This window comes from Coptis chinensis, chromosome 4 (genome assembly GCF_015680905.1).
Source record: "Coptis chinensis isolate HL-2020 chromosome 4, ASM1568090v1, whole genome shotgun sequence".
Taxonomy (NCBI): domain Eukaryota; kingdom Viridiplantae; phylum Streptophyta; class Magnoliopsida; order Ranunculales; family Ranunculaceae; genus Coptis; species Coptis chinensis.
In genome coordinates, this window is record NC_141459.1 from 99,430,343 (window position 1) to 99,499,411 (window position 69,069).

Genomic DNA, 69,069 nt, shown 5'->3' on the forward strand with positions numbered 1-69,069 from the left:
TTACATCCAAATTTTGATTTACCATTAGTTAATCTCTAATTTGAGTTTAATGCAATTGCATCAAGTTTCTGATTTTCCGTTAATTATTATTTGAGATTAGCTCAATGTAGTTGCATCCAATTTTCGATTTCTAGTTAATTGCTCTTTGAGGTTAGTTCAATGCATTTGCATCAAGTTTTCGATTTCTCATTAATCATTTTTTGAGGTTAGTTTAATGTAGTTGTATCAAAATTTATGATTTCCCATTAATTATTCATTGAGATTAGTTCAAAGCAGTTGCAACTATTTTTCAATGTTTCGTTAATTAATCTTTGAGATTAGTTCATTGTATTTGCATACAGTTTCTGACTTCTCGTTAATAACTCTTTGAGGTTAGTTCAATATATTTGCATCTAGTTTTTTATTATTTATGCTTTGAGGTTAGTTCGATGCAATTACATTCGGTTTCTGATTTTTCGTTAACTATTCTGTGAGGTTATTTAATTTCAATGCATTTGCATCTAGTTTCTGATTTCCCACCAATTATTCTATGAGGTTAGTTTAACGCAGTTGCATTCGGTTTTTAATTTTTTGTTAATTATTTTTTGAGATTAGTTCAATGCATTTGCATCCAGTTTCAAATTTATCGTTAATTATTATTTGAAGTTTGTTTGATGTATTTGCATATTGTTTCCAATTTCCTGTTAAATATTTTTCAAGGATTTGCATCCAATTTATAATTTATCGTTAGTTATTCTCTGACGTTAGTTTAATGCAGTTACACCCAGTTTCCGATGTTTAGTTAATTACTTTTTGAGTCTGGTTTATCGTATTTGCATAAAGTTTCCAATTTCCTGTTAATTACTCTTTGAACTCAATTCAATGTATTTGAATCCAGTTTTTAATTATCCAATGTGGTGTGTAATGCCAACTTTAAACAGGACATAAAAATAAATTATGTTTCATTTATTATGTGGGATCATAAAAAATTATCTAGTTTTCGATTTCCCGTTAATTATTATTTAAATTATACATGACTCACTATGTAGGATCTTTAAATATTATCTACGAACGTGTGATGTTATATTAATTATTCTGAAAAATATTTGCAACTATATATGCAGAACTATTATATATGAATATTATATTGATAACTCGTCCAAATTTCTTATAACGTGAAAAACCCATTATCCATTAAAAAAAAAGAACTCACCCTTGATAAAACCCTTCAACTTCATTTTGTTGTTTAATAATAGAAGTTTGATTAAAGTTTTGTGAGATTGCCTAATAAGGCGAAGTTCATATTGGAGCTACTTGAATAGCAAGACGTTCTCAATCATACGAAAAGAGATAAAATAAACACTATTTTAAATGCAAAACTATATTTATCGAGACATTCCCACAACATATAACACAACTATGTTTTGAGGTTAGTTCAATCCATTTACATCCAGTTTTTGATTTTCAATTCCATTATTTATTTTTTGATGTTAGTTCAATGCAGTTGCATATAGTTTCCGATTTTCCGTTATTTATTTTTTGAGGTTAGTTCAATGCATTTACATCAAATTCCCAATTTCCTATTAATTGTTCTTCGAGGTCAGTTTAATGCATTTGCATCCAATTTCCGATTTACCGTTAATTATTCTTTGAGATTATTTTAATGCATTTGCATCCAATTTTTTATTTCTCATTTATTATTCGATAAGGTTGCATTGGCATCTAGTTTCCGATTTTCCGTTAATTATTGTTTGAGGTTAGTTCAATGAATTTGCATCTAGTTTTCGATTTTCCATTAATTATTTCTTGATGTTAGTTCAATGCATTTGCATATAGTTTTTTTTTAGATTAGTTCAATACAGTTGCATCCGGTTTCCGATTTCCCATTAATTATTATTTAAGATTAATTCTATGGATTTGCATCCTGTTCCCAATTTATAGTTAATTTTTCTTTGATGTTAGTTCAATACAGTTGCATCAAGTTTTCGATTTCCCATTAATTTAATCATTGAGGATTATTTCAATGCATTTCCAACCAGTTTTTGATTTCTCGACAATTATTTTTTTTATATTAATTCGATGTATTTGCATCCAAGTTTTGATTTCCTATTAATTATTCTTTGAGGTTAGTTTAATGCAGCTGTATCCATAGTCCAATTTCCCATTAATTACATTTTAAGATTAGTTTAATGTTTACATTTGCATCCAATTTCTGATTTTCCGTTAAATATTATTTGAGGTTAGTTTGATGTATTTACATCCAGTTTTCGATTTCCCATTAATTGTTCTTTGAGCTTAGTTTCATGTAGTATTATATATATTTTAAAATATTTGTCATTATTGGTTTGCCGTTATTTTTTTATTTTTTTATATACATGTGAGCTTGTATTAGAATGAATGCAAAATTTTCTATTATATGTTTTGTGATGTTATTTTTTGAATAATTTAATTTTCCATTGGAATTTGTTTTGGTTTGGTTTGGTATATATATATATATATATAAATTGGAAATTACATTATAGTGTTGAAAAAAAATTATAAATTCAGAAATTTAATTGGAATATGTCATAATTACTGTGGTTTTTTAAATCCTTAACGATGACTAAATGTTTAAATTCCAAAGTGAATGGTGCATTAAATCTATCCAAGTTTATTTGTTTAGGCCCGTATAGACATATAGTGCATACAATACAATTTTATTTGTTGTCCACTTAGTTTTGGGTGTACATTGTTACTTATTTTATGATTAGTTGACTTTTATTTTATTTTTTTTGTCCCAGTCACATGTGAGATTAACAAATGTATAAAGTAATTGTTCAGGCAACTCAATTCATTTTTTCATTCGTTATTTCATTGTCTTTTTATAGAAAGAAATTTTATTATGTTAAACTTCACCTAAGATTAGTGTGAAAACTATTCTTTGTGACGTAAGAGTTTTAGGAAAATCATTTTCGGTGGAACCTATTATTTTTAGCAATTTTGTTTTTTTGTCTTCTGTTTTTTCGTAATTAGCTATAATGTTTAGAAAAAGTTGGAGAATCTATGAAACTCTAGATGGGATTGTGTGGAGGCCATATTCATGACATAGAAGGTTATAGGTGATAAGTGGGCCGTAAGTAAGTTAAGTTGGAGGAGACGTGATGCTGGTGATCATGTCCGCGGAATGCCAACCGCTGGGAACTGCTAAGAACTACCGCAACAGTTGGGAGGACAGACGACGTAGGATCAAGGAGTGATCAACGAAGGGGAAGAGGCAGGTGAGAAGATACAGGATTCCAACTGCTCGGAACTGCCTTGACAGGTGGAGGGACCGAGGACGCTAGATAGAGGAGAGATGAACGACGGACAGAGGGCAGTTGAGAGAGAGGGGAAGTGAAGTATAAAAAAGAGGAAGAAGGAAGAGAAAAAGAGGAGATGATATTAGTGAGAGACATTATATTAGAGAGAGAGATTGTAATAGAGAGGAGGAGAAAATTTGTCAACACATTTTGGCGCCGTCTGTGGGGACCGAGAGAAAATGGCCACCATAGCGAAAAGAGCGGTAGGGAGACCTAGAAAAGAAGCAGTTCGAGAGAGAGGAAAGAAGAAGAAGCGCCTTGAGAGATAGAAGGAGTGGGGGAAGAAGAGACATCTGAGGTAGCGGCGGATACCACCAGACTATTGCAAGAGGAGATAGTCAGGTTACGCAATGAGAATGACGATCTAAGAAAAGAAAAGGAGGCCACCCAAGTGGAAACAGAGCGGAGGGATCTACAAGATAGTGGAATGGAGGGAGAGAATGAAGAATTTCCATCCATAGGGGAGGAACAAATAGCGGGCCTCACGATGGAGGTGGTGCAGGCGATGATTGAGAAAGATAGGGAAGCGAACAAAAGGGGTGGAGAAAGTGAACCGGAGCTTGCAGAAAAAGGTGGCGAAGTCTCAATAAGAACCCACCGCAGATATGGTATGGAATTCTAAAGTGCCAAAAGAGGTTCATCAACCCAGTTTGAAAGATATGATGGGAAAGGGGATCCGGACGGATCATCTACATCACTTCCGGCAACAGATGCCGTTATGGCAGGAAAGCAAGTATGATGGACTCCGATGCATGATGTTCCCGGCTAGCCTTAAAGGGGGAGCATCAGACTGGTATTATAGATTAGCGTCGAGGAGCATCAACAAGTTTGAAGAATTAGAGCGCGCTTTTGTCGATCATTTCATACATCAGAAGCGGAGAGTGGTAGATATCGCGGCCCTATTCAATGTCAAGCAAAGATCGTGAATCGTTAAAGGGAGTTTTATGTAGGTTCAAGGAAGAGACGCTGAGGGTAGAAAATTTGGAAGAACATACAGCAGTAATAGCATTCCAGCATGGTTTGAGACAGGGAACTAGAGTCCACGAGTCGGTATCCAAGATTGAAATCACCACGTTACACGCTCTGTATCCGAAGGTGGAGAAGTACATACGATATGAGGACATAATGCAGAGGAACGCAAAGGAACAGAGGAGATCAGGGAAGGCGATACAGGCAGTGGACAAAGATGACCGGAGGGGTAAGAGCAGTAGAGAAGAAAGGGATAAGACATCATACAGTGGGCAGAATCGCGAACCAGAGAGGACTGGGGATCGTGGTAGGAGAGACGTTCGGGAAAGGAAGCCGTACCGCGGAATAGAGCAAACTCCCCTTAACAGACCGTTGGAGGAGATCTTGCCACTGATTAAGGGTCTTCAGTACTATGAAGGTCCGCGAAATACACTAGGAGAAATAGAGGGAAAGCCATTCTGCGCCTATCATCAGATCCAGAACCATGCGACCAATGAATGTTATGCCTTGAAATGGTTGGTAGAGAGGATGATTGAAAAAGGGAATGCTTAGAGAATTTATCACTAAGGGGCGCCAAGCTGAAAGATTGCCGGCACCAGCTAGAATCTTATGAACTATCAACATTATTTTTAGCGGGGAAACACTTGGGAGAAATGTACACCGCGATAAGATCGAAAAGACGACAAGTTCATGCGATGTGTCAATGAAGTGGTGAGCATTCCGCGGTTAGTTAGTGGAACCGCGAAGGGAGAGGAAACCATAACGTTCACTCCAAAGGACCTCGAGTCAGTAATTTCGCCACATGAGGATGCCTTGGTAATCACCATTGCAATGGGGAATTATTTGGTAAAAGGGTTTTGATAGGCTGCGGAAGTTCGGTAGATCTGCCGTTTAAAGGAGCCATGGAAGAAATGAATATCGATAGAGACCGGATGAAAGCAATGAACCAATTTGTTTGGATTCAACGGCGGTATGACCGAACCCGTGGGCGAACTAGTATTACCGGTGACCGCTGGTCCGACGACCGTATTCACGAGGTTCATGGTGGTGGACACCAACTCCCAGTACAATGCAATCCTAGGGAGACGGTGGATTCATGAGATGAGGGCAATTCCATCAACCTATTATCAGGTAATCCGTTTCCCCACGAATGGAGGTACGTATGAGATAAAAGGAGATCAAGTGGCCGCGAAGAATATTCAGCAGGTGACAGTGAGAAATATGGTCCGCGGCATTAAAGGAGAGATTGCAGAGCAGGAGCCGGGGGCAGCATAGCAATTACAGGAGGAGGCTTCGACGGTAATATACGAGCCACCACTTGGACCGAAAACTTTGGATGAAATTGAGATAGTGAATCTGGGGGCAGGAGACGAGGAGAAATTTACTTCGGCGGGTTCGGAATTGCCAGGTGAATGGAAGAGTAAGTTAGTACAGTTTTTGGCAGAGAACGAAGATATATTTGCTTGGGCAATAGAAGATATTACGGGGTTAGATCCTGAGTTTGCATGTCATCGTTTGCATATGAATGAAAATGCAAAGCCTGTAAGACAAAAGATGAGAAGCGTGAGGCCGAAGTATGCGGAGGGTATATCGAAGAGGTGTGCCTAGGACCGAAAGGGGGGGGATAATTAGGAGATCGAATTCACGGAATGGTTATCAAATGTAGTCAGCGGTGCCAAAGAAGAATGGCAAGGTTAGGATGTGCGTGGATTTTGAGGGCGTAAACAAAGAATGTCCTAAAGATTGTTATCCAATGCCACGGGTGGATGAACCAGTGGACCGAACGGCGGGGTTTAAATTATTTTCTTTTATGGACGCGTCTATGGGATATAATCAGGTAGCAATGTACGACGGACGGATCCGGGGAAAAGACAACCTTCGTGGTGGAAGGTGGAACTTATTGTTACACGAGAATGCCATTTGGATTAAAGAATGTTGGGGCCACGCTTCATAGGTTAAGAGAAAAAAATGTTTGAGGGCAAGATTAGGGAAAGGGATGGAAATATATATTGACGACATGGTAGAAAAAGAGCATGTCGAGGCGAGAACACTTAGAGGGTCCGCAAGAAACTTTCCTCATCTCGTGGAAGTACAAACCTGAAGCTCAACCCCGAAATGCACGCCGGGTAACCGGCAAATTCTTGGAATACATAGTAACCCATCGCGGAATAGAAGCTAACCTCAACGGATAAGGTCACCGATAGAGATGCCGCCCCTCAAAATGTAAAGGAAGTACAAAAGGTTGTTTGGAAGAGTCGCGGCATTGAACCGATTTATTTCGAAATCTTCGGATAAATGCCGACCGCTATATCGTTTGTTGAGAAAAAGCCGGATTTCCAATGGACAAGAGGAATGTGAAGGGCCTTTCAAGAATTAAAAGTTACTTGGGAAAAGCACCCTTGCTATCTCGCTTGAACTGGGGAAAAGCTGTACTTGTATCTTGGAGTGTCAGAATACGCCGTGAGCTCAGTTCTAGTTCGAGTGGTGGAAAGAGTAGAAAAGCCAGTTTACTTCCAAAGTAAGACCATCTTTGGGCTGAAACCCCGATCTGGCGAGAATTGAAAAATACGCTTTGGCATTAATATTTTCAACACCGAAATTTGAAGCCTTACTTCGAGTCACATTCAGTGGTGGTAATAACTAATTTGCTATTAAAGCAAGCGTTGAAGGCAGACAAATCAGGTAGAATCTTTGAAGTGGCAGCGATGATGCTCGGTTGTTATGAGATCCAGTATCAGATTCGAATGGCGAAAAGGCGCAAAGCCATGACTTCTCCGGCTGAATTTCCGGCCGAGGACCCAACATGGGGAGAAGAAATGGTCATGGAACCGGAAGGGGAATCAAGTCAAGATCCATTGGATCCTTGGGATCCGCGGAATGGGTGGAGAGTATTCACAGACGGATCCACGACAGACACAGGGAATGGAATTGGAGTCGTCCTGGTAACGCCTGAGAACAATAGGCTGGAGTTGTCGATGAAACTGGGATTTGCGGCTTCAAACAATGAGTCTGAATATGAGGCGGTAATAGCAGGTTTGGATCTTGCAAAGGATTTGGGGGAGAGAATTGTCTGTTTTCTCTGATTCAAACTTAGTAATTTGTCAGATGAATGGTGGATTTATGGCCCGTTGCCCAAGGATGGCGAGGTACTTAGAGGTCCTACAACAGAGAGCAAGCAAGTTCGAGAAAATTAGCTTTGCACATCTAGGCCGTGGTGAAAATAGACACCGACGCCTTTGGCCTATGTGGCGGCGATCTTTGCTGGGGACAGAGGGACGGACAATTGAGGTGAGAGTTCTAAGCAGACCCAGCACATCAGAAGAGAAAAGCGTTTGGCTTACAAGTGAGCAGGAACAGGGTTGGATGATGCCCATTAAAACCTTCCTGATGGGTGAGGAAATAGAAGACAAACAAGAGAGACGAAAGATGGAACAAACTAGTAGAAGATACACGTTGCTCGAAGGAGATTTATATAAAAGAAATTTCAATGGACCTATGCTGAAATGCGTAGGACCGCAGCAGATCCAAGAAATTCTGGCTGAGATACACGAAGGAGATTGCGGCAGTCATTCGGCAGGGCGCACGACAACCCACAGATTGATATCACAGGGATACTTTTGGCCACATATGAAGAGAGACGCCACCACGTATGCCAAGAAATGTGAGAAGTGTCAGAGGTTTGCGCCACTCATACATGCCGGAGGGAGCCGCTACATAATGTATTCGATTCGCGTGGCCATTCGCCATGTGGGGATTGGACATTGTTGGGCCGCTGCCCACAGCAAGCGGCAAAAGGACGATTTATGTTGGCAGCTACCGATTATTTTACCAAATGGGTAGAAGGAGTGGCATTGCAGCAAGTGAAAGAAGACAATGTGAAGAAGTTTATATGGGAGAACATCATATCACGAGGTTCGGGTTTACCACATACGATCATCGCGGATAATGGAACACGGTTCTGAGGAAAAAAAGGTTCGAGAGTTCCTTCGGGCATTTAAAAGGTGAAACAAAGGGTTCTCGGCACCATATAATCGAAGGAAATGGGCAAGCGAGTCTTCAAACAAAATCATAATGGATAATATCAAGAGGAAACCGGAGGCAAGGAAAGGGGCATGGGCGATGAACTGAACCATGTACTGGCGCATCAGACAACACCGCTTGAACATCGACTATGGAGTCACCATTCTTAATGACTTACGGGTAGAGGCAGTCATACCGGTGGAGATGATAGTATCCACTACCATAACCAATGCAGTAGAAACAGGAAGAAATGCCAGAATACTAGCTAGTGATTTGAGTCTGATAGAAGAAAAAAGAGAAATTGCACGCATACGATTGGAAGAGTATCATCGGAGGTTACAGCGGCAGTATGCCAAGAAAGTGAGGCCGCGGACATTCGAGGTGGGGATTTGTTCAAGGCGCGCGGCGTTACACCACGAGAAAGGAAAATGAAGGAAAACTAAGATCCAACTGGGAAGGACCCTATCTTGTGAGCGAAAAGGGTACATCTGGAACTTATCGATTGCAAACTTTAGCAGGGGAAAAGGTTGAGAAACCGTGGAACATTAGAATGTTAAAGAAATTCCATGTATGAATCGAAGATTGTCAATATTTTGTTGCTTGTCATATATTAAAGCATGTACTTTGTCTATATGTCTTATGAATGAGAATAAAAGAATGAAGCGGCCTCAACAGGCATATCGACGACGCATAGCAGAGGGGGGACAAGCTCAGCCCCCACAAGGCTTCACAGCCGCCAAAGACAGCGGGGGGTGAAGAGCCCTTCGCGGACGGTAGTCCAAATCAAACTCAGGGGCAAAAAGCTGCCCGAAAGGCTTCTGGCCGCCAAAGGCAATGAGGGGGGAAGAGCCCTTCATGGACAATAGTCCAAATCAAACTGGGGGGCAAACCGAGCTGCCCCACAAGGCTTCCTGACCCGCCAAAGGCAATGAGGGGAAGAGCCTTCAGCGGACATTAGTCCAAATCAAACTGGGGCAAACCGAGCTGCCCCCCTCATTGCTTCCAGGCCGCCAAAGACGGCGGGGAAGAGCCCTTCGCGGACATCGATCCAAATCAAACCGGGGCAACCGAGCTGCCCCCACAAAGTTTCACAGCCGCCAAAGACAGCGGGGGGGAAGAGCCCTTCGCGGACGGTAGTCCAAATCAAACTGGGGGCAAACTGAGCTGCCCCCACAAGGCTTCACAGCCGCCAAAGACAGCGGGGGGGAATAGTCCGTCGCGGACAATAGTCCAAATCAAACCGGGGCAAACCGAAGTTGCCCCCACAAGGCTTCCACAGCCACACAACGACAAAATGAAAGAAAGCAAGGAGTAGTAGCGGGTTACATTTTTTAATGGACTTATACCTTCATATCAAACACTTAAAAGAGCGAGTAATGACCCCGTATAAAAGAGCTTAAAAGGAAAACCTTTGGGCTGCTTTGAAACCGGGGCTACATTCACATACACGACGTCAAAAGAGAAAATCTAAATTGTGTCAAGGATAAAGAACAAAATCATATAATGCAGATGATAGTCAAACGATGTTCATATCTTCAGAGACATATTCGCCCATTGGCGGGTTTTCACTTCTAGGTTGGCTGTCGACCCCATCCTTCTGAGATGAAACTTCAGGCGCCTCCCCGACAAGTGTAGGATCATCATCCTCGGCCATGGGGGAAGTGACCGTCTTTGTGGTAGAAATGGGTCACGAGGCATATCAGCCTCAGAGGGCACCATCGGAGGAATATCATTGATTGGAGCCGAAATGGCCGGAGGAGAAAGAGGCGGCGGCGCCGCCTTGATGAGCTCATCAAGTTGATGCTTAAGTGCACGATTTATCTTCTTCGGCTAGGACGCGAAAGCGGTCACGGGGCTTCCTGGCGCTTTGTCCACAGCGGCTTGAGTAGCGGTTTATCCGCCTCCCGTTGGCTTTCCGGTTTGAAGACCCCGGCTACATAATCTTTATGTTGATCTTGGGTTCTTTGAAGTGCTTTATCGCGATTTCATTACCCACGATCGCGCGCAGATCATCCCGGTCCTTTTCCAGCTGTGCATACTTCACTTTCCAGCCATCCGGACCGTTAATCTCCTGCTTCATAATCTCCAAGGAGTCCAAAGTGCTAGTCAAGCCGCGGACCACATGTCCAATATCCAGGCTTAGCTAAAAAAAAAAAAAAAACTTAGTAAAGAGTGCGCATCCAGGAAATCGCTATGGATATACAAGAAGAGAACTTACCCTTTCCAAACCAGTATAGATAGACGTTTTGTGGGAAGCTAGAGAACCAGCATCGCCGTAGGCTTGATCCTTCGGAAGATGGGAACCGAAGAAGAGAGAGGCTGCAACAGCTGGATTGTCCAATGCAGAATCTCGGGTATTGACATCGCGGTCCTTTACCTTGAATCGAGGTCGCCAGACTTCAACAGGTCCAGAGGGCAAGGAACCAGACGCGGTGGTTTCCTTCCCATGCCGACGCCCTGGAGCTGGGGGTCGTGGCTTGGTAACATGAGAGACAGAAGGATGTGCGGACTTGGCTTTCTTCGGGGGCGGACTTCTAAGAACGACTTCCACGGAGTCATCACCATCGGAGTCGCTATCCCAAAGTTTGAGTTTGCTGGCAGCCATATCAGCGGCTGAAGTAGTGGTAGGATGAGGATTAATGTCGTCTTTCAATCCGCTAACGAGAATAATGAAAGAGGGGTAAGGGGAGTAGGGGCCGGAGCTTAAAGCAGACCCTGGGCAAGCAACTTGGGAGTGGTAGATCTTGGTAGTGTATTTGAAGGATATGTGGGGTTTTCTTTTAGGGACGGGGAGAGGATTTGGGTTTTCTTTCTTTGGGAGGCGGCAAACGATAGGGACCTTGGTAGTCACCGATGTTTTTCAAGGATGGATCAAGTAAAAGAGGGTTACCTTTTACGGGTCAATACCGAAGGGCACATTGAGCACCGCCAAATCGCGGATGTGTTGAAATATTTCGGAGGAAAGGCGGTGTAGATTCGAGATCGCTTGAATCGGGTCTCCAACCTGGATCACCAAGTAAAGACAAGTTAAAAATATAGTTAGAAAGGAGCCACGATTGAAGTAAAAGGCGGTCATTACCACTTGAAAGAAAACCGAGGTGCCTTAGAGAAACGTCGAGGGGAGATCCGCGGAGAGAAAATTCGCACACACATATAGTGGATAGTAATGCCATACTTTGTCGAGGTGGTCGTGGAGAATAAAGGACTTCTTCTCGCGGACGAAAGTCTGGAAGGGTGATACCTACACTACCAAACTTGGTGCTCTTCTTGATATAAAAATGAGTAATTATATCGCGGAGTTGGATTTTAGGGGATTGAGTTTTATTATAATGATTCAGCGGCATACATGACACGCCAAAATTGCCTATGCCTTGGCGAGGCCGGAATATTGAAGTGGTTACACCTCGACATCTATAAGGGTTAAAGGAAAGCGCCGGGCCATTATCGACCTACTTCTGATGCGATGAGACAACCAGGCCGAGGTTTTACCAGATGGGGAAAATGGGTGACGCCGGGCACATGCTCTAGGACCAAGTCACCCGGAATGCCATAAGCGGCCGTGATGGCATCGAGGTTAGGTCTGATGATGGTATGAAGGTGGGGGTGGAAGAGTAGTCTTCCTACCTGAGGTAGAGGGTTCCGCGGCAGAATTAGAATCAGGGTTCAAGGATTCAGATGGACTCGCAGTATGTGCGCTTAGATTTGAATCGAGCCGGCCGATCAGTGGCGAGGTATCCGCCGATTCGAGATCTTTGACATGTCGGACTAAAATAAAGAATGAAGTGGAAGCAACAATGGGGAAACGAAAGTGATAAAGGGTAGAGTGAAACGATTGAAGCAAGTGAATCAAGACAAAAAATAACAAGAGAATGGAATGGAAAAGAGGAGACAAACCGGAATGCAAGGTAGCACAACCAAGGAGCGACTCTAAAGAAACCCGATCGAGACTTGAAGATCTCAAGAAGGTGAAAATAAAAAACGAGAAGAAGTTGGAGAGGCTGGAGAAGAAAATGAAAGGTTGAAGTGATAGATTTGGAGAAGAGAGAGGGGTTTAAGCGGGAGTCTAAGCGGTGGGGGTAAAGAGGTAAATTCAGCACAAGGGACCATAGAGAGGAAGACACGTGGATCCTCGATATGGTAAATGTCAGAGCAAATGCGCGTGCACGTGGGACAGCTGGATGCCATGATGAACCCTGGGCCAATGAGGAGGGGGAAGGTAATTGAACCAACGCAGGTGACATACCATGAAGTGAAGAGAGGAATGATTAGAGGTTCTCGGTCCCATTGGTCATCCATTACGATCACTTCTGGGGTTCACACACGGCGGCAAAGGAACCGGAGAGGGGCATCTGTGGAGGCCATATTCATGACATAGAAGGTTATAGGTGATAAGTGGGCGTAAGTAAGTTAAGTTGGAGGAGGCGTGATCTTTGGTGATCATGTCCGCGGAATGCCAACTGAACCAGGAGGCCGCTAAGAACTACCGCGGCGGTTGGGAGGGACAGCAGCGGCGTAGGATCAAGGAGTGATCAACGAAGGGGAAGAGGCAGGTGAGAAGATACAGGATTCCAACTGCTTTCGGGCGCCTTTGACAGGTGGAGGGACCGAGGACGCTAGATAGAGGAGAGATGAACGACGGGACGAGGAGGCGAGTTGAGAGAGAGGGAAGTGAAGTATAAAAAAGAGGAAGAAGGAAGAGAAAAAGAGGAGATGATATTAGTGAGAGACATTATATTAGAGAGAGACTGTAATAGAGAGGAGGAGAAAATTTGTCAACACAGATTGTTTCCTTCTTTATATCATATTTTTTCGTAATTAGTAATAGAGTTTAAAAAAAACTAGAGTCTATATGATTGTCAATTGTCTGATTTTTCTATATTAGTCTCTTATTTTTGTGAATGCTCAAAAAATAGAGCCAAGAGGGTAGAGCTATAATATATATCTAAGGAGGACTGCAATCTAATGTCCTAATCAACGTTTTTGGCTCTACCTTCAAATCAACCATTCCCTCTCCCCGAAAAAAAAATTAACCTTCAAATTCACGTCTCACAGTCTCACGGTAAAAAAAAAGATATATGGCACAATTAGCGGTTATGAGCAATTGGAACTTGCATCCATCGTGAACCTTTTGTTAATCAACTTTAATTTAATCACATGACATATTATTATATAATAAAAAACAATTACATTTTCATTATCATTACTAGTAAACGGGTACGTGCGTTGCACGTTCTAGGAAAGGAAATTAGGGTGGAGAAAATCAAATAAATGAACACATATAAATTAGAATAGTAACATATTACATTTGTTTGAATGGATATATTATGTAATATATTTTAGATTAATACAGATCGAGGTATGACTAAAAACTTCAATAAGAAAATAGCACTTTAGTACGCTAGTTGTGTTCTTTGGCCGATTTGTTTTTTACTGCTCTGCCATGGTGCGAATAAATATATTCAAAGAGGTATTTAACCGCTTGTAATTTAGTCAATATCAGTGTAATTTAGTCAAACTAATTTACCAAAAAAATAGGTATTATGTTGATGAAATTAACATTTGTGATGTTGGTTGTGTAATTATCTTGTCGAACATTTATATGTGATTGAGGAACATTGTTGGATTCATATGAGTATACTATCTGTAAGATATAAGAATATTATATCATGGCGTGCAACGTAATTGTTATTCTACACTGGAGAATAAAATATCTCAAAACAAATGCAAGAAGAATAACCTTTTTTTTTTTTATCATTGTCTTCAGAATGATCTAAGCGAATCCATCATTTTTTTTTTCGTTTTTAAATATTTTGGTCGATTTAAATAAGTAAGTAGGTTGGACAGAGAAAGAAATTGTAGGTAGCTAACAAAAGCAATTTTTTGGTCGGTGTTTTTATTTATTTAGAAACGATCACATTGAGAAACAATTAGAAAAAATACATTGGACACTGTAAATATTTGTTCTATATATAGATCTATTAAGGCGGATATAATATGTGAAATGAATTGAATGTGTAAATAAAAGTTCTCCGGAAGATGGCTATGTGGCAAGATTACCATTTAAAAGCTTTAAATAAGATATATTTTGGTCGGTTTAAATAAGCAGATAGCTTGGACAGAGAAAGTTGTAGCTAGCTAACAATGCCAATTTTTTTTTTTTTTTTTTTTTTTTTTTTTTTTTTTTTTTTTTTTTTTTTTTTTTTTTTTTTAATTTAGAAATTATCACATTGAAAAACAATTAGAACAAATACATTGGCCTCCGTTGATAGTTGTTCTATAGAGTCATTAAGTCGGATATAATATGTGGAGTGAATTGAATGTATAAGTAAAAGCTTTCTGGAATCACCCGGTCTTAAGAGATAAACTTTTGTTTGGTGGCAGACATTAGATATTTTTTTATGTTATCAAGTCTTTGTGTATGTACCCGAATGGGTTATGTTCATGAGTTTCTCATAATTGTAAGGCTTCGAGCTAGCCTATTGTTATTGTAGTAGTAAGGATTCTCCCTCCAATGATCATATTCTTGAGGAGGTATATGTAACTCTTTGAAGTTTAATCAAGGTAGGGTGCCTCAACCCCGTAACCAATTAAAAAAAACTTTCTGAAATATGTCTATGTGGTACAAACAAATTATGGAATATATTACAGTATGTGGAGTGAATTGAATGCTCTGCACATGGTTGACAAACAAATTTATTACAGAGTATACAAAGATTAGTAATTAAAGTATGAAAATTTGGGTGATGTGAGCACCAATTATGGAATTTATTGCTCGTTGGAATTTTTTGAACAAAATGAATTGCATCATAAACTTTGACATGCCTTCTTATATTGACAGGTAGGTTTATGAGGCTTGGAATATAAATACCGGAGACCCCACTTATTGGTTTGACTTTGAAGCACAGAGTGCAAAAGCGCCTAAAGATCATGCATGGTTTTGTTCATAAATAATAAAAAGCCATTGTGCACGTGTATGACCAAATAATACTTGTAAAGTGAAATATATAAACTAACTATAAAAGCAAGTATTTAGGTTCCTTCATGTTTAACAACTTTATTGTATGCGAGCATTGGCACTTCACACTTAAGTACATAAAATTTATACTGGCACATCATTAGCCAAACGCTTGCTACAAAGTTTATCTCGTTCAAAGATAGGCCTCACTCAAATTGGCCTTGCTACATGCATGGGTGCGAGACGCTTAAGTATCATTCCAATTCTTCCCGCTTTGAATCTCCAAAGGAAGTGAGAAAATATCTGTTTTTTATATCAGTATAAATCAGAGCACACCATTTAATAAATCAATGCCTGATAAAAACAATTTATATATCTTTCTATAAATGAGAACTGAGTCTGCTAGCTACAGTAGCAAGTGCATTGCCACATGGGCAAGTAGTCCAGCTGCTGATAAATCAGAGTTTGGAAATCATTGTTCACACCTACTAATAAATTAAACATCAAATGAAACAACAAATCGGAAGAACGGGTACTACTGAGGAGGGAAAAGCCGAGAATATTTTTTACCTACAATCGTCGGTCTTGATGAAGCAGGAGGGCAATAAGAGAGAGTTAGGTGGTAGATGGCGAGAGAAGAGTAGAAGACCATCGGTTTGCTAAAACAATTAAAAGTAAGCTAATTAAAGTATGGGAGTTTAGGAAGACAAAGGGTTTTCTAATGAACGAAGAATACGAGCAGTTTTCTTTTTTTTAATTGTGAAACCGCCGAAACGGTGTCTCTTCCTTTGTTGGCCGAAGAAGTTGACCTTTATAGTTATGGAAATACCTTTATTTGGCTAGCTACTTTAAATTACCAATATGGATCAAGTACTCGTTCTCCAATGTTAAATGCTGAATCAAATTCAACCGTTGACATAGGAATCCCCAAAATGTCACGAGCCATCAAGAATAAGATTGGATATTTGGTAGCATTGACTCTCCATGAGTTCAAAATGTCAAAATCCACATTCCTAGGAAAAGCGAGGTTCCTCCAAATATTTATCCAGCTCGACTTCAAGTGTTAGTTATCTGAATTACGGTGTCATTAGGAACTTGTCAAACCCACTTAGCCTATCCGGTATCATTATTCATGCTATGTAGGGCACATTTTAGCCCATTACCACGGGAACATCAGAAGTCAAACCATGATCAAATGAAGTCATTGTCAATTTTAAATTGCATACTCATGGTAAATATCCTTGATACAATTAAAAGCCGTTGATGTGATCTAGCGAACCATTGGGACCATAGATCCGAGGATAGTAATATTCCACCAACTTCATCTTGAATCGAGGATCCAAGATGGCTGCAATTGCTAAAAACCAAGTCGCTAATATTCCAATATGTATCAAACCCGCTTTTCATCTTTAGTGCCATGGAATGAATGAAAGGGTCCGAGCTCTTGCATCGTTCAATTAATTGCAGATGAATATCACATAGCTAAGGGAAATAAAGGTTGGCGTTGTCGCACCCGTGAATACATTAGCAACTTCAATAAAAGCTTTAAATATCTACAAACGGTACTTGCCCTTTCCACTCTACAGCCGGATGGTGCTAAACTGTAATCAAAGTCACATTCTTGCAAATGAGAAAATGCAATTTTGTACTCAATTGCAGCCTTCAATCATAGCATAAGTTGTATTCCAATGAGATGGACAATCAAGACACAAACTCCTCCGAGTATTACCTATCAATTCTTTGAGCCATCTCACCGAAGCTTTCTTTGTATTCAGATCTCGAGCTTTTTAACATACCTTACACTTTCTCTAATTTTGTGTGTTACCTCATGTAATGCTTCCAACACATTTTGAACAATCATATTCAGAATATTTGTTGCACAACGAACGTGAAATAACTGACCACTGCTCAGAAGCAACTTGCTTTGAGAAAATCGTTCTCTAATTCTGAAGACAACTTCATTGGAAAATAATTTGTCAAATGTCATCGAGAAATATTTACGATCAATGTCCTACTCCATCAGGTATGTATTAATCACTTCTGGGGCCTGCATGACCCAAACAACGACGTAAACACAATCAGAAAATATAAATAACTTACAAATGAAAGCCATCCACGATCATAATATACATGGTAAAAACCTTTTTTATCATTATTACGGTTCTTTTTACTATTATTTTTCTTTACACAGACCTACATTAGGCACCTCATTATTCCATTTTTTTGTTCCTTTTAACCACAACAAATAAAGTCCTTGAAGATGTCCATCCAATGACATCTCACACTTAATCCGCCCAAACAATGGAGAGACAACACTCTCATTGTCTTTCTCATAAAAAATAAATAATAAATAAATAAAACCAAAATTGATCCTATTCGCCAAATTAGGTGGCTTACACACCATCTAATCTAGTTTATGACTAAGATATAAAAATGGACAAATCAAATGGAAAATGCACCATTTGCATACTTGTGTTGTTACCTTAAACTAAATGTACACACGAAACTCGCCTTCGTCCCCACCGCAAAACGGCATGTCAAACTTGTTCATCTGACTAAAAGCTGTGTACATCATTGCAAGATATCTGATTTACTCCAATGACACCAAATGGGTTCATATTCAGAGTAGAAGACACGTAGGCGGCGATGCTTGAGACCACCGGCAACATGCCATGTTCGCGAAAACCGAACTTCATCTTGCACAAAGCGGAGGTTGAAAAAATGGTAATCGGGGCCCAAAGGCTGAAACTCGATTGGGTAGTAGGCATTGACATACTTGTTGCATTTACTTCTATCGACTTAGAGATATAAGATAGAAGTAATTACCTTCCATAATTGCGGTCGTGAGTCCGGGTCACTACGATCCTTTTTAATCTCGAGAATTGCAACTCGGGTCGTGGTGTTGCCATCCCCGGTGATAGAGTCTTATCTATTTCATTGATAGAAATCTTGGATCCTTCATTCACATCTCTGCTCAAACAATAAGCCCTAACGGGTTGAGATTAAGCCATCCCCGAGAAGGTATTGCTTGAGCTATTGAAGATGCGCAGCCCGTGGTTTGTCATACTCCTTTCCTCTCTTCCATTTCAAAGTGCGGGTTTATTTCCGCACTCAGCTCCCCATTAAGTTCCTTCTTAATACTTTGTTTTGGGAGAATAAACAAAAGCGTCCTGTTCTTAAACAAACTTTAATACGTTTGTTTTTCGTGATGAGTTTCCTTTTAAATCCGAGAATAAACAAAAAAGAAATGCGTATTTACCCTCGAAAGTAGTGCTATCCCAAAATTTTATGGGTGAAACTTTCGGGTACCCTTTAGATTAAAAATCTTGGTATAAAAAGGAGAATACGGAGACTAATAACGGGGGCAAGTTTTTCCATTATATATAAGATTAAACCATATATGTTATCCGCTTTGAAGACTGTGAACCAAATCATTGAGAGCAAAGGATATAATTACTCATGCATCCCCACCCAAAATAAGGATCACTAGACCATAAAACGCAGTTACACACCTATGAACTAGCATAGACCAACTTAACATTCTGAAACTGCTGCTCTACATTAGGACTCTCGTTCATAACCAAAACCGTAAGGATTGGATCAAATGCCAAATGCCCCATGTAACCAAAACAGTGTCACGAGATAACACCTTCTGACACCCATGCATGCATTTTCCCAACTGGCAATACTAATACTTATGTGTCAATTTACGACTCAATCAACGTGTCAAACACATTCACAGTTTCAACTATTGTGATTAACTCAACTCTCCTTTATAAGTTCAAAAACAATGAGTCCATCGATACTAGTGTGAAATCTTTGTGGAGAGAGAGAGAGAAATTTAGTGAGAAATATGGCGGAGACAGCAAAGAAAGCTAGTACAGAAGTTGTGGTACGTCCAATTCCAGTGACTACTGAACTCAAGGTTCATCCAACGGATGTGGTTGATCGTGTGACTAAAAATGATAGTTTAGAATTTGTAGCACCACAAGCACCAGTTACTGCTGAGCGTCCTGTTAGAGCTGATTTGGAACAACATCTTCCTAAGCCTTGTAAGTTATTAATTTTGTGTGTGTTTTAAAAGTTTTGAGTTGAACATAAGAAATGGAAAATTTATGATGATCATGTTTGTATCATTGTATGGATATTAGATTTGGCTAGAGCTTTAATTGCACCTGATACTGATCACCCTAATGGAACATGGGGACATAAGCATTACAACATGAGTGTTATGCAACAACATGTTGCTTTCTTTGATCTAGATGACAATGGTATTATTTACCCTTGGGAAACTTATGGAGGTAACTCATTTTGCATGTTCAATTTATCACCATCATATACAAATTACTTGATTTTGTCTTTTTTGGGTACTTATTTTGATTTCTTATAATTTGTTTTAGGATTAAGGAAAATTGGGTTCAATTTCATTGCTTCTTTTATCTTCGCCATCCTTATCAATGGTGCTTTAAGCTATGCTACTCTGCCTGTAAGTTCCTTCTTAATCAAATTTTGATACGAACATTAGTATGATTTTAATAAGATTTTGGATTAGTCAAATGACAAGGGGAATTTGATCAAATATTTCAAATAAGTATATTTGGTCAAATAAGTAAATCAGTTTATGGCCAGAGTTAGTGGCCATAACTCCACGTCTCCATATGTATATAGTATAAATCCTAACTCCAAGGTTTAAGGCTAGTGCGTGTCTCTAACTGCCAATGCCTTTGGCAGGAGCACTAATGCCTTCAGTGTACTATAGCTAGGGGTGTTCCCTACTGATCGGTTTTGGACTGAAACCCAACCGATACAAAACCATTACGGTTTTCTGAATTTTTAAATCGAAACCGAACCACTGGTAGCCGAACTATAGTCGTGCCTTTTGCCTCACTTGTAAAGAACCAAAATTTGGTCTCTGTCTTATTCCTAAGTTAATCAGTATGGTCGAAAACGGATTATTTTACAAGTTCTCCTTAGACCGTAGTACAATCTCAAAATTGATATAGAACACAAAGAATTGATATACTTTTGCTCAGTCTTTGTAAACGATCCATACAATGTTAAGGGGGTTGTAATTTGAATCCTATATAAAACATGATAGGAATTCTTTACCTGACTTAATTTGGAGTATAGAAATTTGGTTTCCAGGATTTTGATTAATTTCACCAATTTAAAGACTCCTTTTGAAAATGTCTACCAAGTCGAGACAAATGGATTACAGGATCGGAACCGGTTTACAAGAACTATATATTGTTCTTTAGTGCTGGCATTGTTTCAATCATGTAACATTTTTCTTTGGTTGGCAGTTGCAATCTTTTACATTTTCATTGTTGCCTTCTTTTTACCCATGTTTTCTTGTTCTTGCAGGGATGGCTTCCTTCTCCATTCCTTCCAATTTATATTCACAACATTCACAAAGCTAAGCATGGTAGTGACACTGGAACTTATGACACTGAAGGAAGGTGAGGGACATAGAACCTAGCATATTGTACGAATTCAGCCCAAAACTGTCCAACAAATCAACAACTAGATTTAGCACTTGGTCCAAACTCCAAACGCAGCCAGCACAAAGGCCCAATTCCATACATGATCCATACATGGAAAATACTAATCAGACTTTTTAGGTTCTGTCCTCAAGCTTGACAAATCCAGGTCCAGCCTGATTGGACTTGAATAATGGACCATGAACCATGTGACCTTTACAACCACCACTCACATTTTGTTATTGGATCCAAAATTGTTTGGGTGTCGCTGAATTTTCCGTTTTATGCATGCAGGTACATGCCAGTGAATCTAGAGAACACTTTCAGTAAATATGCTCGGACAGTACCAGATAAACTCACTTTCAGAGAGGTTTGGAACATGACCAGCGGAAACAAAGTTGCTTTCGACTTATTTGGCTGGTTAGTGCAACTTATTTTGAAGTGTTCTTGGATTACTGATATTTTCTGATGTTTAATTTGATACATGATATTCTATCCACCAGTTTGTAAATGGAACGTGTAAATGTTGTTTGCAGGATTTCAGCCAAATTGGAGTGGGGACTACTGTATGTCTTGGCAAGAGATGAAGAAGGTTTTTTATCTAAAGAAGCTGTGAGGCGTTGCTTTGATGGTAGCTTATTCGAGTACTGTGCCAAAGCTAGAGAAGATGCCTCCGGTAAGATGAGCTAGGATCGGAATTGACGAATTGGCAGAAAAGGAGGGGCAGGAGCTGTGGAATTTTAATTGAACTGTATGGAATGCTACGGTGATAGTGTAATAACAATTAACAATAGACACATAATCTATGTTTGCCGAGTGCAAGAAGACTTTGTTCCATATTTTGTCTTCAATATGAAGTAGTGAAGTACTCTTCAGATATGACAGTGCAGGGTTGAAGGTGTCCAGTGGCCTAGTGGGTGGACAAGCCTAGGGAAGTCGGGCCCAAGGTCTTAGGTTCAATTCCCTTCTTTACTTCGTATGGGCAAAATGGGATTTAAGGGGTTACGGAATAAATTGTTTTAACTGTTTAAAAGAAATTTTTACACTCGACACTATGTTTCTTTCCCTCTTCATGCCACTTTTCATTATGAGACAGTGTTTCTCTGTTCTTGGCTTTTTGATAATGGTAATTTATGTGTACTGAATTATATTAATTTATCTACCGGTGGGATATTTTCATATATTTGAGCATATCAAAGTCATGTCTAAAAAGCTTGGCAGAATCTTTTGAAGTTCATTTTGAACATTTCAAACTCAAGTGCTTCTTAGGTCTTCCAATCAGTCCTAACCTTAGATTGGTATGCTTGGTTACTCCTGCTGCTGCCTGTAACCGCCTTGAAAAAAAAAATGTAGGGAGAAGGGAGAAAATTCAATGTGCTAACTTTCTAAATTTAGATACAGCAAGTACTCAAATTGGTATTTCTCGGAAGGCACCTTTAGGTGATGATCCAGAAGAAACAACCCGACAAAGCGGTTTTTAAACATCTGATTAGCCCGAATTTGTAGCACCACAAGCACCAGTTACTGCTGAATGTCCTGTTAGAACTGATTTGGAACAACATCTTCCCAGGCCTTGTAAATTATTGATTGTTGTTTTTTCAATTGTGTGAGTCCAACATAAGAAATGGCGAATTTATGATGGTTATGTTTGTATGGATGTTAGATTTGGCTAGAGCTTTGATCGCACATGATAGTGATCACCCTAATGGAACTTGGGGAAATAAGCATTACAACATCAGTGTCATGCAGCAACATATATATTGCGTTCTTTGATGTAGATGATAATGGCATTATTTACCCTTGGGAAACTTAGGGAGGTAGCTCAATTTGCATCTTCATTTTATCATCATCCAAATTTGATTTTGTCATTTTGTGGTTAACTGAATTTATCATCATTCTATATTCTTTTAGGATTAAGGAAAATTGGGTTCAATGTCATCGCTTCTTTTATTATGGCTTTCTCATCAATGGTGCTTTAAGCTATGCTACCCTACCGATAAGTTCCTTCTTCGGTCGACCAACCTTGTTCATAGTCACGTTCAGATCGAGTCACGTACTTAGCTATATACAGTATGCGTGATTTTGATGCTGATTTTTTTTTTATTAGTCAAATGAGTAGATACATTTGGTAAATCAATCAAGTGATCCACTGTCGTTAGTGGGCTCAAGTATAGTGCAACTAACAAAATTGAAATGACCAAAATTGCAATCCAAATTAGCTACAATTTTTGTGCGTGTCATGCCTTTGGCGCAACTCAGGCACTAATACCTCAGTGTGTAGTGTACTAATGCAATGCATTTTGCGATTTTTGCCTCACTTATAAAGCACCAAATTTAAGTTTGTGGTCTTTTTGATCGACATTTGGTGTCTGTCGTATTGGTAAGGCCTCGTCAAGAGAGTCCAAAACCTTTTACGTCGAAAACCGACTTATTTTACAAGTTCTCCATAGCACAAGTAAAAAGTGATAAGGTGTAAACCAGGAAACCATTGCGAAATTCCAACTTCCTTAGCAAAAGGGAAAAAACAAGAACCATTGTAACCACAGAGATTATTTCATATGATTTCGCTCCTTATTGTTATTGGAAGTTTTCTACATAATGTTGTGGAATTAAATTCGAATTTTTATTGGAACATAATTGGAGAACTGTCTACCTATTTGATAGAATTAATTTGGAACTACATTAATTTTATTACAGTATAAACGAAGTATATAAAATTTCAGTTTTAGGCTTTGATCAATTATTTTGGCCAAGAGTTTCCATTTTATTACTAAAACAAATGTATAGGAACGTAGGAAGTGTAATTAGAAGAACCATATAACAGAAAACAAATATTCTTAGTGCGTGACTGGCAACTTTTCAATCTTGCAACATTTGCATTGGTTGCAATCTCTTACGTTTTTACGGTTACCTTCATCCACTGATGGTTTCTTGTGGCAAGGATTGTTACCTTCTCCTTTCTTACCAATATACGTTCACAACATTCACAAGGCTAAGCATGGCAGTGATTCTGGAACTTATGATACTGAAGGAAGGTGAGACGTAAAACCCACTGAACCCAGCATATAGTACGAATTCAGCCCAAAAACTGTCCAAGAAAAAGCACCTAGCCCCTCGCCCTCTCACATTTGATCCAAACCGAGCCGGGCCAGCTCAAAAACCCACTACATGAAGCAATCCCATGCTTGAGCCCAAGACATACATGGTTAGGCTTGTGCTCTAACTGATCAGGTGCCAATTCAAAGTAATCCCAATGTAGTGTTCAGGAAAGAGCGTCTTAATCAGGCTCTTGGGTTCTGTCTCTAAGTTGGGACAAAATAGAAATCCAGCCTGAATGGACTCAAAATCATGTGCCCCTTTTCTAATCCCTTACTATGGCATCCATTTTTAGAGTCACAGGATTTTTTTTGTGGATGCAGGTACATGCTAGTAAATTTAGAGAACACTTTTAGTAAATATGCTCGTCGGACAGTACCAGATAAACTCACTTTCAGAGAGGTTTGGAACATGACCAGTGGAAATAAAGTGGCTTTCGACTTATGCGCATATGGCAGCCCGCATGCAGCCCCACTGCAAACGAGTTTTAGTGTTGGAATAATGACCCTCCAATGTGGGTCTGACCATATTACCGACATATCAGTCTGATAATGTAGAAACTTCGATGACAAGTTCTGAGATTTCAGACATTTAAATTTCCACGAAAATTGGCAACTTGTAATTCGTTACGTGTGAACGACACATCGAAGATTTCGACTCTGGCATTTTTTCAGACATTTGTCTTCTTCATTTGAGCTAAAACACCAACACTTAACTTCGAGGATCCAACTGCAAACATAGCTTTCATCTCAAAAAATGTTATTTCAAGTGGGTCAGCAGCACACCAACTCCATTGGTGTAAGTTACCTTTATACTTATTTGCCTCTTCTGAATTTACGATTTTTTTTTGGTGTTTTTAGTATATTTATGGTCTGGGTTTTGGTTTTGAGAAGACATGACCTTTTCTTTGTTTTGTATTATGATGAGTTCTTTGCACTGTTGGTTGGTCCTTGAAACTCACAGCTTAAGAACTACATGTTTGCTTTTCTTCTCTGTTTGTGTAATTTAGAGTTATTGCTTGTGTTTTCAAGTGTTTTAGAGATTGCCACATTGTCTTGTTTGATTAGGAAACAAAAGAACAGTAAAATAGTGTAGTTCGTTATAGGGAGCATTGGAGCAACCCCTTGTTTGGCTTGGTGATGGATCAAAGAGTTGAGGTTTGAGCGTGTCGTGGTGCAATCCATTAAAGGGGTTTCCTCCTTTTGTTTCTAGTAGAAACCCAATAAGCAAGAGATTCAACCTCATTGTCCTTTCATTCTAATGATGTGGATGTACTAGAGAAAAAGGTGGCATTGGGATGGTAGAAAATTGTCATTGATCAAGTTGATGGCAGTCATGCCAGCTCCATGTCGCAAAGGCATCAACCCGAAAGGGTAGCCAAATTGGCTCTTGCGGATCAAGTCCGAGGGCTAGTTGTTTACGATTGACTTATGTGAGTTACATAAGTAAAATTTCCTGGTTGTTGATAACGAGCTTTGAACCTACAACCTCCCACACCTGACAGGGAGACTACACATACAACTAACCAACCGTTGACCCGCAGGCTCATATGTTCTTTGTTGTGAATAATTAACTGCGGAAACAACGTTACCCACACCAAACGGATCAATCCTACACAAAGATTGATCTTTCTCAATAGACAAGACTTCAACACCCTCCAAGCAATATCCCAACACTTCTCAATATCAAATAACAAGTATATGAAATAAAACAATCAATGTAAAAGAAGAACAAACCACAAGACGAGATATATATAAATTTCGGCAATTTGCCTACTTCCACATCACGAAGTTCCAAGCTTTACTAGATGTCCCGAGATGGCGATTACAAGTCTCTCTCAATTCACTCACAAAGAATGAACACTCAACTCACAAAGAATTGTTCTCTTGTAATCACTCTCTTTCTTAGTTTTGGAAAAGTTAGGTTTTTCCAAAAAACTGATTTTGATTTTATACCAAAAAACCAAAAATCGCGGTTACTGTAGCGAGGCCCGCAAAAGACTGGCCGGCGAGCGCCTCTTACTCTGGCCGGGCCGGCGCCACCTTTTAAAGCCATGAGCGCGGGCGCGCTTTGAGCGCTGGCGCGCTTAAATCATCGGGTAGTGGCGAAGTCGCCAGCTCTGGCCTCTGGCGCTTCGGCCGTGAGAAACAGAATTTTCTACATTCTCCACCTCGGTGAGGTTTTAACACATAAAACCAAGCCGAACACATCCAAAGAAGATCACATCCAAAGTAGGAACACCTCCGGCCAAAGGAAGACTTCGCGATCCGCCGCGCCTGGCGGCTATGCCCACACGGGCTCTTTCAAACATGTAGGATTTGGAGCAAGTCCAAACGGTGTTGGAACTTAACTCCGGTGACAACTTTAAAATTCGACATATCGGCCCGAGGGTTGTCATGGGTGTCTACTTTCTCAAGTGCTACATCACCATCCTCAACGACATCCCGTATAAAGTGATATCGGACATCAATATGCTTGGTCCGACCATGATGAACTTGGTTCTTCGCCAAATGAATAGCACTTTCGATCATCCGCAATACACCGCAACAACGTTACATTACGCTTCAATACCCAAATCATCTAGAAGACCTCGAAGCCATAGTGCCTCTTTCACTGCCTCTGCCACTGCCATATACTCTGCCTCAGTAGTAGATAGAGCAACTGTAGCATGTAGCATAGACCTCCAACTAACGGTGCACCATGCATCATAAACACATAACCGGTGGTCGATCGTCGTCTATCTAGATCACCCAGATAATCGAAATCCACAAACCCACCGACATAACAAATGCCTCCACCATAAGCTAGTCCCACATCCAAAGTACCCTTCAAGTACCTTAGTACCCATTTCATCGCCTCCCAATGCCGCTTCCCGAGATTTGCCATATACACGCCACAACACTAACTTGAAAATGTCCGGGCGTGCACACCATAGCATACATCAAACTACCCACGGCACTTGCGTAAGGAACATTAGCCATATGCTTTTGTTCCTCCACCGAATCGAGAGAACTTAGGCGAAAAGCCTAAAATGCCCAAATAAAAGGAGTAGAAACCGACTTTGCATTCTCCATACCAAATCGAGAAATTACTTCGAATGTATTTCTTCCGAGATACAACTATCCGTCGCTTCTTCCTATCTCTCAATCTCCATGCCCGGTATCTTCTTGGCTCCACCTAAGTCTTTCATCCCAAACTCGAGAGCTAAGTTGAGATTTCAACTTGTCTATCTCCACCATGCTTTTGGAAGCAATAAGCATGTCATCCACATAAAGCGGGAGATAGATGAAGTCATTACCACGAAGCCTTCTAAAGTAGACACAGCTCATATACTTACCCGGGTGTACTCATGTTGCATCATGAATGTGTCAAAGCGCTTGTACCATTGCAGGCGATTGCTTTAACCCGCATAAAGTGACCCGATTCAATTTGCATACATAATCTTCTTTCAAGAAACGACAAACCCTTCGGGTTGTCTCATATAGATCTCTTCTTCCAAGTCCCCATGCAAGAAAGCGGGTTTTCACATCAAGTTGCTCTAACTCCCAAATAAGTGAGCAACTAAACTTAATAACACACGAATGGGCGATGTTTGACCACCGGGAAAATACCTCATTGTAGTCGACTCCTTCCTTCGTGAAAAACCCTTTGCTACCACTCTTTGCCTTGTACCCGATCTTGTCGGACTTCGGGAAGGACCTCTTTCTTTCCGAACACCCATTTATCGCCCGATAGTCTTTTGCCCCTTTGGCAATAAAACTAGGTCCCATGTGTGATTTTTATCAAGAGATTCCATCTCTGCTTGCATAGCTACTAACCAACCAATCTCGTAATGAGCATCTCTAACGACTTCCTTGAAGCTATCCGGCTCATCATCTTCGAGATGTTCGGTGCATATGCCACTAAATCCACGACCATAGTGTTTCACTCCCCGCTTCCGTGCCCATACTTTGTGCACTTCTTTAACTTGTCTCGTGGCTTAGGGTCGGCCACTACAAGTTCGCGGATGCTCTTGCTCTTCTTTTTTTCGTTTTTTGTGGTTCCATGATTTGGTACCTCATCATGATCTAACCCAATCATCCTGGCGATCGTGACAACCTGCCTCAAGCTCGGTAAGCGAACCCACTATGGACTCACCATTCTGCCCGGCTTCTTCCTGGCTTCTTGAAGATAACACGGAAGTCTCATCAAAAGTAACATCTCTGTCACCCAGGGAACTTGTGGGCTTCTAGACACCACAATCTGTATCCCTTTACCCCATTTCGCGAAACTTCTAAGAATATGGCCTTCTTAGCTCTAGGATCTAGCTTTCTTTGTCCCTCACATGGTAGTAAGTCGTCGATCCAAACACTCGCGAAGATACTATAATCACTGGGTTACGACCACACCTCATAAGGTGTCCTGCAATCTATAGCCGGGTAATCGGTGACCTATTGTGCGGTAACACGCCATGGACACTGCATCCGCCCAATAGTCTTTGCCTGGACGGCATTAGACAATAAACATCTTGCTCTTTCAAGCAAAGTTCTATTCATCCTCTCTCGCCATTCCATTCTCGTTGCGTGCCCGCGGTCATCCGATTAATGCGGCAATTCCTCGCATTTCAGCCCGCATTTAACTCTTGGAAAGGTCCATAGGTATACTTTCGATTACCATTGTCGGGACCGTAATGTCTTTACCTTCCTATCTCATGCGATTCTCAACCCTTGCCTTCCACTTCTTAAATGTCTCAAACACTTCATCTTTTCGATTTCATCATATACACCCACACATACGAGTATGATCATCAATGAATGAGACATAATAGCGGTTACCTCCCTTGGAAGCCACCCCGAGGGTCCCCAAACATCCGTATGCACATAATCAAGGATGCCTTATGTCGTGGTGCTTGCTTGACTTGAACTTGACTCTGCATCGCTTCCCCATAGGCGCAATGCTCACGTAACCCCATACTTGGCTTCTTCAAGTTCTTCAAGAACCCTCTTACCTGGCTTCGGACAAACCCTTTTCACTCATATGCCCTAAACGATATGCCACATCTTAGTGCACTTAGAATCATTACTACATGCACTCCATCGCTACATCGCCTATCACCGTACTACCAATCGTAGTATACAAGGTTCCATATTTTTGACCCTTCATAACAATTAAAGAGCCATTAACAATATTTAGGACTCCACCTTCACAAACTTGTGGCCTTTGGAATCCAAGGTACCAAGAGAAATAAGACTTTTCTTTAGCTCGGAACATGTCTCACATCGGTTAGAGTCCTCACTACACCATCATACATCTTGACCAGATAGTTCCAATTCCTATCGCCTTACAAAAGCAACGCCATTACCCATTAAAACAGAACCACCATCAATGCTCTCATAAGAAGTAAACCACTTTCTATTCGGGCACATATGATAGGAACATCCGGAATCAAGAATCCACCTCTCGGTCATATAGTCTTGTGTGGACACACAAAGATTGAACTCATCCTCTTCAGAGCTCCGGGCCATAATTTGCCTCAAATTTTGCCTTACCTTTCTTCTTCCACCATCTCTCTTGTTCTCTTTCTTGGTGGGGACAATTACTTGCGTAATGTCCTTTTTCATTGCAATTGTAAAGAATGTACATGTTTTAAAGGCTTCTTTGACTTGGACCTAGAATTATCATTACTTGAATAATTCTGTTCAGACGAATTTCCTCTTGCCACTAGCCCCTGACTTGCATCAATGCTATTCTCTACACGTGTCTTCTTCATTAACTCATAAGAAAGAAGAGCACTCTCTGAACTTCGTCAAGATCGACGACTTCTCTCGTTCATGAATGTAGTCATTAGATGCTCATAGCTTTTCTCGCAAGGAGAATATTAAACATGCCGCTTGATCCTCATCATCCATCTTCATACCAACATTCAAATAATCCGCTAGACGCGTCGTGAACTCACTCACGTGCTCTTGCATCGTTGAACCATCGACCATCATAATACCGATAAAGACGCTTTAAGGTACATCTTGTTCATCATGCTCTTGGTCATATACATAGACTTCTAGTTTGAGTCAAATACCGGCAGCGTATTTTTTCTCCCATCACACTATACATGACCTCATTAGCAAGACATAACCGATTGATGAACAAGCCCTCAAGATCGAACTCTTCCCAATCATCATTACTCATACTTTCGCCGCCTTAGATTTAATCCCGCTTCAAAGCCTTGTGCAAACCTTGTTGGATGAGGATGTCCTTTTACTTGGACTTGCCAAATCCCAAAGTTATTCTTCCCATTAAACTTCTCTACTTCAAACCTTTGTTTGACATCTTGGGAGCCATCTTTCAAGTTACACACAATAACCCAAAAGAAACCGTTTCACCTCGAATTTAATCGAACACCTTGTCTACACAAATTTTTAGTACTAAACTCAAAATCCTGGGTCGATATACTACGCCCGATACCAATTGTTGTGAATAATTAATCTGCGAAAACAACGTTACCCACACCAAACGGATCAATCCTACACAAAGATTGATCTTTCTCAATAGACAAGACTTCAACACCCTCCAAGCAATATCCCAACACTTCTCAATATCAAATAACAAGTATATGAAATAAAACAATCAATGTAAAAGAAGAACAAACCACAAGACGAGATATATATCGTGGTTCGGCAATTTGCCTTACTTCCTTCCACATTCGCGAGTTCCAAGCTTTACTAGATGTCCCCGAGTGGCGATTACAAGTCTCTCTCAATTCACTCACAAAGAATGAACACTCAACTCACAAAGAATTGTTCTCTTGTAATCAATCTCTTTCTTAGTTTTGGAAAAGTTAGGTTTTTCCAAAAAACTGATTTTGATTTTATACCAAAACCAAAATCGCGTTTCTTCTGAAGCGAGGCCCGCAAAAGACTGGAGCTGGCGCGCTTACTATCTGGAAGCGCGGGGCGCCTTAAAGCCATGAGCGGGCGCGCTTTTTGAGCGCTGTATCTAAATCATCTGGAGTAGTGGCGAAGTCGCCACTCTGAAAGCTTGGCGCCTCGACCGTGAAACAGAATTTTCTCTACATTCTTGATGAACAAAAACATATATTTGAGATTGGGTAAGCTATGAAGTGACAAATACGTGCATGACAAAGTCCTGGTGAGATGTGGTGTTTGGACGTATTATCATCTCCACGTCATTTACGTTGGATCATACTACTCTTGTTCATTTCTCTTATGCACATGTCATCCATGTGAGATTGTAGTATTCGGCCATATTGTCATATGCATGTCATCTGTACATTCTTGGAGTGATTGTTGCACTTTGCTGTTGGCTGACATCTTGGGGAGTTTGGGTTTCTTTCAAATACTTTTCAGTTGGTTGGTCTTGATAAGATTGAATTAATTGAATAGATATCCTAAACTGTAGTCATTACTTCCCTAGTCATTTCATGCTTGTTTTGTTTTTTTGTTGGTGAACTTGATTGCAGAGGCTTCTTTTGCAGAGTCTGCGTATGGCTTGCGAAGGAGAGCAGTGATGTTAAAAGTGGGCAAGGACAGTCCTCGTATGAAATCAGGTGATAGACTTCATCATTCTGGATTATAGAAGCACCATAGAGTTCTCTCTTTTGGTACAATCTTCATGTTTTTTAGCAATCTCTCTTTTGTGCTTTAGTGGGTTCATTTAAGACTGTCTTGGCCTTGCGTCCTGGAACAGGTTTATAGATACTATGTGTGTGTCTAGGTATATTTGTTTTTTTGTCTCTTTCCCAATTTTCAAATCGAAGTTGCATTCTATCATATTTTCAACTAAGATAGGGAACAGGGAAGCTACAATTCATGCTATTCTCTGGGTACCCAGTGTGACTATTTTGATGTTACCAGTTAAACTTCTCATGTTACCTCAGGAGCTTTGAGTACTGAAGCTTCTTGATGGGCACATGCTTGAAAGAGGATTGAGGCAATCATTGGTGATTTGGTGCATCCATGGATTCATGCTGGCAACGAAGGTAATTTTTAGTTGCTCTTGTCAGTAAGCTACACTTATCGTAGGTATTATTTTGGTTTTAATTTCAGCAGTAAGGTCATTCATATTGTTTCCATATTTTTGTTGTACGACTACTTAAGTATTATATGTTTTCCGTCAATTACAGATTGATGAAACATTTAAGTCATTAGTAAGGCTTGGTTATGTTGTAGTATAACATAGTTTTCAGAATGCGCTGTTGGTGTGGTAAGTTATTCATGAAAGGTAAACTGAAAATGACCTCTAAATTATTTCCTCAGTTACATTGACATTGATATATGCGTATGTCCGTATCCGACACGGATACGAAGTTTCTGACACGGTGAAATAGCAAAATATTGAGGTATATCAGATACAAAATGTGTCCGTTGTCGCATGTACAGAAAAAGATTATTTTTATAATATGCCATGTCCTTGTAACATAAATTACTTCTTTGATGCGAAATCTGGAAACGCTAACAGATGGGGGGAGGAACAAAGGGAAAAGTGGAGCTTGACTCTGATATTTCTTTTGATTGGTAAAATCCATTCCAATCTATTTAAATATAAGGTTACATAATACAATATAGTATATGAGCCTCAAGGCTACTAGACTGCTCAAGTGTTAACACCTATGTTACAAGAGTGTTCCAATGGATAAACATCACCCCTTTAAAGATCGGACAAGCACAATACCAATCATACAAAGTCTCTGTGATCTCCTCCTTTATATTGTGTAAGGCCGTCTCTTTATGCTTCGAAGATCCTCAAGTTCCTCTGCTTCCAAAGTTTCCACACAATTGCACTTGAAAGATGATTAATTTAACCAATTAGCTTAGTATCAGACGATGAGGGGCTTTACTAAATCAAAAGCAGATATTCAAGTATCCATGCTTACCTATATATTATTTTTCTATTGATTTCCTTTTTAATCAATTTATCTTCATAACTGAGTGAAAGTTGATGTCATTAGAACATGGCTATAAGCATATATTTCCTTTTATGTCCTTAAAAATAGGTCGTAGTGGACAACTATATATAGATAAACACTTGTCATCTTTTCTTTCCAAAGCTCAATGAACCTTGTATTTTATGTTATTTTACGTTTTGATGTCAAGGTAGATGGACACTTCTTCTAGGATTTCAAATAAAAGGAGTCGGGAGTGTGATAGACTTCATGGAGTTAAAGGTATATATTGTCTATCATTTACGTTTCACTAATAGTCTAATAGTATATGGCTTCAATAAAAGTTTCTCATACAAATGGTTTTATAATTTTTCAGTACATGCGCTGCACTCAGTCTTTTTACGTTCCAGTTAGGAGCACAATGGAATGCAAGGTGAGACGACAAGTTAAGTGTCGCATAAAGAATGTGCTTCTTCGTATGAAAGTATGTCATTATATCCATGAAAGTTTCTTGCTCGATCTATCAGTAGGTGGAAACAGACGTAGTTCTTCTTGAAATTTTAATATTAATTTACCTTTTTTAATGGGAAAATCAAGGAGGGAAGTCAGATTGCTTTTTTGTCCTCAGGGTCTTGAAAAAGTTAGAATTTCTCTACTAAGCAAGATGATTATTGACACTTCTATGAGCATGGGAATATTGCTGATATATTTCCATTTATGTTTTCAGTGACGTCAATGCATTCAAACGTTGTTTGGGAAGATACATGTTTAGAAGTTCAGTTTTCCAAATTACAAAATTGATGCTTCTTCTTTCTCTTCAAATGGATGTCCTCCGTCGTAAAAGTTTGAAACTACCACTGTAATGGAACTCTTACAGATGAGGGAGTGGTAGTACCAGTCTTCTGAAGAAAGATTGTCGGCTCCTACTGTATATCCTCCACCTCCAAAAGTATGGTCATGTACCTTTTCACTCATTATGTCCATTACAACTATCTGGTCCGTGGTCCAAGCAGTAGCCTTTAATGCTAATGCTTTTGGTCATGCAGTCACACAACAATAAAGTACATATACTTCAATATTTACTAGATGACGGTTTGTAGCATATTTAACCTCTTATCATCTGTGCATGTGCTCATATATTTCCTTCTTACACCTCCTGATCTTTGGATTATGAGTTGGTCTTTTTATCTGCTATAGTATTATCATTTATCAACTGGTGATCCCAAAGTATCCAATAGCTGCTATTTACTTTGGTAAATTTGTGGACCACTTTTTATTTGTATTTTTAAGGTCAAAATGGTTTTCCAGTTATTTGAACCTAACTCTGTGGGGGACATATACTCGACTTAGAGGGAATTTCATGACCTCCTAACAGAACAATTTGCCCCCTGTGCTCGCAGAAGCGTGTACATTCATCAGTGGTTGCAGTCTTCTGCTACCCATGCATATTTAGATGTGTCACAGGTGGGAAACTTCATACCATTTTTCTACAATAAACTAGAACCATGATACATTTTCACCTTTAGATGAGTCTTCTTTATTCATTTGGTTTGCTTATCAGTACTGTATCAGCTATGCCAGTGAAGCGGACAGTGAACTTGATGCCTACCGCTGTTGACCAGATACAGAGGTTTTTTTTTACGATATGTGGAAATGTTCCAGTTAGGAGTTAGGAAATGTACTATACGTAGCTTGCAGGAACTCAATCTGGTTTGCACCTGAAGACGCTGAGATGGAAATCCAGGAAGCGGACACATCATATTTGTGAGATAATACTAATGTTCCTTTTCCCTTTGAATTTTCTCAATCTCAAATGGGGTGTAAACGAATACAACTTGTAAGTTTTCTACTGCTAGTTCTCATCTTGTACATTAGCTTGACATATTGTAGTGTGGTCTGCTTGTATTTTCTCTTGAAGGTGTCCAGTGGCCTAGTGGACAAGCCTTGGGTGGTCGTGCCCAAGGGTCTTAGGTTCAATTCTGATCTTTTATGGGCAAAATGGGATTAAATAGGGAATAAATTCTTTTTACTGCTCAAATGAGAAAAAAATGTTTGTATGATAGAGTATTGTTTTTACACTAGTTGCTCTATGACACTGTTTCTTTCTCTTCTTGCCACTTGTTGCATTATGAGACAGTTGTTTCTCTGTTCTTGGCTTCTTGATATTGGTAATTCATGTGTACTGCATTCTATTAATTTATCTACTGATGGATCGGGGATATTTTCATATTGCAACATTTCAAATTTATGTCTAAAAAGCTTAGCAGAATCTTCTGAAATTCATTTTGAACATTTCAAATTCAAGTGCTGCTTAGGTCTTCTAATCAGGCCTAAGCTTAGATTGGTATGCTTGGTTACTTCTGCTGGCTATGAGCCTGTAACCTCATTTCATCTGTCAGTGTCTTGAAAGAGAGGGATATAGGGTTGAAAATGTAGGGAGAAAAATCAATGTGCTAACTTTCTTTGATTCAAGAGTTAAATTTTTGATATAGGTACTCAAATTGGTAAGTCTCGAAAGCAGTTCTTAGGTTTTCAAAGTTTGCTTAAACACATGTATTATAGATAGGGTCGCGGTATTGACACCCCACTTTATGGGATCTCACGGCATCGGGTTGCCCATATCCAATGGAAGGTTGTTGCCGTGGGCCCTTTTTTGTTTTAAATTTTTTTTAATAGCCATCGTAAAAAAAGTTAGTTGCCGCGAGATGGTTGTGTTCACTAAAATAGAGTCTTTGTTTGTGTTAATTATCAAAACTCTTCTTCATTAATTTGATCACAAGTTTTTCTTATAACATATGAAACTATTTGCGCGAGATAACAAAATTATGTCTCGATTGTATATTTTTTTTCCAAGGTTTTGGTGTTGTTATTGGAGTGTATAAAGAAACTCTAAAGAAGAAAATGAGATATCCATATGTCGTGTGTGTTCAATACACAAAATTTGAAGTGAAAAAAAAAAACAAAAAATAAAAAAAAAAAATCCTTCGCGGCAACTCTCTGCGTGGGATATGGGATCTCGCGGCAACCCGATGTTGTGGATTGTGCAATCTCGCGGGAACCCGATGTCGTGGATTGTGCAAACTCTTCTTCAAGAATCCTAATCTTTGTTATTATGTTGGGGGAAGTAGGAAATTTTATTGGGGAGTTGTGTGGTGCTATTTGGGAGAATGTTTGGAATTTCATAGTGGAGATACTATAGAATTTCATTGTGTTGGGTGTATGGAATGCAACATGGAAATATGTGGGGGATGTTTGGAATGACATTTCCTATTGCAAATTGGAGGAGAGTATGGGCGCTTGCCTATATTCTAACACTCAACTCTTCCGTAATTCTTTTTACAATTGACAACATTCAAGATTTTTAGAAAGACAAGGTTCATGGTTGGCATACGATAATTTTGGTAATCGTTATAATTATAGGAATTGTAATAATAATTAGCGTACTAGGGATTGTAGTTGATGTTTGGATTGCCCTCAATATTACTATTGATTTTGGGAGTGCAGGGTATGCAATTCTTGGCTACTCAATAATTAAGTCTATGGTTGACTTAACATTTTCAATTGAAGTTAGGTCTTTAGTAGTCTCAATCCAAATATTGAACTTAGGAGACTTGAGAGTAGTTTCTCCACTTTCACTCCATCTTTCAATTTTATGTCTTATTGAATTTGTAACCAATAAATGTTATATGTATCTCCTCATAGCTTTAGAGCAAACCTAAATTTTTATTTGAAATTTATAATCTCCCATAAAGATTACAGTCCTTTTTGGGCACTAATGGGGTCATATTTAATAGTTTTAATTACTACCATATGGGGTTGCATATTCATGGAGACTCATGCCAATGCTTTGGTTTAAGTAGTATGTGTAGTTTGAAGTGCTTTGCAATGTTGGAAAATTTTATGTTTTTTCATTTTAGTTGTTTTGTTGTTACGGTGAAAACTATGAGTGGTACTAGTTTTGGAGCCTAATAGTATTTTAAATGTAATGTTATGTGAGAATGTAATTCATGGTAAAAATTTGATGAGAATGATTTAATGTTTTCAAGCAGTGTTTGCCCTTCCTTTTTTTATATTGTATTATTTTACATTTTGAAACTAAAGCCATGATTTGTTACTATGTTGGGGGAAGTAGGAAATTTTATTGAGGAGTTGTGTAGTGCTATTTTGGAAAGTGTTTGGAATTTCATAGTGGAGATACTATGGAACTTCATTGTGTTGGGTGTATAGAATGCAACATGGAAATATGTGGGGGATGTTTGGAATGACACTGCTATTGCAAATTGGAGGAGAGTATGGGCACTTGCCTATATTCTAACACTCCTTTTTTTTTTTTAAATTGGCAACATTCAAGATTTTTTGAAAGACAAGGTTCATGGTTGGCATATGATAATTTTGGTAATTGTTATAATTATAGGAATTGTAATAATAATTAGTGCACTAGAGATTGTAGTTCATGCTTGGATTGCCTCCAATATTACTATTGATTTTGGGAGTGCATGGTATGCCATTCTTGGCTACTCAATAGTTAAGTCCATGGTGGACTTAACATTTTCAATTGGAGTTAGGTCTTTAGTAGTATCAATCCAAACATTGAACTTATGAGACTTAAGAGTAGTTTCTCCACTTTCACTCCATCTTTCAATTTTATACCTTACTCGATTTGTAACCAATAAAGGCTATATGCATCTCCTCATAGCTCTTGGAGCAAACCTAAATTTTTATTTGGGATTTATAATCTCGCGTAAAGATTACACTCCTTTCTGGACACTAATGGGGTCATATTTGATAGTTTTAATTGCTACTATATGGGGTTGTATATTCATGGAGACTCATATCAATGCTTTAGTTTAAGTAGTACGTATAGTTTGAAGTGTTTTGCAATGTTGGGAACGTATTTGTTTTTTCATTTTAGTTGTTTTGTTGTAGAGGTGAAAACTAGAAGCGGTACTAGTTTTGGAGTCTAATGATAGTTTACATATAATGTTATGTGAGAATGTAATTCATGGTAAGAATTTAATGAGAATGATTTAATGTTTTCAAGTAGTATTTGTCTTTCCTTTTTTTATACTGTATTATTTTGCATTCTGAAACTAAAACCTTGATTTGTTACTATGTTGGGGAAAGTATGAAATTTTATTGGGGAGTTGTGTGGTGCTATTTGGGAGAGTGTTTATAATTTTATAGTGGAGATATTATTGAACTTTATTGTGTTGGGTGTATGGAATGCAACATGGAAATATGTGGGGGATGTTTGGAATGACAATGCTATTGCAAATTGGAGGAGAGTATGGGCACTTGCCCATATATATATATTCTAACATTCAACTCTTCCGTAATTCTTTTTACAATTAGCAACATTCAAGATTTTTTTAAGGACAAGGTTTGTGGTTGACATATGATAATTTTGGTAATCGTTATAATTATAGGAATTGTAATAATAATTAGTGCACTAGAGATTGTAGTTAATGTTTGGATTGCCCCCAATATTACTATTGATTTTAGGAGTGTAGGGTATGCCATCCTTGGCTACTTAATAGTTAAGTCCATAGTTGACTTAACATTTTCAATTGGAGTTATTAGGCATTTAGTAGTCTCAATCCAAACATTGAACTTAGGAGACTTGAGAGTAGTTTCTCTACTTTCACTCAATCTTTCAATTTTATGTCTTATTGCATTTGTAACCAATAAATGTTATATGCATCTCCTCATAGCTCTTGGAGCAAACCTAAATCTTTATTTGAGATTTATAATCTCCCATAAAGATTACACTCCTTTTTGGGAACTAATGGGGTCATATTTGGTGGTTTTAATTGCTACTAAATGGGGTTGCATATTCATGGAGACTCATGCCAATGCTTTGCTTCAAGTAGTACGAGTAGATTGAAGTGTTTTGCAATGTTGGGAAAATTTGTTTTTTTAGTTTAGTTGTTTTGTTGTAGAGGTGAAAACTATGAGTGGTACTAGTTAATGATATTTTAAATGTAATGTTATGTGACGATATAATTTATGGTAAGAATTTAATGAGAATGATTTAATGTTTTTAAGTAGTATTTGCTATTGTTTTTCATACTGTATTATTTTACATTATGAAACTAAAGTCTTGACTTGCCAACGTACATATCGCCAACAAAAATAGTACATCTAGAGCTTTTTTATGATTTCAAATCAATGGATTTCGGTTAGAAGCGAGAAACAATATCTGGTAATAGTGACTAATGATATTATTATCTACATGATGTCAATATGATAGGTCTTTTAAAGATTATAGCTATAAATTTAAATTTGACATAATGACCTAAAAATACAACGTACATTTGAAGATTTCTTTTGCGATACCCCCCCATTTGAAGATCATTTGCGATATCCCCCACATTTGAAGATCTCTTTTGCGATACCCCCCACATTTGAAAATCATTTGCGATACCCCCCATATTTTCAACTTTTGTTAGTCAACAGTTAGTTGACCGAGTCAAACCATTGGAAAAAAACTTTTTTTTAAAAAAAACGACCTAATTAAATAGTGGAGGTAATTACCAAAATATCCCTCTACTAAAAGAAAAACAAATAGACAAAAAAAGGAAAAAGAGTGGTCGTGAGTTTATTGCTATTGAAAAATTGACCTAATTAAATAGTGGAGGGGTATTTTGGTAACCTCTACTATTTAATTAGGTCGTTTTTTTAACAAAAAAAAAAGGAAAAAGAGTGGTCGTGAGTTTACTGCTATTGAAAAATCGACCTAATTAAATAGTGGAGGGGTATTTTGGTAACTTTCACTAATTAATTAGGTCGTTTTTTATTTTGTTTTTGAGTTTTTTTTTCTAACGGTTTGACTCGGTCAACTAACTATTGACTAACGAAAGTTGAAAATGTAGGGGGTATCGCAAATGATCTTCAAATGTGGGGGGTATCGCTAATTCCCCCTATTTTTTTTTCTTACCTAAAAGTACAACATATATACTTTTAATTTTTTACAATTGATACCATCCGTTAGATCTGATTCGATGGACTACAATTTAACTGTTAAAAAAGGTCACGTGTCACTATATACCCACCTCCCATTTTCCATTTTTTGCGATAATAGTATTATATATCTCCTCCTCCACCCCCACCCGAATCGCCACTGCCCCATCCTATCCTCATTGCCACCACCAATACATCGTATACCACCAAATCATATACTCTTTTGAAATTGTCACCTCTCTTTCTTTCAACTAAAATCATCTTAAAACTCACTCCCCATCAACCAAGGCTTTTTGTTCAACCTTCTCATATCTCTTTCTTCCCAATTTGATCTCCAACAAAAACTAGTTTCTCCGTCTTTCTCAAAACCTCGTTTCAAAACAAAAACTCATCTCACTATCCAACCCATTAAAGCTAGCACTTCTCTTGCTCACTCTGACCTAATTGTTCTTCAAATAGCTTAAGTTTTAGAAGACTCAATAACAACTTCACTCTCTTTATCTTCTTCACTTCAAAAGCTTAGAGACAATTCTTTACAGTCTGTTATTTCATTATCTTGGCCTAGTAGAAAAGATGAAAGTTTTCGCTTCATCGATACTTCTTTCAATAACATTTCTTAGATTAAACTTGTTTCTACAACTTTTGTTACATTACCAACTGATTTAGACAATACCCTTTTTTTCCAAAAGTTGTTATTATTGATGGTTACATTGTTGGTTATGAGAAAATTAATGAATTGGGTAATGGTGTTTTTGCTGGGAGTGATAATGAGATAGATTTTGAGGTGATAAAGAAAATGGTATTTGAGTTTGTGTCTAAGTTTCAAGATCATGGTGATCAAAATGCTGATTTTCAAAGCTGAGCAAAAGATGTTGATTACTGTGTTTTAGTTTCAAAACAATCAATGTCCATACCTCAACATAATGTATAATCAATAATAACACATATTGGAGTATGAACAATCATTGTTTATACCTCAACATGAGTTATGAACAATCATTGTTTATACCTCAACATGAGTTATGAACAATCATTGTTCATACCTCAACATATTGTATGAGATACGTTAACCTATTTGGATATGAACAATAAATGTTCATACATCAACATACATAAGGTATGAACATTCATTGTTCATAGCAAAACGACTGAAAGGGTAAAATCGGAAAATATTTATTTCAAATCCGGGCTATTTGTCCGTACAAGTTATTTTCACTCGAAAATTGGTTTTTCGGGTTATTTACACCCAAAAAATGTCATTTAGAGTGATTAAAACAAGAAATTGGTCCCAAGGCCCATTTGCAAGTGAAAATCACCACAAAACCAATGTTTTTTTTAAAATCACTCTCAAGCACATTTTTTGGGTGTAAATAACTCTGAAAACCAATTTTCGAGTGAAAATAACTTGTAAGGACAAATAGCCCGGATTTGAAATAAATATTTTCCGCGTTTACCATTTCATTTGTTTTGATATGAACAATAAGTGTTAATACCTTATGTTGATGTATGAACATTGATTGTTCATGCCCAAATAGGTTAACGTACCTCATGCAATATGTTAATGTATGAACAGTGATGTTCATAACTCATGTTGAGGTATAAGCAATTTAGTGTTCATACTCCAATATGTGTTCTTACTGATTATTCATTACTATGAACAATAAGTGTTCATACCTTATGTTGATGTATGAACATTGATTGTTCATGCCCAAATAGGTTAACGTACCTCATGCAATATGTTGATGTATGAACAGTGATTGTTCATAACTCATGTTGAGGTATAAGCAATTTAGTGTTCATACTCCAATATGTGTTCTTACTGATTATTCATTATGTTGAGGTATAAACATTGAATGTTCATACTCCAAATAGATACGAACAATGATTGTTCATACCCCAAATAAGTATGAATAATGATTGTCCATACTCTAATAAATGTTCTTACTGATCATACATTACGTTGATGTGTGAACAGTGATTGTTTATACCCCAAATAGATATGAACAGTGATTGTTCATACCCCAAATAGATATGAACAATGATTGTTCATACTCTAATAAGTGTTCTTATTGATCATACATTATGTTGATGTATGAACAATGAGTGTTCATAGTTCATGTTAAGGTATGAACAATCATTGTTCATACTTACAATGATTGTTCATACTCCAATAAATATTATTACATCATTGTTCATACTTACAATGATTGTTCATACTCCAATAAATATTATTACTGATCATACATTATATTGAAGTATGAACATTAATTGTTTATACCCCAAATAGGTATGAACAATGAGTGTTCATAGCTTATGTTAATGTATGAACAGTGATTGTTCAATTCATACCCCAAATAATAGGTATGAATAATGATTGTTCATACTCAAATAAGTGTCCATACTGTTCATACATCACATAATGTATGATCAGTAAGAACAGTGATTGTTCATATGAACAATGAGTGTTCATAGCTCATGTTGAGATATGAACAATGATGATTCATACCCCAACTAGATATGAACAATGATTGTTCATACTCCAAAATGTGTTCTTACTTATCATACATTATATTGAGGTATGAATAATGATTGTTCACAATGAGTGTTCATAGCTCATGTTAAAGTATGGACAATCAAGCATACTCTAATAGGTGTTCTTACTGATCATATAGTATCTTAAGGTATGAACAGTGATTGTTTATTCCCCAAATAGGTATGAACAATGAATGTTCATACGAACAGTGATTGTTCAAACTCCAAATAGGTATAAATGGTTTGAACAATGATTGTTCATAGCTTATGATGAGGTATGAACAATGATTGTTCATACTCTAATAAATGTTCTTACTGATCATACATTACGTTGATGTGTGAACAGTGATTGTTTATACCCCAAATAGATATGAACAGTGATTGTTCATACCTCAAATAGATATGAACAATGATTGTTCATACTCTAATAAGTGTTCTTACTGATCATATATTATGTTGATGTATGAACAATGAGTGTTCATAGTTCATGCTGAGGTATGAACAATCATTGTTCGTACTTACAATGATTGTTCATACTCCAATAAATATTATTACTGATCATACATTATATTGAAGTATGAACATTAATTGTTTATACCCCAAATAGGTATGAACAATGAGTGTTCATAGCTTATGTTGATGCATGAACAGTGATTGTTCAATTCATACCCCAAATAATAGGTATGAATAATGATTGTTCATACTCAAATAAGTGTCCATACTGTTCATACATCACATAATGTATGATCAGTAAGAAAAGTGATTGTTCATATGAACAATGAGTGTTCATAGCTCATGTTGAGATATGAACAATGATTATTCATACCCCAAATAGATATGAACAATGATTGTTCATACTCCAAAATGTGTTCTTACTTATCATACATTATATTGAGGTATGAATAATGATTGTTCACAATGAGTGTTCATAGCTCATGTTAAAGTATGAACAATAGGTATGCACAATCAAGCATACTCTAATAGGTGTTCTTACTGATCATATAATATCTTAAGGTATGAACAATGAATGTTCATACGAACAGTGATTGTTCAAACCCCAAATATGTATAAATGGTTTGAACAATGATTGTTCATAGCTTATGATGAGGTATGAACAATGATTGTTCATACTATATACACTGGGTCGTTTCGGTTGGGCCGCTTATTATTTCGCACTAGGGGTATATTTGACATTTCATCTACCCGAGCCGTTTTTAATTTAGCGTCAAGGTTATACTTGACCTTTCATATACCCGGTCTTTGTGAGTGATTTAAAAAAAAATGTCCTTACGAGTTACTTTCTCCCCGATCTGTCCTGGAGAGTTTATCCAAAACACTGATTCTGTGAATGATTTTCACTCCCAAATGGGCCTTGGGACCAATTTCTTGTTTGGTGCAAACACAAAATCTGCCATTCCACACTTACTTCCTTCCTGACCAATTCTATCAGGTTTTGGTCAGGTGCTTTGGTCCAACCCATATTTGGCATCTGTCACTTACTCACTCCCAAAGTTTAATCCCTTCCTAAACCATTATGTAACACTCCCATTCGTCATAGTCTACGAAGTGCGTCATTTTTGAGAAATCGGGCTCGATATGTTGGTTAAATTGGCACGCTGAACATTTGAATATGGACATGATGCTTAACACAACTAAGTAACTAAGTTTGAGATGCGTTCAACATTAGGTTGGGTATTAGTTACGCTAGATTTGAAGAGGAGCATTTATCGTCAACACAATTAGCTAGCCAAATCAATATATCTAGGATCATTTAATAAAAATCCGGAAAAGTATGAAGGAAGATGTCTTGTGGTCGTAATACATAAAAACAATCAGGTCATGAGGGAGGATACGGTGAGAGATGATATGAATGACATGACACCGTCACCAAATTTTTTGAAATTAGCTCTGCAGTCCCTAGCTCAATTTTATTATTATTATTATTATTATTATTATTATTATTATTATTTATTTATTATTATTATTATTATTATTATTATTATTATTATTATTTTTTTTTATTATTATTATTTTATTTTTGCTAAGTTAGTTCCTTGCTCAAATGCTCTTCATATTAAATTTAAGGACTTGTTTCCATTGTGACTTGAACCTCCACAATAACCACCGTAGGGAGACCAGGCCAATTCATCTCTCCAGTCGATTGCTACTTTTTGTTGCACACTACCTAAACTAGATTTAAGACCACTATCAACATCCGCCTACTTTTTGTACACTGTTTCAGGATGAATACAAAAGTTTCATTAACGAAAAATAGAAATAAAGCGTAGAGCCTCCACGTTCAATGTCCTCCTAGGAAATCATGAAGCCCTTAAGCCCTAATAGTAGATGCAGCAATTGAGTGGACCATTGAAAGCCATCTCATGCACACATAACGATATATGCATTAAGCCTAAACTTGCTCATTACAAAATATTGAGGTCTAGAATATATGTTACATACAGACAACCTGGTAGCGTCTAAATTTCAATTACGCAGGTTGATCACTTGACCTAAATGGGGAGAATGCATACTTGACAAACAGTGTTAAGGCATATTCAATACAGATCGAGTATTGTGGAAGATCAAACTGTCAAACAATATCAGACATTCACAACAAAAATTTGGATAGTATGTGTTATTGAGCAAGAAAAACTCAAGCGATCTAAATTTGCCATTTCTTTAAATTCAAATTCTTAGGAAATCATACGGAAAAAGAAACAGTGATTGAAATGCCTTTGAAGAAAGCAAATGCACGGTAGAATTGGATTGAGGTTAACGCCTGCTAATTCGTCAAGTTAACGCCTGCTAATTCCAACAGTTTTCTGCATAACCTCAAGAGGGATTCTCATAAATAATTCAAAAAATAAAAATGAAAATAGTGAAAGAATAAATCAACAAACAAAAAAGTCATTATTCCCATTTAATTGAGCCTTACTTGACAAATAATCCCACAAAGAATTGGATTTCAATTTCGCTAAACAACTGAAGAGGGATCTGAAAGAAATGAAAAGAAATCAATGAATAAAAATATAACAATGTCTCACCTCCTCCATGGCGTGTGACGGAGTGATGGATATGAAGAGATTGCAGAGTGAGCGAACAAAAAATAGTTTGGTTACCTTTTCAAAATGGCGTGAATTTGGTTTTTTAATTCACCACCACATGAAAGGACCGATTACTCCTATTCAAAGGTGTTGAACAACATTTTAATTTAAAGACAATATCGGTACCAAGAATTTACAAAGACGTAAAAAGACCAAGTAGTCATCATTAATAAATATCAAAGTATTTGATTTAATTATTCATCTAGGGATATTATGTGTAAAGAAAATATCCGGATGAATTTAAGAGGTCGTGATCATTATAGGAGATACTACTAATTGAGATAACCAAAAAGGGAAGTGTGGGGCCAACCACCCCAATCCCTAACCTTTGGATTTTGTTTATGATATGGAGCATCCAAGAATACTAATGGAGTCCTAATAGAGGTGTGTTGATAGTGGTCAACAAGTGCGGCTGGACTTTTTTGGGATTGGGCTTTGGTTGCAATTCGAATGGGTTTCTGCTGGGTTTTTGTGGGACTGGGCTTTAATTGCAATTTTTTGAAAATCAATACCGTATGGACTGAGCTTTTCCTTGCCGTACGGCCAGGGCAATATACTAGTACAGTACAAAGCATCGACAAAAGTAAAAAACAATATATGAATGCCAAATTATAACAGAAACTTCTGTCCTTTCCTATATCTTACGGTGTTAACATATCTTCTAGACTTCTAGTTTCTAGACATTATGAATAAATACATAAAGTAACAACAGTCATAAACTTTAAGTTATGAGAGAAAACCTAGAACAATCATAAATACAATGAATGCCATGTTTTTTCCTTATAAAACTCAGCTATTTCAAACACACGTACATTCCCATCCATCGAACCAGAAACGAGGAATTCCCCATTTGAAGAAATGGACAGAGATGTAATGTTATGCAAGTGCCCATTGAATATCTTCACAGAATTCCCAGATATGCTATCCCATACCAATACTTTCCCATCTACACACCCCATAGCTATGTAGTATGTACTGAGATTTACCCAACCATGCAAGGCAACTTACACCAACCTGATATCAACAAATGGGATTATGCTTTTAGGACAAAAAAGTTATGTCTACAACAAGCCAGGTCTACCATTACATGGTATTATGTTTACCAAATCTGACTTGACTTGGAAAACATATACTAGTATGTCCATCTTCATTACATTTCATTTTCATTAGACAAAATAGATTTCAACATTGTTACACAATTATCTAAAGAAACAAGAATATGGGAGGAAACGACAAGCAATTTGAGAAAACAACATACAACACACCTTATGAACGCATGTAAAATGAGCTACAGAATTTTGCATATCCCAAATGATAAGATTCTCATCCAGGGATCCAGTTGCCAGCAAAGGTACGCTACAAAGCAGTCCATTGATGAGAAACAAAATTAAAACACAAGCAAAATTAAAAACAAGATCAATTGGGATTTTGGATAACATAAAATAACATGTCTAATTAATTATAAAGTGGGCACAGAAAATAATATTCCATAATAAAAAGATTATCCTTGTTAAAACCATCGCCATAACTCATATCCTCATTAACACCAGAACTTCTTTTTTTATCCAAAAACTCTTAAGGGTTTCCATTCCATTAGGATTTGAAGGTTTTATCATGGTAGAAGTTGAAATCCTTCACCAGGACTTTCCAAATACATGTCTAATCAAAAGGCATTTGGTAACGGTCCCTAAATTAAGTAGGAACGTAATATAATTCTCTTAAGGACCTAATCGACACAAAAGGCAATTGAAACACTAGATACCATGTTATTTACATGAAGAAATCTAGAAATCTCAAACTATCTAATTTGGAATAATAGTTCGCTGAACTTAGCGAAATTTTTAAAAATGGTACCAGCATTTTTTTTTTTTTTTTAACAATACCATGAACTTCCAATTTCTTACGGTTTAGTGCATTTGGAGTTTTGGACAATTATGTCTTGTTAACTATAAGTTGACCAAGTCAACAATTGAATATTTACATGTTCTGACCAAAATACCCCTGCATTGCCACTAAGTTTTGGTCCATCACACTCAAGTTTATGGTCATGTGTCGCCATCTAACCTATCTCAAAAGAGACAATCTGGGATGAAATCTTATTCAATCCCTACCACCACCGATCAGCTTCTATATCTTCTATGTTTGAGGAGAAAATTTTCTAATCAACCACTATAAAATCAAACTCCAAATCACTAATTTAAGAACCCGAAGTTTTCCTTCGTACGATTGAAAGAAAGAGTTTGCAGTTGCCATTTTCTTGGGACAAATCACAAATGGGTAATGTCTTGACACATATTTAGAATTGTCCGACATATATTTAGAATTGGAGGGGCTTAAATCAATTTTATTGGGTAGTTTCAATTCTTGAAAGAAACTAAATTATTATTGGTGGCTTGAAAAAAATTAAGTTATAACTGGTGGTGGTGGAATTTGTGGTGGTAGTAAGAGATAGATGAAGAAGATAAGAAACCACCATAGGATTCGCTCTATTGGGACGGATTAGATGAACACGTGTCTACAACCTTTAGTGTGATGGACAAAAACTTGGTGACAATTTAGAAATAAAATGCCAACTCTTGCCTAGGTTAAATTAACAAGACTGAATTGTCCGAATGTACCAAATCGTAAAAAATTGAAAATTCATGGAACTAGTGGCCAAAATAAAAAGTGCGGGTAGCCGGGTACCATTTTGAAAACTTTCAGTGAGTTTAGCGCTTTTTCAGACATTGTATGTGCCCCAGGTGAACTTTGAAAAAGAAATAAGAGTAATTACCAATTTCACTATGTAGGTCCATGGACTATAATACAGCACTAAAATTGTGCCACTCCCGAGTCAAACCACAAAACGCAAGGTTAATAACTATCCTATAATCCTATCAATCGAGTTGTTAAGAACCATGGTTCACAAGTAACTTGGCAGAATTGTTGATTCACATGGTAGGAGATGTCTTCATACTCAAGGCATTATCCCCACCCTATCCCATTCAAGTCATATGTGCGTAATTTTCTGTGTATTTATAAAAGAAAAGTAACTCTAGGAAAAGAACGTACTATTTTTCTAAAAAAATTCAATTTTTCAATGAAAATGTAATGCTTTACGTGTTCAAAGTTTTTTCCTTCTCGAATAAATGCTTAGTGACCTAATAATTAAGATTAAATTACTTAGGCCTTAGTTATGATTAACAAAATAATGGTTTAGGGAAAAAAAAATTAGAATTTATCCAAATACCGCACCTGAAGGGGATTCCTGGCACTGCCACTGACTGCCAATACCTTGGTGAAAGCCCAACATACTCGACCCTGAGTGAGTAAGCAGGGAACTGATTACCTATATCAAGATAAAATTGAACGATCAGCTTCCAGTCAATGTCATCTAAAAAGACAAGCTTCAATACTTTCAGTTAATATGAAACAAGATATGAAATCATCAGTATAAAAACATTGGTTGAAAGAGAGATGTTCATTGCACTTAATTATACTTTCAAAGCAGAGTGGTAAAAATGAAAAAGGAAAAACATAGTGAGTAATAGACAAATAGACACAGGTTCAAGCTCAAAGAAGAAACTAACACAGTATTCTTAGCACAATAATTCTCAATGTTGAAGATGTTACTCTCATTATTTGATCAGACACTACCAGAACCACATTATGAAAAATAACACGAGGCTATGTAGAGCTTTGCCACGGCCATAGAGTCGTTTCTCACCAGGGTGTTCCCTTCAAGTTTCAGAATATTGATTGCACACCTATCACTAGAACCATTTAAATAGCTCAAGCCCAAAAGCCTACCTATTTCAATGAACACCATGAAAAAACTCCAGACGATAATGGTTTTTAGTTTGCGGCTGAGGTTAAATGCTATGGTTTGTCCAAGTCGTGGCTAGGATACACTTTCATGCCTCAACAATTGTGTTAATCACCAAAAGGTTAGGGGAATATTTAACAACCTACCAATAATTGGGATTTAATACGCTTCTTTCGAAATTGAACTCTCCTGATTTTTAAGAAATAATACTAGCGATTCAATTGGCAAATATTAATCGAGTCTTAGAAATAACAATAATGCAAAAAATAAGAAACTATATAGTATGAAAGTTAAGGATTTTAATTTGAGGATTATCTATCCATAATTTCATCAAAATATTTTTTTTACAAATATAAAAAAAAATATAGGAAAACTAATATCTAGAATTTCTTTTTCCTACATTGCATTAAATTATGTATAAATTAAGGTCATAATTAATTTATATTTTTTTACAAATATAAAAAAACTTAGGAAAACTAATGCCTCAGTGTGTAGTGTACTAATGCAATGCATTTTGCGATTTTTGCCTCACTTTTAAAGGGGGGTTAAGTCCAAAACCGACTTATTTTACAAATTCTCCATAGAAGTAAAAAGTGATAAGGTGTAAGAGCATCTCTAGGTGGTGGTAGCATACTCTTTATATTTGAAGGAAAAGTATGAAGAAGCTGGTCGCAAATTTCTACCAATTCTAGGTGGCCGCAAATATCATTCGCAAATTTAGAATAGGGTTACCTTTACGACATTGATCTTGCCGCTACGAAGTGTTTAAGTCCAAAACCTAATTTTATTTTACAAATTCTCCATAGAAGTAAAAAGTGATAAGGTGTAAGAGCATCTCTAGGTGGTGGTAGCATACTCTTTATATTTGAAGGAAAAGTATGAAGAAGCTGGTCGCAAATTTCTACCAATTCTAGGTGGTCGCAAATATCATTCGCAAATTTAGAATAGGGTTACCTTACGCGACATTGATACTGTCGTACATTACATTACCAATGTCGCCCCCAAGTTGAAAAAAAAACTCACGCGACAATGCGACATTCTCACTGTCGCACCAAATTGAAAAGGTAAAAAAAATTAACTTGCACGACATTAGTAGTGGCGCGCGACAGTACTATTGGCGCGTAGTGCTGGTCAAAGTCAAAAAAAAAAATTAGGGCGATATTTGCAATGGCGCACGACATTACCAATGTTGCTCCGCATCCGCATCCAAATTGCTAAATTTGCGAACAAGAATGCGCACAAGCAGGTGATGCGACCGGATTTGCTACCACCTAGAGATGGAATTTCGGAAAATTCTGACGCATTCCTTCAAATTTGAAGGATGCAAAACCATTGCGAAATTCCAACTTACTTAGCAAAAGGGAAAAAACAAGAACCATTGTAACCACAGAGATTATTTCATATGATTTCGCTCCTGATTGTTATTGGAAGTTTTCTACATAATGTTGTGGATTTAAATTCGAATTTTTATTGGAACATAATTGGAGAACTCTCTACCTATTTGATAGAATTAATTTGGAACTACATTAATTTTATTACAGTATAAACGAAGTACATAAAATTTCGTTTTTAGGATTTGATCAATTATTTTGGCCAAAAGAGTTTCCATTTTATTACTAAAACAAATGTATAGGAACGTAGGAAGTGAGGAAAATTAATTAGAAGAACCATATAACAGAAAACAAATATTCTTAGTGCGTGACTGGCAACTTTTCAATCTTGCAACATTTGCATTGGTTGCAATTTTTTTTACGGTTACCTTCATCCACTGATGGTTTCTTGTGGCAAGGATTGTTACCTCCTCCTTTTTTACCAATCGTTCACAACATTCACAAGGCTAAGCATGGCAGTGATTCTGGAACTTATGATACTGAAGGAAGGTGAGACGTAAAACCCACTGAACCCAGCATATAGTACGAATTCAGCCCAAAAACTGTCCAAGAGAAAGCACCTAGCCTCTCGCCCTCTCGCATTTGATCCAAACCGAGCCGGGCCAGCTCAAAAACCCACTACATGAAGCAATCCCATGCTTGAGCCCAAGACATACATGGTTTGGCTTGTGCTCTAACTGATCAGGTGCCAATTCAAAGTAATCCCAATGTAGTGTTCAGGAAAGAGCGTCTTAATCAGGCTCTTGGGTTCTGTCTCTAAGTTGGGACAAAATAGAAATCCAGCCTGAATGGACTCAAAATCATGTGCCCCTTTTCTAATCCCTTACTATGGCATCCATTTTTAGAGTCACAGGATTTTTTTTGTGGATGCAGGTACATGCTAGTAAATTTAGAGAACACTTTTAGTAAATATGCTCGTCGGACAGTACCAGATAAACTCACTTTCAGAGAGGTTTGGAACATGACCAGTGGAAATAAAGTGGCTTTCGACTTATTTGGCTGGTTAGTGTAACTTATTTTCCTGTGGAAAATTGTGTCTTCTTGGAGACTGTTCGCTAATTCAGTCACAAGAAAACAACCCTAGTTAGCAGTCACTAGAAAACAGAGGGGAAACTCTTGGTTAATTCATTCCATAGAAAACATTCCTAGTTTTTTGTTTTTTTTTGGGTTCTGTAATAGAGTTTATATATCCTTTACCAAAGGGAAGTAAGTTCAAAAAGGCTTGTCCTGTGTCGTTAATAGTGTAGCTAATACTGGGTTTACTGAATGTTCGCCCGAATGCAAGTCCAATTGGAAATGCCAGATATACCATGATAGTCTGGAGACAAATAAACAATTTAACAGCTAACACTTTTGCCAGGCGTGATATATTTAGCTAGCCAAAACGTTTTTAGCAGGTGCGGAGAATAGAACGCAAAATTTGTGCCGCTGTGCATCAAATAGTGCACAGACGGCAGATTTAGTGCCATCTGTTGAAGGAAGGGGCATATTCAATTTTTTTAATTTATGACCAAGTTATGGAGTTTTTGGACCTATGGTATTCTCACCCAAAAGTTTTACCAACTTTGCTAGTTGGACCATGCCACTAACTATACTATATAGTGAAATGTCTAGCCATTCTTAAAAGGGTGGAGTTTGTTGTGCATAAAAAATGGAGAAGACTACGGATAGAGTCGGACTCTACTGTCACAGTTCATGCATTTGGATCGGATCTTGCAACTTCCATGGTGGATGCAACAAAGATGGGAGAGATGTAAGAAAGGTCTTGATTATTGCAGCTTAACTCCAACTTGGAGGGAAGCCAACTTTGAAGCAAATCAAATGGCCAAATATACAGTGGGGTTACAAACAAGTGAACAAGTAGCGTATGATGTAAATGGATCACCGAATGGGAGGTCCCTCACCAACCATATTTTAGATTTGATTAATTTTATTTAACGTTGTTGTTGTTTTTAGCGGGCTATAAGCATTGTCACCAAGTACGGTACGGGTTTAAAACGGCGTACTTGAAAAAAAAAACTTAGTTTGTGTTTTAAATGGAACGTCTTGGAAAAAAAAAACAGAAAAAAACATATGGTGTATAAAAAAACGGATTTAAAACGTATAATACGTAAAAGAAACAGTAAAAAAAAACGATAATAAAGAATACGATAGATAAAGAGTTTGATTTTTTTATAAGAGTGGAAAAAAAAAATAGGCACATAAAATAATAATAATAATAATAATAATAATAATCTTATATATAATGGAAAAACTTGCCCCCGTTATTAGTCTCCGTATTCTCCTTTTTATACCAAGATTTTTAATCTAAAGGGTACCCGAAAGTTTCACCCATAAAATTTTCGGATAGCACTACTTTCGAGGGTAAATACGTACTTTTGTTTATTCTCGGATTTAAAAGGAAACCTCATCACGAAACAAACGTATTAAAGTTTGTTTAAGAACAGTGACCGTTTTGCTTATTCTCCCAAAACAAAGTATTAAGAAGGAAAAAAAATTGTTCGGTGTTAGATAATAGGTAAGTTCTTCTTCTTCTCCTATTTCACATTTTAATTTACTTCTTACCGAACATGCAGTCTCTATTTTATCTGAGAAAAAAATAAAAGTTTCCCTCTATCTCTTCCCATCAAGTTCACAGGCAATGAAGACTTGCAACCCTTAATTCCAATTTCCCATTTTAAAACTCAAAGTAATTCCATTTTCGTTAGTTTTTTTTATTTACTGTTGTTTTCCAAACATTTCAATGGTTTATTTCTATTTCAAATTTTGTTTTTTTTTGGCTTTAACTTTTAATTTTGCAATTGTTCCAGTTTCAGAATAATGCCGCGTCGTTCAATACTCGCAATCCCGTTTTAAAGTTCAGACGCACTCACGAACATGTATGTCATCTTCTATCTTTTTACTTGCCACCGTTTATTAGTTTCCGCATTCTCGCTTTTTAACACAATCTTTTAAATCAAAAGGGTTTCCAAAAATTCCACCCGCAAAATTTTTCTGATGAAGCCTTTTTGTAAAAGGGCAAATTGGCAATTATGTTTCCCCCATAAGAACTACCCGAGAAACACATGCACCATTTCGGTTGCCAGTTAAACTTTCAAAATTTATTTCAGGAAGAAGGTGAGTGAACTCTTCAGAATACCTTTGGCAGGCAATCGCAGAAAAATGTTTTTTTCTTCTTCAAAAACAGGTGTGTTCCTCTTCTTTTCTCTGTCTTCTTCATCACTTACATCTTCCACAAGATTTTTTATTGTTTCAGAAGACATGTTTAATCACAATTGAATTTTGAAACATATCGTCAATTCATATTTTTTGTTTTTATGATTCAATTATGATTATGGACCAAAGGTATGCGGCTTAGAGTCAAAAATTTCTTGCTACTTGGGGAACACCGCCATATGAAACTCTGATCTATTACTTATTAAGGTCTCTGAGTTCCTTAGGTCTGTTTCATAGTTATTCTCACAAATTCTTCACGTGCTATCAATTTTAAAATCATTCATTCGGTAAATGAATCTCGAAAAGTCCACTTTTGTCCTTCTTAATACAAATCTCTTTGTTGTAATCGAAATCTTTTTGATTCATTATTTGGTGGAGTTCGTTTATGTTACAATCACTTATAGGAATGCATTGATGATGCTCTTACTTCCCCCGAAATATTTTTGTTTATGTAAATTTTAGAAAGTACCCTGGTAATTCTACCACTGATGATAATGCAAAAGTTACGTAATCTTTGACTTCTTGGAGAGGATGGATGGGTATGCTCAGTCAAGACTCAAAAGACACTCTATACTCCATTATTTAGACAAAAGTATGATTGCAGTGTTGCTATAGTTGGTTGGTTGTGCTACCAATCTTGCCAAGGATGGTAATTGATGAGAAGGATTTTAAATCAAGACCACTTTTTCTAGGTAGAGCTAGATAGCTGCTCTGTTTGGTAGCCTTTTCTGTGAATTTGTTACACATGTTCAGACTTCAGTGTTCATATTGCCAACTCTTAATCCTCTAAATTGGGATGCTTTTAATTATGCACCTCTTGCTCTAGGAATAAGTTTGTTATTGATATTGTTGTGTTGGTTTCAGATACAAGACATTGGTTAAGGGTGCTTTTGAGTAACTAAATTCTACTGTTAGTTCTATTAAAACTTTGGCATCTACATTATTCTTGCAGGTCACTCTTAAAGGATTTAGGTCGGGAAAATTAAGTACGTTGGTCACAACAAATGCCGCGTCACCTGGTTTGAACATCAGATGAAACTGTTGATCATTCGGGTTTGGGTATGTAATTTTCATGTTCCTCCGAAAATTTCTTGGGGATTCGTTACTGGTATTTGATTTGATGATCTTTTTTTATTTTGTAGTATCTTGATGTGTAAATGACATCAATCTAAATACAACATGACTTTTAGCATCTACATTATTCTTGCAGGTCACTCTTAAAGGATTTAGGTCGGGAAAATTAAGTACGTTGGTCACAACAAATGCCGCGTCACCTGGTTTGAACATCAGATGAAACTGTTGATCATTCGGGTTTGGGTATGTAATTTTCATGTTCCTCCGAAAATTTCTTGGGGATTCGTTACTGGTTTTTGATTTGATGATCTTTTTTTATTTTGTAGTATCTTGATGTGTAAATGACATCAATCTAAATACAACATGACTTTTATTGACATGGCTTTTATTGGTGTTTTACACCTGCCGACTACATTTGCATACTTACAGATATTAAGCTATTTTCAATTGTATCTAAAATCGGCAGCTTATGGCCAATTGACTTGATCAGATTTATCAACAATAAATTTACTTGCAAAGGCACTCTCCAAGGCAACTGTGTAAGTCCAAATTCTCATTTAGGGCTTGATATAGTAACTATTTTCATCATGCACTTACTAACCATGGTTTCTCATGGTTATACCTTTTATTAGTCTTCTTTGAATTATAGTCCTACATCTACTCTAACTTTATCTTATTTACTCAAGTTAGCATACGTGTTTCCTTTCCAATTTTTTATTTCTATATTGTCTCTGCACTTTAAAAAATTATGTCCTACTTATATTTGTATCCGTATATTGATATTTCACATTTATGAGCCTATTGTTTAGTAAATGATGCATAGCAATATAGCAGGCAGTTAGGTAACCCCCATGTCCCTACCGTGTAATACAGTGTGTAGAAATAGGTTTGTGAAGTTTTAACTTGCTTATGTCAATTTTAGAAGACATACACTGAAATTTTTATTTAATGGTAAGCAATATGTTAAGCACTGTAGTGCTCAGTGTATGTGAGCACTACATACACTGAGATTTTTATAAATGTAATGATTTTTCGAATGTTAAATTTCAATTGAGTTGTCTTGCTTATGAATGCTTTTGTTCTTCACTCTACCTTAAAGAAAATTTCAAATGGAGTTTGGTTGAATGGTGCAGCTTGAGTGTAAACTTGCAACAGGCAATGCGACGGAACTATTAGTTAGGACTACCACAAAAAAAAAAGGGTAGTTTGAATAATACAACATTTAATTTCACCACCAAAAAAATTATTAGTTAAAATTTCTACTAGCAGCTCCCCCTTGATTCAAAATTCTGGATCCACCCCGGAACCTCATTAAATTTCAATTCTAAGTTTATTACCCATTATTTGTGCTTAAATATAAAATGGGTGGTATTACTATATGCAGGTTGTTAAGGAAGTTCAATGTTTAGGAAATAGATTCACAGTTAAGACGGAGAATCAGTGCTTCTATCGATTAGCATTGGTGTTCTCCAAAGCGACCTCATTGAACTTCAATCTCCTTTACCTGTAAGTTATCTTTGAACTCTGTAAGATTTCAATCTCCTTTACTTCGAACTCTAAGGTGCATGATTAATTTAAATAGCACGCCTTTTTTTATGAGTGGATTGATTTGATTGGTAGTACATAGTGTAACTTGGTTAGTTGTACATCTTACTAATTCTAATTGGGGGTGGGTTGAGTGAAGTGACATGATCGTTCCCAAAAGAGTATATATAGCAATATAGCAGAGTGCAAGACAACTTGACTTGCAAACATTTGGGAACTTACACAGTTACGCCGGGGTGCAGACACGGTACAAAGTGGTAAACATCAAGGTTTGAATTGGATCGAGAATCGATAAATCAGCCCAATGTGGTTATCCTGTGCCAGTGCTTAAAGGTTGTTAACCTAAATTATCTTTTTCTGGTTTTGACTTTCTTTTTACTGGTTAATGTCAGTTCTGCGAATGGAGTTGGATATTCAGAGCTTTATGCAAAACCATGATCAGCAGAAGTTCGAGTTTCAACATTTTCCTACGTCGTATCTTCGACTTGCTGCTCACCGTGTCGCTGAACATTATAGGTTGCAGTCTATGGTAGCTGATAGTTCTGTGGATGGCCTGAGAACCAGAATCGTGGTGAGGAAAACTGCCGAAAGCAGATACTCTGTTATTTGTCTATAAGTTCTTGATGAACATCTGGAAAACAATAAGCCTGAACGGGTTGAGATTGCCATTAAGCAGAGGTCACATAATACTTTTCTTAATGGGGAACTGGTGCAGGAAATAAACACAGCACTTTGAAAACTATGGAAGAGAGGAAAGCGGAGTATGACAAACCACGGGCTCGCATCTTCAATAGCTCAAGCAATACCTTCTCAGGGATGGCAATCTCAACCCGTTCAGGCTTATTGTTTGAGCAGAGATGTGAATGAAGGATCCAAGATTTCTATCAATGAAATAGATAAGACTCCTATCACCAGGGATGGCAACACGACCAGAGTTGCAATTCTCAGAGACAGGGAAAAGGATCGTAGTGACCCAGACTACGACCGCAATTATGGAAGGTAATTACTTCTATCTTATATCTCTAAGTCAGATAGAAGTAAATGCAACAGGTATGTCAAATGCCTACTACCCAATCAGAGTTTCAGCTTGGGGCCTTAAAGATACCACTTTTCAACCTCCGCTTTGTGCAAGATGAGTTCGGTTTTTTCGCAACATGGCATGTTGCCGAGGTCTCAAGCATCGCTCAGCTACAGGTCTTCTACTCTGAATATGAACCCATTTGGTGCTGTTGGAGTAAATCAGATATCTTGCAATGATGTACACAGCTTAGTCGTATGAACAAGTTTGACATGCTGTTTTGCAGGTAGGACTGAGTTGCAGAGTTTCGTGTGTACATTTAGTTTAAGGTAACAACACAAGTATGCAAATGGTGCATTTTCCATTTGATTTGTCCATTTTTTATATCTTAGTCATAAACTAGATTAGATGGTGTGTAAGCCACCTAATTTGGCAGAATAGGATCAATTTTGGTTTTATTTATTTATTATTTATTTTTTTGCGGAGAAAGACAATGAGAGTGTTGTCTCTCCATTGTTTGGACGGATTAAGTGTGAGATGTCATTGGATGGACATCTTCAAGGACTGGATTTGTTGTGGTTAAAAGGAACAAAAAAATGGAATAATGAGGTGCCTAATGTAGGTCTGTGTAAAGAAAAATAATAGTAAAAAGAACCGTAATAATGATAAAAAAGGTTTTTACCATGTATATTATGATCGTGGATGGCTTTCATTTGTAAGTTATTTATATTTTCTGATTGTGTTTACGTCGTTGTTTGGGTCATGCAGGCTCGTAAGTGATTAATACATACCTGATGGAGTAGGACATTGATCGTAAATATTTCTCGATGACATTTGACAAATTATTTTCCAATGAAGTTGTCTTCAGAATTAGAGAACGACTTTCTCAAAGCAAGTTGCTTCGAAAGCGTGATCAGTTATTTCCGCGTCGTTATGCAACAAATATTCTGAATATGATTGTTCGAGAATGTGTTGGAAGCATTACATGAGGTAACACACAAAATTAGAGAAAGTGTAAGGTATGTTAAAAAGCTCGATACAATACAAAGAAAGCTTCAAAGGAGATGGCTCAAAGAATTGATAGGTAATACTCGGAGGAGTTTGTGTCTTGATTGTCCATCTCGATGGAATACAACTTATGCTATGATTGAAGCTGCAATTGAGTACAAAATTGCATTTTCTCATTTGCAAGAATGTGACTTTGATTACAGTTTAGCACCATCCGATGTAGAGTGGGAAAGGGCAAGTACTGTTTGTAGATATTTAAAGCTTTTTATTGAAGTTGCTAATGTATTCACGGGTGCGACAACTGCCAACCTTTATTTCCCTTAGCTATGTGATATTCATCTGCAATTAATTGAACGATGCAAGAGCTCAGACCCTTTCATTCATTCCATGGCACTAAAGATGAAAAGCAGGTTTGATACATATTGGAATATTAGCAGCTTGGTTTTAGCAATTGCAGCCATCTTGGATCCTCGATTCAAGATGAAGTTGGTGGAATATTACTATCCTCAGATCTATGGTCCCAGTAGTTCGCTAGATCACATCAACGAAGTTTTTAATGGTATCAAGGATATTTACCATGAGTATGCAATTTCGTCAACAATGACTTCATTTGATCATGGTTTGACTTCTGATGTTCCCAGTAGTAATGGGCTAAAATGTGCCCTACATAGCATGAATAATGATACCAGGGATAGGCTAAGTGGGTTTGACAAGTTCCTAATGACACTTCAGAATTCAGATAACTAACACTTGAAGTCAGAGCTGGATAAATATTTGGAGGAACCTGTCTTTCCTAGGAATGTGGATTTTGACATTTTGAACTGGTGGAGAGTCAATGCGCCGAAATATCCAATCTTATTCTTGATGGCTCGTGACATTTTGGGGATTCCTATGTCAACGGTTGAATTTGATTCAGCATTTAACATTGGAGAACGAGTACTTGATCCATATTGGTAATTTAAAGTAGCTAGCCAAATAAAGGTATTTCCATAACTATAAAGGTCAACTTCTTCGGCCAACAAAGGAAGAGACACCGTTTCGGCGGTTTCACAATTAAAAAAAAGAAAACTGCTCGTATTCTTCGTTCATTAGAAAACCCTTTGTCTTCCTAAACTCCCATACTTTAATTAGCGACTTTAATTGTTTTAGCAAACCGATGGTCTTCTACTCTTCTCTCGCCATCTACCACCTAACTCTCTCTCTCTTATTGCCTGCTTCATCAAGACCGACGCATTGTAGGTAAAAAATATTCTCAGCTTTTCCCTCCTGTAGTACCAGTTCTTCTGATTTGTTGTTTCATTTGATGTTTAATTTATTAGTAGGTGTGAACAATGATTTCCAAACTCTGATTTATCAGCAGCTGGACTACTTGCCCATGTGGCAATGCACTTGCTACTGTAGCTAGCAGACTCAGTTCTCATTTATAGAAAGATATATAAATTGTTTTTATCAGGCATTGATTTATTAAATGGTGTGCTTTGATTTATACTGATATAAAAAACAGATCTTTTCTCACTTCCTTTGGAGATTCAAAGCGGGAAGAATTGGAATGATACTTAAGCGTCTCGCACCCATGCATGTAGCAAGGCCAATTTGAGTGAGGCCTATCTTTGAACGAGATAAACTTTGTAGCAAGCGTTTGGCTAATGATGTGCCAGTATAAATTTTATGTACTTAAGTGTGAAGTGCCAATGCTCGCATACAATAAAGTTGTTAAACATGAAGGAACCTAAATACTTGCTTTTATAGTTAGTTTATATATTTCACTTTACAAGTATTATTTGGTCATACACATGCACAATGGCTTTTTATTATTTATGAACAAAACCATGCATGATCTTTAGGCGCTTTTGCACTCTGTGCTTCAAAGTCAAACCAATAAGTGGGGTCTCCGGTATTTATATTCCAAGCCTCATAAACCTACCTGTCAATATAAGAAGGCATGTCAAAGTTTATGATGCAATTCATTTTGTTCAAAAAATTCCAACGAGCAATAAATTCCATAATTGGTGCTCACATCACCCAAATTTTCATACTTTAATTACTAATCTTTGTATACTCTGTAATAATTTTGTTTGTCAACCATGTGCAGAGCATTCAATTCACTCCACATACTGTAATATATTCCATAATTTGTTTGTACCACATAGACATATTTCAGAAAGTTTTTTTTTTAATTGGTTACGGGGTTGAGGCAGACCCCTACCTGTTGATTAAACTTCAAAGAGTTACATATACCTCCTCAAGAATATGATCATTGGAGGGAGAATCCTTACTACTACAATAACAATAGGCTAGCTCGAAGCCTTACAATTATGAGAAACTCATGAACATAACCCATTCGGGTACATACACAAAGACTAGATAACATAAAAAAATATCTAATGTCTGCCACCAAACAAAAGTTTATCTCTTAAGACCGGGTGATTCCAGAAAGCTTTTACTTATACATTCAATTCACTCCACATATTATATCCGACTTAATGACTCTATAGAACAACTATCAACGGAGGCCAATGTATTTGTTCTAATTGTTTTTCAATGTGATAATTTCTAAATTAAAAAAAAAAAAAAAAAAAAAAAAAAAAAAAAAAAATTGTTAGCTAGCTACAACTTTCTCTGTCCAAGCTATCTGCTTATTTAAACCGACCAAAATATATCTTATTTAAAGCTTTTAAATGGTAATCTTGCCACATAGCCATCTTCCGGAGAACTTTTATTTACACATTCAATTCATTTCACATATTATATCCGCCTTAATAGATCTATATATAGAACAAATATTTCACATGTCCAATGTATTTTTTTCTAATTGTTTCTCAATGTGATCGTTTCTAAATAAATAAAACACCGACCAAAAAAATTGCTTTTGTTAGCTACCTACAATTTCTTTCTCTGTCCAACCTACTTACTTATTTAAATCGACCAAAATATTTAAAACGACAAAAAAAAAAAATGATGGATTCGCTAGATCATTCTGAAGACAATGATAAAAAAAAAAGGTTATTCTTCTTGCATTTGTTTTGAGATATTTTATTCTCCAGTGTAGAATAACAATTACGTTGCACGCCATGATATAATATTCTTATATCTTACAGATAGTATACTCATATGAATCCAACAATGTTCCTCAATCACATATAAATGTTCGACAAGATAATTACACAACCAACATCACAAATGTTAATTTCATCAACATAATACCTATTTTTTTGGTAAATTAGTTTGACTAAATTACACTGATATTGGCTAAATTACAAGCGGTTAAATACCTCTTTGAATATATTTATTCGCACCATGGCAGAGCAGTAAAAAACAAATCGGCCAAAGAACACAACTAGCGTACTAAAGTGTTATTTTCTTATTGAAGTTTTTAGTCATACCTCGATCTGTATTAATCTAAAATATATTACATAATATATCCATTCAAACAAATGTAATATGTTACTATTCTAATTTATATGTGTTCATTTATTTGATTTTCTCCACCCTAATTTCCTTTCCTAGAACGTGCAACGCACGTACCCGTTTACTAGTAATAATAATACAAATAAAAAAAAATTCAAATACATGAAAGTATCAAATTATCAATTACTCATCCAAATACTAAAATTTTAAATTCATTACCAAAACACGACTCTAAATAAGATACTACTAATTACCAATCATAATTGCATAATCAAGTACTACAAATAATTGAATAACTTTAAAATTTCTAAGTATTAATAATCCAAAGTAAAATAAAACTGTTTCAATAAGTCAATTTAACACCTAGTCTTCAAAAAGGTAAACTCCAAATCCCATTCTTCTTCTCACGTTTTATTTTAAAAAAAAAAAGTTTTAATGAAATTTTAAATGATAGATTTTCAAAATCTCGGATTTTAAACATTTTTTAAGTTTAAAACGCGATATTTTGAAAAATCTGGATTTTAAATTAGAACAAAACGCTTTGCCAATTTAATGGGTTTTAAACGCGTATTTTTTCCAAATTTGGTGACAATGGCTATAATAAGTCCACCTTGTACTCTGTAGACACTTACTTTTTACTCTTAATACAACATTTGCTTAGAACAAAAAAAATTATGTGTAAACTAAATTGCCGCTGTCTTCATGGATAATTTGAAAAGTAATCTGGCCTTTTCGAGAATTAAAGCAAGAATAAAAAGGTCGTTTTTGATGATTTTCTTTTTTGGTCTCAACTTTAGTTTGGTTTGCCTATTTAAAAGTCCCAAATGCGCATATGGCAGCCCGCATGCAGCCCCACTGCAAACGAGTTTTAGTGTTGGAATAATGACCCTCCAATGTGGGTCTGACCATATTACCGACATATCAGTCTGATAATGTAGAAACTTCGATGACAAGTTCTGAGATTTCAGACATTTAAATTTCCACGAAAATTGGCAACTTGTAATTCGTTACGTGTGAACGACACATCGAAGATTTCGACTCTGGCATTTTTTCAGACATTTGTCTTCTTCATTTGAGCTAAAACACCAACACTTAACTTCGAGGATCCAACTGCAAACATAGCTTTCATCTCAAAAAGATGTTATTTCAAGTGGGTCAGCAGCACACCAACTCCATTGGTGTAAGTTACCTTTATACTTATTTGCCTCTTCTGAATTTACGATTTTTTTGGTGTTTTTAGTATATTTATGGTCTGGGTTTTTGGTTTTGAGAAGACATGACCTTTTCTTTGTTTTGTATTATGATGAGTTCTTTGCACTGTTGGTTGGTCCTTGAAACTCACAGCTTAAGAACTACAGGTTTGCTTTTCTTCTCTGTTTGTGTAATTTAGAGTTATTGCTTGTGTTTTCAAGTGTTTTAGAGATTGCCACATTGTCTTGTTTGATTAGGAAACAAAAGAACAGTAAAATAGTGTAGTTCGTTATAGGGAGCATTGGAGCAACCCCTTGTTTGGCTTGGTGATGGATCAAAGAGTTGAGGTTTGAGCGTGTCGTGGTGCAATCCATTAAAGGGGTTTCCTCCTTTTGTTTCTAGTAGAAACCCAATAAGCAAGAGATTCAACCTCATTGTCCTTTCATTCTAATGATGTGGATGTACTAGAGAAAAAGGTGGCATTGGGATGGTAGAAAATTGTCATTGATCAAGTTGATGGCAGTCATGCCAGCTCCATGTCGCAAAGGCATCAACCCGAAGGGTAGCCAAATTGGCTCTTTATGATCAAGTCCGAGGGCTAGTTGTTTACGATTGACTTATGTGAGTTACATAAGTAAAATTTCCTGGTTGTTGATAACGAGCTTTGAACCTACAACCTCCCACACCTGACAGGGAGACTACACATACAACTAACCAACCGTTGACCCGCAGGCTCATATGTTCTTGATGAACAAAAACATATATTTGAGATTGGGTAAGCTATGAAGTGACAAATACGTGCATGACAAAGTCCTGGTGAGATGTGGTGTTTGGACGTATTATCATCTCCACGTCATTTACGTTGGATCATACTACTCTTGTTCATTTCTCTTATGCACATGTCATCCATGTGAGATTGTAGTATTCGGCCATATTGTCATATGCATGTCATCTGTACATTCTTGGAGTGATTGTTGCACTTTGCTGTTGGCTGACATCTTGGGGAGTTTGGGTTTCTTTCAAATACTTTTCAGTTGGTTGGTCTTGATAAGATTGAATTAATTGAATAGATATCCTAAACTGTAGTCATTACTTCCCTAGTCATTTCATGCTTGTTTTGTTTTTGTTGTTGAACTTGATTGCAGAGGCTTCTTTTGCAGAGTCTGCGTATGGCTTCTTGAAGGAGAGCAGTGATGTTAAAAGTGGGCAAGGACAGTCCTCGTATGAAATCAGGTGATAGACTTCATCATTCTGGATTAGAGAAGCACCATAGAGTTCTCTCTTTTGGTACAATCTTCATGTTTTTTAGCAATCTCTCTTTTGCGCTTTAGTGGGTTCATTTAAGACTGTCTTGGCTTGCGTCCTGGAACAGGCTATAGATACTATGTGTGTGTCTAGGTATATTTGTTTTTTTGTCTTTTTCCCAATTTTCAAATCGAAGTTGCATTCTATCATATTTACAACTAAGATAGGGAACAGGGAAGCTACAATTCATGCTATTCTCTGGGTACCCAGTGTGACTATTTTGATGTTACCAGTTAAACTTCTCATGTTACCTCAGGAGCTTTGAGTACTGAAGCTTCTTGATGGGCACATGCTTGAAAGAGGATTGAGGCAATCATTGGTGATTTGGTGCATCCATGGATTCATGCTGGCAACGAAGGTAATTTTTAGTTGCTCTTGTCAGTAAGCTACACTTATCGTAGGTATTATTTTGGTTTTAATTTCAGCAGTAAGGTCATTCATATTGTTTCCATATTTTTGTTGTACGGCTACTTAAGTATTAAATGTTTTCCGTCAATTACAGATTGATGAAACATTTAAGTCATTAGTAAGGCTTGGTTATGTTGTAGTGTAACATAGTTTTCAGAATGCGCTGTTGGTGTGGTAAGTTATTCATGAAAGGTAAACTGAAAATGACCTCTAAATTATTTCCTCAGTTACATTGACATTGATATATGCGTATGTCTGTATCCGACACGGATACAAAGTTTCTAACACGGTGAAATAGCAAAATATTGAGTATATCAGATACAAAATGTGTCTGTTGTCGCATGTAGATACGTATCCGAAAAAGATTATTTTTATAATATGCCATGTCCTTGTAACATAAATTACTTCTTTGATGCGAAATCTGGAAACGCTAACAGACGGGGGGAGGAACAAAGGGAACAGTGGAGCTTGACTCTGATATTTCTTTTGATTGGTAAAATCCATTCCAATCCATTTTAATATAAGGTTACATAATACAATATAGTATATGAGCCTCAAGTGTGTGTGAACACCTATGTTACAAGAGTGTTCCAATGGATAAACATCACCCCTTTAAAGATCGGACAAGCACAATACCAATCATACAAAGTCTCTGTGATCTCCTCCTTTATCTTGTGTAAGGCCGTCTCTTTATGCTTTGAAGATCCTCAAGTTCCTCTGCTTCCAAAGTTTCCACACAATTGCACTTGAAAGATGATTAATTTAACCAATTAGCTTAGTATCAGACGATGAGGGGATTTACTAAATAAAAAGCAGATATTCAAGTATCCATGCTTACCTATATATTATTTTTCTATTGATTTCCTTTTTAATCAATCTATCTTCATAACTGAGTGAAAGTTGATGTCATTAGAACATGGCTATAAGCATATATTTCCTTTTATGTCCTTATAAATAGGTCGTGGTGGACAACTAGATATAGATAAACACTTGTCATCTTTTCTTTCCAAAGCTCAATGAACCTTGTATTTTATGTTATTTTACGTTTTGATGTCAAGGTAGATGGACACTTCTTTTAGGATTTCAAATAAAAGGAGCCGGGAGTGTGATAGACTTCATGGAGTTAAAGGTATATATTGTCTATCATTTACGTTTCACTAATAGTCTAATAGTATATGGCTTCAATAAAACTTTCTCATACAAATGGTTTTATAATTTTTCAGTACATGCGCTGCACTCAGTCTTTTTACGTTCCAGTTAGGAGCACAATGGAATGCAAGGTGAGATGACAAGTTAAGTGTCGCATAAAGAATGTGCTTCTTCGTATGAAAGTATGTCATTATATCCATGAAAGTTTCTTGCTTGATCTATCAGTAGGTGGAAACAGACGTAGTTCTTCTTGAAATTTTAATATTAATTTACCTTTTTTAATGGGAAAATCAAGGAGGGAAGTCAGATTGCTTTTTTGTCCTCAGGGTCTTGAAAAAGTTAGAATTTCTCTACTAAGCAAGATGATTATTGACACTTCTATGAGCATGGGAATATTGCTGATATATTTCCATTTATGTTTTCAGTGACGTCTATGCATTCAAATGTTGTTCGGGAAGATACATGTTTAGAAGTTCAGTTTTCCAAATTACAAAATTGATGCTTCTTCTTTCTCTTCAAATGGATGTCCTCCATCGTAAAAGTTTGAAACTACCACGGTAATGGAACTCTTACAGACGAGGGAGTGGTAGTACCAGTCTTCTGAAGAAAGATTGTCGGCTCCTACTGTATATCCTCCACCTCCTCTGCCTCCACCTCCGAAAGTATGGTCAATGTACCTTTTCACTCATTATGTCCATTACAACTATCTGGTCCGTGGTCCAAGCAGTAGCCTTTAACGCTAATGCTTTTGGTCATGCAGTCACACAACAATAAAGTACGATACTTCAATATTTACTAGATGACGGTTTGTAGCATATTTAACCTCTGATCATCTGTGCATGTGCTCATATATTTCCTTCTTACACCTCCTTCTGATCTTTGGATTATGAGTTGGTCTTTTTATCTGCTATAGTATTATCATTTATCAACTGGTGATCCCAAAGTAACCAATAGCTGCTATTTACTTTGGTAAATTTCTGGACCACTTTTTTATTTTTATTTTTAAGGTCAAAATGGTTTTCCAGTTAATTTAACCTAACTCTGTGGGGAACATATACTCGACTTAGAGGGAATTTCATGACCTCCTGACAGAACAATTTGCCCCCTGTGCTCGCAGAAGCGTGTGCATTCATCAGTGGTTGCAGTCTTCTGCTACCCATGCATATTTAGATGTGTCACAGGTGGGAAACTTCATACCATTTTTCTACAATAAACTAGAACCATGATACATTTTCACCTTTAGATGACTCTTCTTTATTCATTTGGTTTGCTTATCAGTACTGTATCAGCTATGCCCAGTGAAGCGGACAGTGAACTTGATGCCTACCGCTGTCGACCAGATACAGAGGTTTTTTTTTACGATATGTGGAAATGTTCCAGTTAGGAGTTAGGAAATGTACTATACGTAGCTTGCAGGAACTCAATCTGGTTTGCACCTGATGACGCTGAGATGGAAATCCAGGAAGCGGACACGTCATATTTGTGAGATAATATTAATGTTCCTTTTCCCTTTGAATTTTCTCAATCTCAAATGGGGTGTAAACGAATCACAACTTGTAAGTTTTCTACTGCTAGTTCTCATCTTGTACATTAGCTTGACATATTGTAGTGGGGTCTGCTTGTATTTTCTCTTGAAGGTGTCCAGTGGCCTAGTGGACAAGCCTTGGGTGGTCGTGCCCAAGGGTCAATTCCGATCTTTTATGGGCAAAATGAGATTAAAGGGGTTAGGGAATAAGTTCCTTTTACTGCTCAAATGAGAAAAAAAAATTGTTTGTATGATAGAGTATTGTTTTTACACTGGTTGCTCTATGACACTGTTTCTTTCTCTTCTTGCCACTTGTTGCATTATGAGACAGTTGTTTCTCTGTTCTTGGCTTCTTAATATTGGTAATTCATGTGTACTTCATTCTATTAATTTATCTACTGATGGATCATGGATATTTTCATATTTCAGCATTTCAAATTTATGTCTAAAAAGCTTAGCAGAATCTTCTGAAATTCATTTTGAACATTTCAAATTCAAGTGCTTCTTAGGTCTTCTAATCAGGCCTAACCTTAGATTGGCATGCTTCGTTACTTCTGCTGGCTATGAGCCTGTAACCTCATTTCATCTGTCAGTGTCTTGAAAGAGAGGGATATAGGGTTGAAAATGTAGGGAGAAAAATCAATGTGCTAACGTTCTTTGATTCACGAGTTAAATTTTGATACAGGTACTCAAATTGGTAAGTGTCGAAAGCAGTTCTTGGGTTTTCAAAGTTTGCTTAAACACATATGTAAGATAGATATGGTTGGGTTTTTAAAGCCTTTGACAAGTCTCTAGCTTTCTCCATTCATAGAATAATTTATGAACGCAGGAAAGGAGGGGAAAAGGAGAAGCATGAAAACATGATATATACTTGGGAGTTGGGACTAAACCTTGAAGAAGGCCGAAAACCTATCAGCCTATGTCCAATATTGATTTTCCGACACTTACCTTTGACGCTTCAAGAATACTGACCTTTGACCATTCAAGAATTCTAAAGTTTTGTCCTTACTCCATTCACCAAAGTGACTACACAGTGTTAGCTTGCATGCGACCAATGCTCTATCAATGTGAGTTTTTGTTCTATTGCATATACTAATTTTCGTAAACATGGATACTACTATTCTAGTATTGAAATTTATTTAACTTGTATCAACTTTTTTCTTTATTTAGGTGACAATATATTATGATAAAGAAATACTACTATTCTAGTATTGAAATTTATTTAACTTGCATTAACTTTTTTCTTTATTTAGGTGACAACATATTATGATAAAGAGACTGAAACTTCCAGTTGTTTTATTAGCAATGCCAATGAAACAAGTGATGCTACTATCACTCTCAATGACACTTTATATACAGTTCCTGCTTGGTCTGTCAGTATTCTTCCCGATTGCAAGAAAGTAGCCTACAATACAGCTAAAGTGAGATTTTTCTTTTGTCTTTGTTTTTTTTTGTTTTACATCATAATGTTGTTTCTTAGTTTGATAAATAATAATAAATTATAAGTATTGCGTCAATATATTGTTTCCAGGTTAATACACAAACTTCTGTAAATGTGAAGAAACCAAGTACATCAGTTCTAGAGTGGGTATGGAGGCCTGAATATGCTAAGGATACCATACTTCTTGGTCATGGTCCAATTTTTAATAATTCCCTTGTTGAACAAAAGGCAAGAACAAACGACACCAGTGACTACTTTTGGTATATGACTAGGT

At 37.2% G+C, this 69,069-nt stretch overlaps 4 protein-coding genes, 2 long non-coding RNA genes and 2 pseudogenes across 16 annotated transcripts in view; 6 read left to right on the forward strand and 2 right to left on the reverse strand.

The window, feature by feature from the left end:
* Positions 1–9,822: 9,822 nt before the first annotated feature.
* On the reverse strand, positions 9,823–10,912 carry LOC147506153 (uncharacterized). The gene is made up of 3 exons (XM_086605710.1): positions 10,525–10,912; positions 10,303–10,449; positions 9,823–9,975 (listed from the first exon to the last, which is right to left on the reverse strand). Exons 1-3 carry the CDS (start codon positions 10,909–10,911, stop codon positions 9,823–9,825), a joined length of 687 nt encoding a protein of 228 aa, XP_086461836.1. The 5' UTR covers position 10,912.
* Positions 10,913–18,984: 8,072 nt separating this feature from the next.
* On the forward strand, positions 18,985–21,620 carry LOC147506154 (peroxygenase-like). Its single transcript, XM_086558425.1, has 6 exons — positions 18,985–19,313; positions 19,413–19,562; positions 19,662–19,747; positions 20,626–20,720; positions 21,036–21,161; positions 21,278–21,620. The coding sequence occupies exons 1-6, from the start codon at positions 19,115–19,117 to the stop codon at positions 21,429–21,431; spliced, it is 810 nt and encodes a 269-aa protein (XP_086414551.1). The 5' UTR covers positions 18,985–19,114; the 3' UTR covers positions 21,432–21,620.
* LOC147506155 (peroxygenase-like) lies at positions 21,620–51,519 on the forward strand (annotated as a pseudogene).
* On the forward strand, positions 24,355–34,718 carry LOC147506156 (uncharacterized). Of its 7 annotated transcripts, none has more exons than XR_015193600.1 (8): positions 24,355–24,635; positions 31,309–31,380; positions 31,711–31,812; positions 31,957–32,544; positions 32,931–32,997; positions 33,092–33,148; positions 33,443–33,968; positions 34,116–34,718. It is a non-coding gene; the product is annotated as an uncharacterized LOC147506156 (long non-coding RNA). The 7 variants fall into 7 exon arrangements; XR_015193603.1 differs by lacking the exon at positions 31,957–32,544 and having other exon boundaries at positions 24,360–24,635; positions 34,116–34,179; positions 34,277–34,718; XR_015193602.1 differs by lacking the exon at positions 31,957–32,544 and having other exon boundaries at positions 24,357–24,635; positions 32,927–32,997.
* Positions 44,867–49,403, reverse strand: LOC147506157 (uncharacterized). 4 transcript variants are annotated; one of them, XM_086558432.1, is made up of 5 exons: positions 49,101–49,403; positions 48,546–48,639; positions 46,577–46,667; positions 45,143–45,201; positions 44,867–45,029 (listed from the first exon to the last, which is right to left on the reverse strand). In XM_086558432.1, exons 1-5 carry the CDS (start codon positions 49,117–49,119, stop codon positions 44,990–44,992), a joined length of 303 nt encoding a protein of 100 aa, XP_086414558.1. In that variant the 5' UTR covers positions 49,120–49,403; the 3' UTR covers positions 44,867–44,989. The 4 variants fall into 4 exon arrangements, 3 of the variants coding, with proteins under 3 accessions (XP_086414558.1, XP_086414556.1, XP_086414557.1); XM_086558430.1 differs by lacking the exon at positions 49,101–49,403 and adding an exon at positions 48,881–49,087; XR_015193597.1 differs by lacking the exons at positions 44,867–45,029; positions 45,143–45,201 and adding an exon at positions 45,888–46,325 and having other exon boundaries at positions 49,018–49,357.
* Positions 51,520–52,922: 1,403 nt separating the features above from the next.
* On the forward strand, positions 52,923–54,890 carry LOC147506158 (uncharacterized). The gene is made up of 4 exons (XR_015220745.1): positions 52,923–53,025; positions 53,318–53,386; positions 53,618–53,694; positions 54,676–54,890. It is a non-coding gene; the product is annotated as an uncharacterized LOC147506158 (long non-coding RNA).
* A 1,419-nt stretch (positions 54,891–56,309) lies between these two features.
* On the forward strand, positions 56,310–57,437 carry LOC147506159 (uncharacterized). Its single transcript, XM_086605711.1, has 3 exons — positions 56,310–56,950; positions 57,016–57,020; positions 57,091–57,437. The coding sequence occupies exons 1-3, from the start codon at positions 56,728–56,730 to the stop codon at positions 57,343–57,345; spliced, it is 483 nt and encodes a 160-aa protein (XP_086461837.1). The 5' UTR covers positions 56,310–56,727; the 3' UTR covers positions 57,346–57,437.
* A 5,332-nt stretch (positions 57,438–62,769) lies between these two features.
* LOC147506160 (beta-galactosidase 7-like) overlaps positions 62,770–69,069 on the forward strand; it is an 8,198-nt pseudogene continuing 1,898 nt past the window's right edge. Inside the window, exons 1-9 of the transcript XR_015193596.1 lie at positions 62,770–62,956; positions 64,128–64,200; positions 64,529–64,630; positions 65,743–65,809; positions 65,904–65,960; positions 66,255–68,102; positions 68,184–68,421; positions 68,714–68,775; positions 68,886–69,067. The product of XR_015193596.1 is annotated as a beta-galactosidase 7-like (transcript). The remainder of the gene's footprint in view (positions 62,957–64,127; positions 64,201–64,528; positions 64,631–65,742; positions 65,810–65,903; positions 65,961–66,254; positions 68,103–68,183; positions 68,422–68,713; positions 68,776–68,885; positions 69,068–69,069) is intronic.

Excerpts from the sequence above, each read along its gene's own strand:
- LOC147506159 (XM_086605711.1), top strand. The coding sequence starts at position 56,728 with ATGTCAGTTCTGCGAATGGAGTTGGATATTCAGAGCTTTATGCAAAAC.
- LOC147506153 (XM_086605710.1), bottom strand. The coding sequence starts at position 10,911 with ATGGCTGCCAGCAAACTCAAACTTTGGGATAGCGACTCCGATGGTGAT. Across the intron at positions 10,450-10,524 it reads TCTATACTGGTTTGGAAAGG|CTAAGCCTGGATATTGGACA; the intron begins GTAAGTTCTCTT and ends TTTTTTTTTTAG. Across the intron at positions 9,976-10,302 it reads GGGATGATCTGCGCGCGATC|ACGGTCACTTCCCCCATGGC; the intron begins GTGGGTAATGAA and ends TCTACCACAAAG.
- LOC147506157 (XM_086558430.1), bottom strand. The coding sequence starts at position 48,929 with ATGAGAGTAACATCTTCAACATTGAGAATTATTGTGCTAAGAATACTG. Across the intron at positions 48,640-48,880 it reads TATTGTGCTAAGAATACTGT|GTAATCAGTTCCCTGCTTAC; the intron begins GTTAGTTTCTTC and ends ATCTTGATATAG. Across the intron at positions 45,030-45,142 it reads TTTGTGGGATTATTTGTCAA|AAAACTGTTGGAATTAGCAG; the intron begins GTAAGGCTCAAT and ends GAGGTTATGCAG.
- LOC147506154 (XM_086558425.1), top strand. The coding sequence starts at position 19,115 with ATGGCGGAGACAGCAAAGAAAGCTAGTACAGAAGTTGTGGTACGTCCA. Across the intron at positions 19,563-19,661 it reads CCCTTGGGAAACTTATGGAG|GATTAAGGAAAATTGGGTTC; the intron begins GTAACTCATTTT and ends AATTTGTTTTAG. Across the intron at positions 21,162-21,277 it reads GCTTTCGACTTATTTGGCTG|GATTTCAGCCAAATTGGAGT; the intron begins GTTAGTGCAACT and ends TGTTGTTTGCAG.